The sequence below is a fragment of the Felis catus genome, chromosome D1 (assembly GCF_018350175.1).
Source record: "Felis catus isolate Fca126 chromosome D1, F.catus_Fca126_mat1.0, whole genome shotgun sequence".
In the NCBI taxonomy this organism is placed as follows: Eukaryota; Metazoa; Chordata; class Mammalia; order Carnivora; family Felidae; genus Felis; species Felis catus.
Window position 1 is genome coordinate 102,753,822 of NC_058377.1, and position 72,089 is coordinate 102,825,910.

At 46.1% G+C, this 72,089-nt stretch overlaps 2 protein-coding genes and 1 long non-coding RNA gene across 5 annotated transcripts; 2 read left to right on the top strand and 1 right to left on the bottom strand.

Annotated features, from left to right (window-relative positions):
- Positions 1-1,054: 1,054 nt before the first annotated feature.
- On the bottom strand, positions 1,055-1,999 carry LOC101088432 (olfactory receptor 1009-like). The gene is given in 3 exon segments (XM_023239742.2): positions 1,055-1,263; positions 1,266-1,663; positions 1,665-1,999. Coding segments are annotated over 3 exon segments (942 nt in total).
- Positions 2,000-16,846: 14,847 nt separating this feature from the next.
- LOC123380295 lies at positions 16,847-19,304 on the top strand. The gene is made up of 2 exons (XR_006585816.1): positions 16,847-16,965; positions 17,771-19,304. It is a non-coding gene; the product is annotated as an uncharacterized LOC123380295 (long non-coding RNA).
- Positions 19,305-38,290: 18,986 nt separating this feature from the next.
- Positions 38,291-48,892, top strand: LOC101096352 (olfactory receptor 6Q1). Of its 3 annotated transcripts, none has more exons than XM_045039332.1 (2): positions 38,291-39,041; positions 47,213-48,892. In XM_045039332.1, exon 2 carries the CDS (start codon positions 47,515-47,517, stop codon positions 48,478-48,480), a length of 966 nt encoding a protein of 321 aa, XP_044895267.1. In that variant the 5' UTR covers positions 38,291-39,041; positions 47,213-47,514; the 3' UTR covers positions 48,481-48,892. The 3 variants fall into 3 exon arrangements, with proteins under 3 accessions (XP_044895267.1, XP_044895266.1, XP_003993446.1); XM_045039331.1 differs by lacking the exon at positions 38,291-39,041 and adding an exon at positions 40,570-41,737; XM_003993397.5 differs by lacking the exon at positions 38,291-39,041 and adding an exon at positions 40,570-41,302.
- Positions 48,893-72,089: the final 23,197 nt, after the last annotated feature.

A 72,089-nucleotide genomic window follows, 5' to 3' on the forward strand; every position in this document is an offset into this window, starting at 1 on the left:
TACCATGGAGTATTACTCGTCAATCAAACAGAATGAAATCTTGCCATTTGCAACTACATGGATGGAACTGGAGGGTATTATGCTAAGTGAAATTAGTCAGTCAGAGAAAGACAAAAATCATATGACTTCACTCATATGAAGACTTTAAGAGACAAAACAGATAAACATAAGGGAAGGGAAGCAAAAATAATATAAAAACAGGGAGGGGGACAAAACAGAAGAGACTCATAAATATGGAGGACACACTGAGGGTTACTGGAGGGGTTGTGGGAGGGGGAATGGACTAAATGGGTAAGGGGCACTAAGGAATCTACTCCTGAAATCACTGTTGGCACTACATGCTAACTAATTTGGATGTAAATTTTAAAAAAATGAAAAAAAAAAAAAGAATCTGACTCTCACTTCTGGGACCACTGATTGGAGGTCCTAGGGGTCTGTAAGATACAAGTGTGGATGTACAAGGGGGGCACCTGGGTGGCTCAGTTTGTTAAGCTCCCAACTCTTGATATCTCATGGTCCAGGAGATCGAGCCCTGCATCAGGCTCCGCAATGACAGCTTGGAGCCTGCTTGGGATTCTCTCTCTTCCTCTTTCTCTGTCCCTTCTCTGCTTGCTCTCTTTCTCTCAAAACAAAGAAATAAACATTAAAAATGGTTAAAAAAACCAAGTGTGGATGTAGGATATCAGGGGATGTAACAGATCCGAGCTGAATGTAGTGTATTGACGGAAGTAGAATAGTGATGTTGCCAACCAGGTAGATGTTCCTGCCTAGGGCTTGAACTTCAGGGAATGATGGAAGGGTGTAGGGTCAGTTAGAGCTGATATGTGGCTGGACGCTATAGAGGGTCGTACAGTGGCTAGTGTAGGTGGCTTTTTCCGGCAGCTGAGCAGTGCTGAATGCCCAGGGGCAGCAGCGCTAGCCGTGGCAATGGACAATGTCCCCTATGGTGGCAGCCTGCACATACCATTCTTGTGGCAAGTGTTCAGCTGTGCTTGGCCACTCTTGGTTCCTGTCCCAGGCTTCTCTTCTGTTTTATGAGCTACCAGATACCTTGCTAACAAATTCCTTTTCTGCTGAAGTTAAGGACCCTAATTTGTACAGCAGCCTCGACATCTTTGTTCCTTAAGCTGTAGACCAGGGGGTTCAGCATGGGGATCACAATGGTGTAGAACACAGAGAGGCCCTTGTTATAGGCTGCAGCACTTCCAGGGTTGGGTTGGACATAGACAAAGAACACAGACCCGTAGAAGAGGGAGAGGCAGTGAGGTGGGAGGCACAAGTGGAGAAAGCTTTGTGCTGGGCCTCCAGGGACCTCATCCTACAGATTGTGACCAGGATGAAGGCATAAGAGATCAAGACGGCTGAGACCATGGGGACAGTGACCCAGGCAGAGAGGCAAAGCAGGATGACGTTGGCCACTGTGGTGTCTGAGCAGGCCAGTTGGAGCACAGGGAGGATGTCACAGAAGAAACGATCAATGACGTTGGGACCACAGTAGGGCAAGATGAAGGCATTCCTTGTCTGCGGAGCTGAAACGAACACTCCCGCAGCGTAGGTGACCATTACCAGCTGGATGCACAAACGCTTAGACATGATGGCGTGGTAGAGGAGAGGGTGGCAGATGGCCACAAATCGATCATAGGCCATTATGGCCAAGAGCAGGCTCCCCTGTGCCGTGGAGGATCACGGAGGCCATCTGGACCACACAGCCTGTAAACGAGATGGACCGGTCCGTGGTGAGGATGCTGATCAGCAGCCCGGGGGTGAACACGGAGGAATTGCAGGTGTCCAGGAAGGAGAGCACGCTCAGAAGAAAGTACATGGGGGTGTGGAGGGCGGAGCTGGCACGGATCAGGTCTATCATGCCCAGGTTGCCCGCCAGTGTCACGGTGCAGATCATCAGGAAGACGGCAAAGAGGAGTTGTTTTTGGTCTGCCTGGTCTGTGAGGCCCAGCAGGATGAATCTTGTCACTGCGGTGTGATTCTGCCCCGATATCATCCCAATGGTGTGTTACCCACAGGACAATGAATGCGGGGAGGAGAAACAAGAATGTTAACATTCTCATCAAAGAGGTAGCCTTTAACCTCTTCCACTGCGTGCATCTCTGAGTGGCAGGCTGGCCCCCAAACTCCATATCAATCCCATCATGTCATCCTCATGCGAGGTACTGAAGGTCCTCTGTACCCCTCAGGATAATGTCTACATTCTTCAACTTGCCACACATCCTCTGCAACGCCTCTGTGCTACCGTGCACTCAACTTGCAATTCTGGACAACTTACTTCCACAAACACAGCGCGTGATTGCAAATGTCTGTGCTTTTTCAAATTCTACATTCTTGTTGGAATGTCCTTTGGTCTCTCCAGACCCAGCTTAGAGGTCCATCCCCTCTCTCTCTCCCTGGACTTGCACAGATGCTCCTTTACTTGACATGACACTGTATTTTAACTTTAAAAATAAAACACCCGTCCATCTTTCCTGTTGGACTTTATTTTTTAATTTTTAATGTTTACTTATTTTTGAGAGAGACAGAGTGAGAGCAGGGCAGGGGCAGAGAGAGAGGGAGACATAGAATCCAAAACAGGGTCCAGGCTCCGAGCTGTCAGCACAGAGCCCGGCGTGGGGCTCGAACTCACAAGCTGTGAGATCTTGACCCAAGCCGAAGTCGGCAGCTTAACCGACTGAGTCACCCAGGCGCCCCTCCTGTTGGACTTTCTTACCCCTAGCAGCTGGAGAGTGACTTCATATCTCAGTAATTTGTGCCCTGGTATCTATCAAGTGCTGGTGTCAGTGAATAAATAGAAATTCTCAATTCGATAAAATCTTCCTCATTCAGGGAATGCTAGCAGGATCCTCTCAGTTGTTTTGGCCAAAACCATTTTTGGCCACCTTTCTTCTTACCCCTCATTGAACCCCTCGGCAAATCACATCGGCTCTACCTTCAAAATAAGTACCAGCTTCCCACCCCTTCTTTGCAAGGCACCCTCATAAGCTTGCTTGAATTAATGCAACTGCTCTTAGCTGGTGTCCTGCTTTCTTATTAAGAGGAGAAACCAGGGCAAGCCTGTCACCACACCAGAGAAATGCAGATTGCTCACAATGGCTCTGGGAGCCTGGCTACTACTCCATCACTTCCTTGCACCTCTCTGTCCTCTGGCCCACTCTTTTCCCTCTTGCTTACCCTGCTCCAGCGACTCGTGCCTCCTTGGCCCTCTTAGGACACACAGGTGTGATTCAGGACATCTGCACCGCTGTCCCTGCCCCTCGGAGCACTCTTGTTCCGGTTAGCCACAGAGCTCCTTCCCTCATTTCCTTTAAGTTCAGGCTCAGATGTCACCTGCTTGTAAAGCCTTCCCTAAGCATCTTATTGACAATGAAACCCTGCCCTACATCAGCACTCACTATCCCTCTTCTCTGTTTCCTTTTCCTCCTCAGAGGACCTTTTCTCTTCTAAAGAATCTTTTTTTTTTTTAAATGTTTATTTTATTTATTTATTTTTTTAATTTTTTTTTCAACGTTTATTTATTTATTTGGGACAGAGAGAGACAGAGCATGAACGGGGGAGGGGCAGAGAGAGAGAGGGAGACACAGAGTCGGAAACAGGCTCCAGGCTCTGAGCCATCAGCCCAGAGCCTGACGCGGGGCTCGAACTCACGGACCGTGAGATCGTGACCTGGCTGAAGTCGGACGCTTAACCGACTGCGCCACCTAGGCGCCCCTAAATGTTTATTTTTGAGAGAGAGAGAGACAGACAGACAGACAGAATCTGAAGCAGGCTCCAGGCTCTGAGCTGTCAGCACAGAGCTTGATGCGGGGCTCAAACTCTCAAACCGTGAGACCATGACCCGAGCTGAAGTCGGACGCTTAACGGACTGAGCCACCCAGACGCCCCAGACCTTTTCTCTTCTGATAGAGAAACATACACATGCAACATACGCATGACTTCTTGCTGTTGCTTACCATCTCTGTCTTGATATTAGGATGCTAGAACCGCAGAACCAGGCATTTCTGTCAATTTTTCGTTCATTGCTGTATCTCCGGCGACTGGCACGTAGTAACCTCTCAGTAAACGCTTATCGAATGGGGGTAAGGAAGCGGTAAAGAAGATACGGAGTCTCTTGGAGGCAAACCTGGCTGCCAAGAGGACAGTTACTACCCAGATGGGTGGGTTCAGAATTCCCGTTGCCCAAATCAGGTGGTAAAAATTGGGGAAGGGTTATGATAAGAAGTGGGTAGGGGTGGAATCAGACGACGATGTCCTGTGAAACCCAGAGCCGCTGAAAGCTGGTGCCTGTAGTGTCTTAGGGTCACGGCAGCAGAACCTGACTACGGGAGGCGGTTCGGCCGCTAAACGTGCAAGGTGGGCTGGACCTTGGGGGTGGATTTCCAGTCCTGGAGTTTGGGCCCAAATGTCTGAATTCACAGCCCTCATCTTGAATCTCTGACAACCATAAATTTTTAACTCCAGCCGTGGAGGCCTTAGGGTGATTCTTTTCAGATGGGTATATGCTTTGCAGCCTATATTGATAATTTTGGTAAGATGTCTTTATAAGATGATAAATTTTTGGTAACAAGTATATCATTTAATATGAACTTGAATACGCATTTGAATATATACATATTAATATACGATTTGAGGTGGTTGAGATGGTTAAGAGTATCTGCAGGGCTCCTGGGTGGCTCAGTCGGTTAAGCGCCCGAGTTAGGCTCAGGTCATGATCTCATGTTTTGAGAGGTTGAGCCCCACATCAGGCTCTCTGCTATCAGCACAGAGCCCACTTCAGATCCTCTGTCCCCCTCTCTCTCTGCCCCTCCCTCCCCGCCATCAAAAATAAACATAAAAAAATTTAAAAAAGAGTAGCTCCTTAATTTGACGTAACATAAGGAGGATGCTAAAATGCAGAGGAACATTTGATTTATTAGATATATAGTTTTTGATTTAGTAATTTTGAGGAGTTGTTTAAACACTTATGAAGTCTTCTGAAGGGCTTGGGAAATGAGGTACATTAAATTTGTGATTGTGGTTTAAAAAGTTCAAGAGCATTTAATTAATTATATTTGTTCTTCTTCTTATTTTTTATTATTTAAAAAAATGTTTATTTTTGAGAGAGAGAGAGAGAGTGAACACAGAGGGGGAGGGGCAGAGAGAAGGGGAGACACAGAATCTGAAGCAGGCTTCAAGCTGTCAGGGCAGAGCCTGAGTCAAAGTGACTCAGGGCAGACCTGAGTCAAAGTGAGATGCTCAACGAACTGGTGGCTGTGTCAGCCACCCAGACACCCCTAATTAGTCATATTTATTTTCTTTTTTAATGTTTATTTATTCTCATGGAGAAAGAGAGAGAGAGAGAGAGAGAGAGAGAGAGAGAGACAGAGAGACAGAGAGACAGAGTGCAAGTCAGGGAGGGGCAGAGAGAAAGGGAGACACAGAACCTGAAGCAGGCTCCAGGCTCTGACCTGTCAGCCCAGAGCCCAACATGGGGCTTGAACTCACGAACCATGAGATCATGATCTGGGCTGAAGTTGGATACTTAACCCACTGAGCCACCCAGGCGCCCCAATCATATTTTTAAATGGTGTTTAAATGTTTAGGAGAATTTGCATCTATAGATTTTTTTGTGTATATGACTTTGAATTGTTTAAGAGAATTTGATTGTAAATAGTGCTTAAATTAATTGAAGGAATTTAATCTGTTAAATTTTGAGGCTAAGGGGACATTAACCAAAGATTAAGTGTGATTGTTTTAAATTTTAACAAACATTACTAGATCTAAAATTCAACTGATTATATTTGAAAATTGCATTTAGTGGCCTAAGAAAAATTAAGTTCTAAATTTACAACTTAAAATATTATAATCAATTAACAAATGGCTTTAGATAATCTTTTCCATGTACAAAATATTTGGACATCAAAAAAAGTCACTTGTGGGGCACCTGGGTGGCTCAATTAGTTGAGTATCTGACTCTTGATTTTGGTTCAGGTCATGATCCCAGGGTCATGGGATCGAGCTCTGGGTCAGACTCTTGAGAATTGAGATTCTCTTTCTCTCTCTGTCCCTCCTCTGCTTACGTGTGTGCATGTGTGCGTGCTCTCTCTCTCTCTCTCCCTCTCTCAAATAAAACAAAACAAATATTTGTTGAACCTCTGCTCTGTGCTATTCCGTAGGCCAGGTACTCCCCTCACCCTGGCCTCATTTGAGAACCGAGTAACCTGCTTGTGGTCACACAGGGATGAACGGGTATTTGAACTTGAATGACCATGTGGACAATGCTTGGCAAAATCCTCTATTCATTGGGTAGGGATTATAGCCTGAGGAAAGAGAATAAATAACTAGAGAAATAAATACGCTAGAGAGATTACTTAATGAAAACTAATAGATCAAATAAGGTAACCAGAGAAGAATAGTAAAACCCAATAATTCAGCCAGCCCAAGTCAGATGTTTAAACCAGAAAAAACTCGGGAGAACAGAACATGTTCCAAGCGCAGCAGGAGGTCCTTACGGGAAGGCTTGTTAGGGGAAGTCATTGCTCTCCCATTTGCGGCTCTGGGCCACAGATTCTGATTCAACCATCCAGTTGTACAAGGGTGACCTAGGTGTACAGAATTTCTTCCATCTGCAGAGAACTCTTGCCCTCAGTGGCCGGGTCTCTTGAATCCCCCAAGGGAAACTGGGACCCCCTCCCCCCCCAGAGGCTCCAGACTCTGAATATACACCTTTTGTAGTTTCTACACTCCTAGAACATGGACACACTGGAAACACAAGGCAATGCTACTCCGATCCCTGTTCCAAGAACCAATTCTACAGGGGACGCACTAAGAGGGTTCTTGAAAGTGTCGAGTGAATCAATTTCGTTGGATTTTTGGGTGGATGGAGATATAGAAAGAACAGCGGGGTTACCTTTCAATTTTACTTTTTGTTCTTTTCGAGTGGGAAATGTATTCCAGTTGTACAAAATTCAGAAGGGACTACGCTGAAAATAAGTCCTCGTCCTGCCTGCTCCCGGCGCTCAGATCTCTGCCTCAGAAGCTACCAGTGTCTTGTGTATCTTTCCACGGTTAGTCATCGCTTATGTAACTAATATGTGAACCTATATTTTCTCCTCTTTTTTAAAAGATGCAAATGGTAACAAACTATACATATTGTTCCGTACTTTGTTTCTCTTTTTTATTTAACAATTTATTTTGGGGATCTTCCCAGTACAGAAATTAAGGACTGCCCACCTTTCCAGACCAGAGGCTGCACAATGTTACGTTTCATAACATTGAGGCAGTTCCCCACTGAGGGACATTTAAATTAAACTCTTCTACAGTTAGCAACAAAACAGCGCCTAACTTAAGGCAATTTCCGGTGAAAGCAGTTTGCGATTTAGTGCCCGGAGACCCTCAACAAAAGATATTCGCATGCACCTGTGACTTGGCTTTCGGGCTAGACTTTTCACTGTTTTCTTTTGCGGGGAGAAGAAACCTGCCTCGCTTTCTTCTGCTTCTTTTTCTTTTTCCCTCCCAGTCAGATGAGATAGATGCTCACCAGCTTTGGTCACCGGTCTTTAGCACCTGGTCATACCTGCAGCTTCGACATCACTGGGTGCTCCCTAGAAATGCAGAAGCTGGTTCCACCCCAGACCAGCTACTGAATGGGATTTGCATTTTAAGCAAGCAGCTGACTTCTATTCTGGTTTTGGGTTTGAGACATGCTGAACAGCAGCCGGAGGGGATTGAGCTCATGTGCCAGGTGGACGCCTGTAGAGAGGTGCAGAGGGGAGAAGGCTCCTGGTCCCTAATTGTGAAACTCCCCCACAGGGACCTCTGTGTCGAGGCTGATACTGAAGTGACCTCACATCTGGTGCCAATGTCTGCAGGTGACTTGGGAGGGCTGAAAGGGCGAGTGTCGTTGGAGACAGGGGACTTGCTGAAAGAGAGAGCCCTTGAGAAGTCGACATTCTCCATTCTGTCAGGATGAAGGGATGTCAGACAGTGCCCCGGCCACGGGAGAGGCCCCTCCCTGGCATTGAAGGATATTGAAGGCCCCTCCCTGGATATTGAAGTCGCTTTTTTTTTTTTTTTTAAAAAAAAAGATGTTTTTATGTAAGTGAATGGAAAGGACAAATTGAACTTCATCACCATTCCCAGGGGCAGCCTCACCGATGGGATCTCAGGAGACAACTTACTGGTCCAGAGACCCAGAGCCCAGGAGAACATGCAGACTTTGAATGTCTGGCCTTGAGAACCCAGCTCCAGGGACAATGGTGAACACAAGTGGCCTAGACCACAGAGAGATTCCATACCTCTCTCTCCCCCCGACCCAACCATTGCAAATTGCACCATCGAAAGTTGAAAGTTTCACCGCCTTTGGGAAGGGGTTTCTTCCATCCACTGCTGGCTCCTGGCTTGTTTGGGGCTGGTGGCTTGTTTTGGGGCAGCACCACTGCCTGGCAGTGAGGAGCATGGGACATCCTATTGATCTTCCCTGGATTTGAATCCCATGGCCAGCCGTGACTGTTTTTGTGACCTTGGGCAAGTTATTGAACCTCACTCGGTTTTGCCTCCTGCAAAGTGGAAATGATAGTGTCAACCCTGGGGGCTGCTGTGAAGATGAGTTTGAAGCGCTTCTCAGCGTGTATGGCAGAGAGGAACAATTCAATACTTGTTACAATTTCTAAATGGGGATGTGAGGGGACGGGAAAGAAGGGAAGCCAGGGAGACGAGGCGGGGCAAGGAAGCAGTGCCTGGAGACACAACCCCTGTGGATATATGAGGTTTGGGACCCACGGGGGGCGGGGCAGACCCTCCTCAAGTCTCTCCCTTGAGGGCCTCTCCTCAAGTTTAATGAGTGTGAAACTTTCACAGAAACCCACTCACACAAGTCACCTTCCTAGGGGCTTGAGGCAATTAATTCCCACCCCCCCTCATTAACAGAAGAGAGGTTGTTAGTGATTCTTTTCCTCTTTCTCATAAGACCTGAGACCCCGTAAGTTTCTCTGTTATTATTATTTTTTCTGACGACACAGAAATAATAATAATAATGGCAACTGACATTTGTATGGTTTAGCCATAGCTTGCCTGTGCGTTACCTTATTTTGTCTTCATACAAACCCTCAGAGGCCTGCTTAGCGAACATTATTGTCTACCTTTTGTGGAGGGGGAAATAGCGGGTCGGCAAAGCGACATGATCCGTTCAGGGTTCGTGGCTGGAAAGAAGCACAGATCTAGGATCTCCGACCCTTGGTCTCTGTTTCCTCCCTCAGCTCCCAGCCTCCAGACGCTGGGCTGTCTTGGAGGTGCTTGGCGTCATTGTTGTACCCTAGAGAAATCATCCAAAATGTTTTCCAGGAGAGGTGGGAGCAGATTCAGCACCACACCCTGTGCCCCAGGATCACCGTCCTTGATGACATCGTCCATTCCTGCCCTGTACATCGGCAGCAGGTTCTGATAACAGGATTCCTCCTATTTTCCCTCCAGACTGTATGCCCTGCAGGACTGGGATCTCTTTGTCATAGGACTTGGAGGCTGTTGCTGAGTCCCAAGTGGATTGACTGCAGCCTCCCAAGCATCACTTCCCCCCTCCCCCCGCCCCCGGGGGTGCGCCTTCTGCATTTCTCTTCATGTTCTCACCCTCCCTGGCCCAGACGCATCCTTCTTCAGGGGACCTCATTCACACCGCATTCTTTGTGAATGTCACCTCTTGGACTGTCTGTCTTAGACCTGTCCTTATCGCGGGCTTTGGATGCTTCCCGGTGGGGCCAGCCCTTTCTTTTTGTTCTCACAGCTGCTGCTCCTGAGTCTGTCTCCTGCCACCTGAGATATCCCACCTCTCTTTCCCTGTGAATTGTGTCTTCACTTCCTGTATCATCCTGTTTGGCTGCAGGTATGAGTCATGCCTCAGAGGTGAGACAGGGCTTGACTTTATCTTCAGGATCAAATGGAACATCCTTCTGACAGAGGGACCTGTAATGCATGTTTATTCACTTAAGAATAATTCTACCAGGGGCGCCTGGATGGTTCAGTCAGTTAAGCGTCTGACTTCTGCTCAGGTCGTGATCTCATGGTTTGTGGGTTTGAGCCCCACATCCGGCTCTGTGCTGACACCTCAGAGCCTGGAATCTGCTTCGGATTCTCTGTCTCCCTCTCTCTCTGCCCCCCCTCTGCTCACACTCTTGTCTTTCTGTCTGTCTGTCCATCTCTTTCTCAAAAATAAACAAACATTAAAAAAAATTAAAAAAAAGAAGAATTCTATCATGGGGCGTCTGAATCATAGGGACGCCTGGATGGCTCAGTCAGTTAAGCCACTGACTCTTGGTTTCGGCTTAGGTCATGATCTCGTGATTCGCGAATTTGAGCCCTGCATCAGGCCCTGTTCTGACAGTGCAGAGCCTGCTTGGGATTCTCTCCCTCCCTCTCTGTCCCTCCCTTGCTCATGCTCTTTATCTCTCAAAATATATAAAGAACAATAAAAAAAGATTAATTCTACTATAGAAGATAAGAGAATCTATGTCAATTATATACTTCAATTGAAAAAACAAACACCCAACCTTGTAAGCCCTTGACCTTGGACTTCTAATGTCCAGAACTAAGAGAATAAAAATTCCTGTTGTTTAAGAAAAAAAAAAAAAAAGAAAGAAAGAAAGAAAAAAAGAAAGAAAGAAAAGAAAGGAAACTAAGTATAGAGCCAGGGAGCTGGTGGGAAGGGAGGTAGAGAATACGTCCGAGGAATACTTCTAGGAGTTCGTGGAAGGATGAGAAGCAGCACATGATTATGAAGCGCGTGAGAAGGCTCAGGAGGCACTCATTCATGAGGTCTTCAGTCGGGCCCCTTGGTTCACGTTCATTTTGGGTTCCACTCGTTCTCTGCCCAGGGCATGCGGAGAAAAGGTACGGTTGCTCAGCCAGTCCCTGGTGCACTGCAGCTGCTGACCAGGCACGTGTGCTCCTGCATCTTTCTGACGGAGCACCGAAGGCTCCAGACGCCTTCCTCCTGACGCTCTTTGTACGTCTTCCCACGTTGTCGTGACCAGCAGGGAAGCTGATGGCAGAGAAAGAGGACACGAGGGTGACAGAGGGATGCAGGCATATGCACATGCACACGCATATGCACATGCACACATTGGGCACACACATGTGCACACGCACACACACACACTGGGCACATGCACACACATACACACATTGGGCACATGCATACACATACACACATGCACATGATAGACACACACGTATGTACACGCACACATTGGGCACATGCACACACATATGCACATGCACACATTGGGCACACACACGCACACACTGGACACACGCACACACATACACACATGCACACATTGGACACATGCACACACATGCACGTGCACACATTGAGCACACACATACATACATGCACACATTGACACACACATGTGCACACACAGACACACATTGGGCACATGCATACACACACGCACACATTGGGCACATGCATATGCACATGCACACATTGGGCACACGCACACACACACACACATTGGGCACACACACACACTGGGCACATGCACACACACGCGCGCACACATTGGGCACACGCATACACATATGCACATGCACACATTGGGCACACACTCATACACACATGCACACATTGGGCACACACACATGCACACACACACACATTGGGCACACACATACACACATGCACACATTGGGTGCGCATACAGACGCATGCATTGGGCACACACATATGCACATGCACACATTGGGCACACATGCATACACACACATTGGACACATACACACACATGCACATGCACACATTGGGCGCGCACACACACATGCACATGCACACATTGGGCACACACTCAGACACACATGCACACATTGGGCGCACACACACGCACACACACACATTGGACACATACACACACATGCACACATCGGGCACACACATACACACATGCACACATTGACACACACACGCACACACAGACACACATTGGCACATGCATACGCACATGCACACGTACACATTGGGCGCACACACAGACGCATGCATTGGGCACACACACACATATGCACATGCACACATTGGGCACACACACATAAACACACATTGGACACATACACACACATGCACATGCACACATTGGGCGCGCACACACACACATTGGACACATACACACACATGCACACATCGGGCACACACATACACACATGCACACATTGACACACACACGCACACACACACACAGACACACATTGGCACATGCATATGCACATGCACACGTACACATTGGGCGCACACACAGACGCATGCATTGGGCACACACACACACACACACACATTGGGCACACGAACACACATACACACCTGTACACGTGCACATTGCGCACACGCACACGCACACAGGATGCACGTAGTGTGGTTCTTCCTCCCTGCCTGAACTGTTGCCTAAATATGTCTCTTTCCCCCGGCTTCTCCCTGTATTTTGTTATTGATTTAACAAGCCATTCTTTCTGAACATCTGAATTTGCTCCTTGAGCTTTTCTGCTCAGTTGCCTCCCTGGGGGTGCACGAGGCTCCTGCCATTGCACCGAAATGATTTCCCACACAACAAGTCCACTTTAGCCCCATCTGATGAGCCATAGAAGGTTCTGTCCCATCCGTGGGTTTACGTGGGGGTGTGGAGATGAGACGGCTTGGAACACACAGGGAGCACACGAAGGAAGCTTCAGGGAGGAGGGAGAGAGGTCAGAAGTGAATCCTGAGCTCTCTGCACCAAGTTTGCTCGTGGGACCATTTGTCAATGGCTGGCCACACGTCTCTTTGTGGGACCTCTGCCCAGATTCTTTAATTTCTCCATCCACATCTGCCCAGGGCTTACAATCTCAGGTGCTTCTCATTCTAATGAATTCTCTGCTCTGAGTCTGAAGGGCTGCCTCTTTCAGTGTGGGGTCTGAGGACTGGACGAGCCAGCAAGGAGGGACTACAGCCAGGATGCCGCTCCAAGGTGAAGCCGTCCAGGGTGACCCCACTCCTCCCCTGCATTTGGAGACCCTTCATTTCCGGCCACACTGGGAAATGGATGAGGCAAAACAGAGTTTTGTTAGGCAGGCAGCTTGTTTGTTTCGGGGAGATCCAGTCTCAAGACTCCTGAGGCTGGGATGGGACGCTGGGGTAGACAGATTTGGAGAAGGCTTGGAAAAGGCAGCGGATACACTCTGGAGAGACCCACAAGCCCCCTTGCATGGTCCTGTGGATCCTGACTATCCTACCTGCCATCAGACGTCACCACTCTCGTCCTCATACTTCCCACTCATGGTTATATGCTACTGCTTTGAGTAATGATCTGGTGTTCAGTGGCCTTACTCAACTCACAGCAGTTTATCTGCAGACTCCTTTGGGTTTTATAAATACACAATCACATCATCTGCAAATAATGGCTGTTTTATTTCAATATTTATTACAGTGGCTTGGCCCTCCAACTCAATATTGAATAGAATTCCGTCAGTCGACAGACGTGTCTCCTTCTTGATCTCAGGAGAAGCGCCTTCAATATATTACCATCAAGAACCACGTTTGCTGTAGTCAGTTTGTTTTTGGGGTTGGTAGATATATTTGACCAGATTAAGGAAATGCCTTTTTATTTCCAGCTTGCTAGAATTTAAAATTTAAATGTAGATTTAAAAAGAATCACAAATAGGTATTAAATTATATCAAGAATAATTTTCTACATTTACTGAGGCGATCATACAGTTTTTCTTTCTATATTCGTAAAACGTGGTAACTTACATTGATTAACATTTAAACATTAAATGAGTCTTGTTTGTATGCCCAGAATAAACATGAGAATTAATCCAGGAATACAACTTTGAGATGTATAACCCTTCTGAGATATCACTGGATTTAATATGTCAACATTTTTCTTATGGCTTTTGCATTTATTATCATGAGGGATTGACTTATCCTTTTCTTATGTGTTGTGTTATTATGGATTCTGCTTAGCTGGCTTCATAAAAGACTTGGGAAATGATCCCATTCATTATTACCTTAAATGTTCGGAGATTTCACTTGTGAAACCTTCCTGGGCCAGGAATTGTCTTTGTGGGAAGGTTTTTCACACGAATTCAATTTCTCTCTTTTAAACATTTTTTTAAATTTTTAAAGTAATCTCTGGACCCAACATGGGGCTTGAACTCACAACCCCAAGATCAGAAGTCTCATGCTCTACTGACTGAGCCAGACAGGCGCCCCCATATGCATTTAATTTCTTGATGAGGTATAGGATTATATATGTTCTTTCTCTTCTTGTGTAAGTTCTTTTTTTTTTAATTTTTTTAATCGTTTATTTATTTTTGAGACAGAGAGAGACAGAGCATGAACAGGGGAGGGGCAGAGAGAGAGGGAGACACAGAATGGGAAACAGGCTCCAGGCTCTGAGCCATCAACCCAGAGCCCGCCGCGGGGCTCGAGCTCACGGACCGTGAGATGGTGACCTGGGCTGAAGTCGGACGTCTAACCGACTGAGCCACCCAGGCGCCCCTTGTGTAAGTTCTTTTAACTTTGGTAGCTATCAGAGACGCTGAAGCAAAGTGCACATGGGCTTCATTCCCTATGTGTACAGGTGGAAGGAACCCTAGATGTGGGTGAGGAATCCCAGATGTGACTAATAGACTCAGGTTGTTGTTTTGATGGTGCTTGGCAGGAGGATATAATGGATGGGTTTTAAAAACTCCCCCATTTATCGGCAGTAGCATGAGCTTGTATCAATTTGACTGTATTCAGAAAATGAGATATTCTTTTGGACATTGTCAGGTTTGGGTCTCCACTAGGATTACTTTAGCAAGTACAGCTCCAGTGGAGATCGGGGTAGAAGCCTGCATGGCATAAAATAGAGGAATCTGTGGCCACAGATGAGCCAAAATATTCTGGATATAGAGAGGGCAAAAGAAATCAAGGATGTAGTAAAGGATGAAGGATTCAACCCTTTAAGAATTTGTGGGTAACCAGAGGAGACCGGCTCACTACTCAGTCTGGGCAGTTTCCAGGGAGGGGCAGGGGACGTGGTAATGGGACGGGAGGGCAAGGGATGTATGCAAAGAGGGATGACAGTGACGGACTGGAGAGTCTAAACCGGGTAAGGAGGAAAGTGAGGCCATGGGGAGGTTGAGAGACCTTGTAAGTGTGGTGGGGTCGGTGGGCTTTAGGTCTTAGGGGGTTTCCAGAGCTGGGATACTGGAGTGTAGACTGAAAAGATGGCAAATGTTGGCTGGAGGATGGGAGTCTTAAAATTGAGGTTATGGAGGGGTTGTCATTGATGGTGCCAATGTCTATGGCATAATTATAGCAACGACTAGCTGGGAGAGATAGGCTGTAAGGAGGAGGTCAGGAGCTTAAGGGTCGGGGCACTAGGAGGATCAGTAATGACACTGTTCTCAACCTTGGCTACATATTGTAATCACCTAGAGAATTAAAAAAAAAGTTGATGCCTCAGTTCTCTGTAGACCAAATTAAACAGAATCTCTGTGGGTTAGATTTTAATATAGGTTTTTTTTTTTGAGCTCCCTAGGTGATTCCAATGTGCAGTAAGGATCGAGAACCTCTGAGTTGTAAGGGGATCAGAATCACCAAAAGAATGACCTTGGGCCAGAAGCTACAACTTTCCCCAAACAAGGGGTAGGACCCACTGGTATAGACGGTTTTCACAGGAGGGCTGGTGGGCGGCATAGGGACAATGTGAGAGTACATTTTTTTTAATTTTTAATTTTTTAATTTCTTTTGAGAGAGAGAGAGAGAAAGAGTCAGCAGAGTAAGGGCAGAGAGAGAGAGAGAGAGAGGGAGAGAGTGAATCCCAAGCAGGCTCCAGTGTCAGCACAGAGCTGGATTCGGGGCTCAAACTCACAAACTGTGAGATCATGGCCTGAGCCAAAATCATGGGTCAGACCTTCATCCGACTGAGCCACCCGGGCACCCCAAGAGTACATTTTTTAACAGTGTGGTGGTGGGGGAGGGAAAATGGGTTGGAGGGGCCAATGGGGGGGAAAAAGGGGTATTCTTTTGCTTAAAACCCACCATGGGTCCCCATCTCATCAGAATGAAAGTATAGGCTCCTCCCATGGTCTGCAGGGACTGACTTGGTCTCTTCTCACCACCTTCCCCCTGCCCCCCCCCCCGCCCCCGCCCCTCCCCCCCTGCCACGTTTCCTTGGATCTCCCTCTTGCCCATTCTTCTGTAGCCACCCTGTTTCCTTGTCTGACTTCCATCCCAGGTTTCTGCTCACATGCCCTCCTATTAGAGAGACTTTGCTGGGATTTTATTTAAATACAATGCTTGACCCCCCCCACCCCCACCCTTCCCCCTCTTGCTTCATAGCACTTCTTACGGCTGCAATGGCACATGCTCACTTATTTTCTTTGTCTGCCATCTCTACAAGAATGTAAGCTCCAGGAGGACAGGAACTGTTGTCTGTTTTGTTCACTGATGTGCTCCCAGGGCCTAAAGGGGCACTGGAACAGAATGCATGCTCATTGCATGTGCGAAGAACGAATGAATATATAGAGCAAATGAAAAAAAAGCAAAGCAAGTTGCATTGCCAGATGTCCAACATGATCCTGTGTGTGTGTGTGTATATGTGTGTGCATAAACTACATATACTGAAAGGTCTGTCAGGGTATGTGCTAGATGTTAACAATCATTCCTGCAGGGCAGGGGAATGGGTGGGACTTTCACTTTATACCTTTGGATGTCTGAATTTGTTCAGCTGTCCTGTATGTCCTCTACCACCTCCCCCCCCCCCCCAACACTCCCTTCATTTCCAACAACAAATAGAAAGGAAGACAAAAAGACCACCTGACTTCAGTGAGGGAGGAAGCAGGCAGCAACTGAAAACTTGGGGCAAATTTAGGCAAAGTCTGGTCCGAATCCACATGAATCTCTGAAATGAAGGCCCCACCACATCTGAACAGAAACAAGGATGAGGAGATCGGGCTCCGAAGGAAAAGGTAAATCTGTACATTTATTTTGCGAATTTCCCTCAGGTTCAAATCTGTAACGAGAAGATATAAAATATCTATCATCCCTGGAGAAAGGTATAGATGAGAGATGCCGATTTTGCAGAAAAAAGCAAAGACCTAGAGATGATAGAAATAGGAATTTCTGAATTGGATTCCTTTAAGATCGTACACTGTAAATTTGGGTGCGTAACTTTTCCATTTTCTTCATTTTTATTTTTTTTTAAGTTTATTTATTTTGGGAGAGAGAGAGAGAGAGACACAGAGAGAGGGAGAGACAGAATCTGAAGCAGGCTCTGTACGGTCAGCGCAGAGCCCGACCCGGGGCTCGAACTCACAAACTGTGAGATCATGACCTGAGCCGAGATCAAGAGTTGGATGCTTAACCGACTGAACCACCCAGGCGCCCCACTTTGCCGTTTTCTGATTGAAGGTGAAATTAATCAGAGAAAGAGTATCTACCTGGAGAAGGAGCTCTGTGTAGTGAAATAGTTAATGAGAACTACAGGACCCTGGGATTACAGAGGCAGGTTGTTTTAGACAAACAGGTAGGTTGTTCAGCTGAGAGAATGGGACATAGTGTACAAAGTCTGGAAAAATTTTAAATGGGTATGTGGGTCCACGCTAGTCTTGGCATTCAAGTTTGGTTATTTGTACAGAGGATTAATTTACCTTTGAATGGACGGTTGTCTTCATTTGGTATCTGTTAGTGGACAGAGAGTTAACTTGTTTCTAAAACAGTACAAGGCTTTTTTGGTTTCATCGAGGAGAGTGAATGGGTCTATTTTCTTTCAAGGTTTCACATTTTTCTGCATTTCGTCTGTGCAGAGATAAGAACTGGAGGGCCAGCAGAGCACAATAGGCTATTCTTGTAATTCAGATGTGACTGGGCACCGTGAGTACCTCTGTTCTTGACCCTACACCCACCGTGAAGTGGGAATGTTCTTATCTTTTCCCAGAAAGCACAGCAGAATGAATAATGACAATTTTACTGAAAGTCTTGGGGAGACCAAAAAGCTCTACGAATCTTGGGGAGATAGTTTCGGTGTATGACAAAACCTAATAAAAATTCCCATTAGTCATAAATGTTTTCCTTCCAAAGGGGAAAGATTTCGCATTTCCTTCATATCTCTTCTGGTTTTTTTTCTATGTTTATCCATTTATTTTGAGAGAGAGAGAGATAGAATGTGAATGGGGGAGGGGCAGAGAGAGAGAGATAGGAAAATTTTGCTGCTGAATTGCAATTCATTCATTCATTCATTCATTCATTCATTCATTCAATGTTTCTTGAGCACCCCCTATGGGCCAGGCAGTGTTCTAGGCCCTGGGGAAATAGGGACAAACAAGATTGAGAAGATTCCTGTTCTCACCGCTCTCACATTATGAGGAAGGGGGCAGACATAAACAAGAACGTATCAGATGTGATAAAGTCTTTGAAGAAAGCTGGCCAAGAATGGTGGACAGGGCTGTGTTGGGGTGACGGATGGAGACGGCCTTTATGATCAGGTGACATTTGTTGATTTAACCCTCTAAGTTCACAAAATACATTTCAAGTTTACTTTTTACGGCTTCCTCTCAGAGTCTGATTTGGGGGTTGGTGTTCTAACACCACCGGTGTGAGATGGTACAGCTCCCATCGCAGAGGTAAGTGTGGATATAGACCAGGGATTGGCAAGCTTCCATAAAGGGCCAGAGAGCGCATGTTTTTGGCTTTGCAGGCCATTTACAGCTTTACCATTGTGTTTGTAGCACAGAAGCTGCCTTAGCAATAGGTAAATGAGTGGAGGGGCTGGGATGTGATAGAACCTTATTGACAAAAGCAGGTGGCAGGTCGTATCTGGCCCACCCACTGTAGTGGACTGACCTCTGATCTGGACTGTGCTTTGCCTTAGTTTACTGCCCCCCACCAACCCCCACCCTTGGCGGGGGCAGCAGCTTCAAAGGGGGAAAGCCCCTAGCCTTAATTGTTCTTTGTTAGAAAAAAATACAAATTAAGGTAGACTAAAAGAAACTTAAATACAGAGAACAAACTGAGGGTAGCTGGAGGGCAGGTGGATGGGGGAATGGGCTAAATGGGTGATGGGCAATAAGGAGGACACTTGTGGGGATGAGCTCTGGGTGTTACATGTAAGCGATGAATTAATCACTGGGTTCCACTCCTGAAGTCAAGACGACACTGTACGTTAATGAACTTGAATTTAAATTAAAAAAAAATGGTAAAAAGAAAGATGCTTTCTCCACAAAAAAAGATAGACTAATTCAGAAAGTTTATACCATATAAAAGAAAAATTTTTAAAAAAAAGTCTTTTTTTAAGTTCACGTTTTTTTTTTTAAAAATTTAAAGCCAAGTTAGTTAACATATAGTGTAATAATGATTTCAGGAGTAGAATTTAGTGATTCATCACTTATATATAACACCCAGGGCTCATCCCAACAAGTGTCTTCCTTAATGCCCCTTGCCCCTTTAGCCCATCCCCCCACTCAACCCCCCACCAGCAACCCTCAGTTTGTTCTCTGTATTTAAGAGTCTGTTATGGTTTGAGGGAAAAAAAAGTCTTACCTTTACCTTCAAAAACACTCTAAAAGTAATCAGTAGTCACTTTTTTTTTTTTAAGAATAACGACTCAATGTACATCTTTCAGATTTTTCTCTATGCGTGTATATACGTAAGTATATACATACAGGCAGCCAAATAGAGGTTTCCTTTTGTTTTGTTTTTCTCCCCCCCTTCCCTTCCCTCTTTTCCCCTCCTTTTCCCCTCCCTTCCCCTCCCCTCTCCTCCCCTGCAACCCTCTCCCTCTCCAGCCCTCCTTTCTCTCTAGCACTTGGGGGATTGATCTGAAATACCGTCCTGCAATTTGTTTCTTCCACCCTGTGTTACATCACGGTATGCCTCTTCGGATTTGAGAGGCAGCGTTCCACAGTTGGTGGAGTCCGGTTGTCGCCAGCTGACATGACGCGAGGGTCGAATTCTTTTTGGGGAATGGTGCTGCGAGCAGGTGGTGGCGGTGGTGGGGGGGGCGGGGGGGTAGGGCTTCTAAGTCTCCACCCCACCGGGTGGCTGCCGGCTGCACCGGACCCTTGTGATGAGAACAAGTCTCAGGCCAGAGGCCAGCAGCTGCACGGCCTTTTCTTGGTGAGCAGGGACAGACAGCTTGCCCGGAGTGTGGAAGGGGTCTCTGGCTTGAGAGGCTTTTTCCCAAGCAGACTCCTCCCCTCGATGCAGAGAGAGGGGCCCCAGGGGCTCTGGCGGCTCCTCTCCACTCGGATGGTTGGGTTTGCTTTTCATTTTTTTCCTAACACCTTATTCGTAGGAAAGTCAGGAGCCCTCCTACATGATCCACACAAATCACAGAATCCCTCCCCCTTCTCACTGAGAAAAATCAAATGATAGTATAAAGAATATGATTACAATGTAATAATAAAGAGAGTAATACAATGAACACCCATATATCCTTCACTCAGACTCACCATCACATTTTCCCACGGTTGCTTTGCCCATTTTTCTTTCTAAAAAAAAGATATATACGCACTCACACACGCATATATAAATTAGAAACATATATGAATATATACATTTAAAACTTCTGTTTTACTTTGAATTGTGGTTTCGAAATTCACTATAACTCTGATTTCTCCACTCAAAGCTATTTCTTTTCTTTTTAAAAATATTTGGACTCTGTCTGATGCTTTCTTTTTAGCTTTTGATTTTTCTTTTTAAATGTTTATTTTTGAGACGGAGACAGTGTGAGCACGAGCTGGGGAGGGGCAGAGAGAGAGGGAGACACAGAATCCGAAGCAGGCTCCAGACTCTGAGCTGTCAGCACACAGCCCGATGCGGGGCTCGAACTCACAGACTGTGAGATCATGACCTGAGCCAAAGTCGATGCCTAACCGACTGAGCCACCCAGGAGCCCCAGAGCTTTTTGTGATATTCTTTATGCCTTATTCCTTAAGTAGCCCTGAGGGGCTGAATAAAATTTATTTTTTCTCAAGTAAGTTCCTATCTTTAGTTGAGCTGCTCAGAAATGTTGAAGCTGAGGCTTATGTGATTCTCTTCCCTTTTCTCCAAGTTGCCAGATGGTCCACTAGAGCGTATGCACCATCAGGGCAGGGGTTTGGGTGTGGTCGCTGTGCTGTCTCCATAGGAAGAGTGCCTGGCACACGGCAAATACTCATTAACTAAACGTTCATTGAGTGGCTTGTTCCGGCTCCGGCTGTCGCTTAAGAAATCCAGGCAGATGCAAAAGAAGGCCTAATCTCTATGTCAAGAGAATAAAACATTTCCAGAAAATCCATAGCCAGTGGCCTGAAATCCATAGCTCAGTCCACTTGAGCCGCAGTGCCCAGAACTCGGGGCTACCTGGAAAAGAGCCTGGGTGTAAAGTTTTCAGCTTGGCACATGCCTGCCACACACACGGGGGGAGAAAGGGGAATGGGTGCTGAGCCGCGGGAACGTTTCTGCTGGACCCTGGGCGTGTGCGCGTAGACTAGTCCATGCAAGGCCCTGAACGTGGAGAGTGTGAGAGATCACTAGATGGTAGATAAAAGCCAAGTGGTCAGGCCACAGGGAAGGCAAACACAGCAGCTGCTTCTTAGAAAACGGTTCAGAATCAGCAGAGAAACATCCTGGTGGTGACCTTGTGACAGCCTTCTGTCTGCGTGACTCACATGTCTTATTTGTGTCCAACCAAAGGCATCTGATGGGTCAACACAATTTCTAAAAACCAGAGACCGACTTGGAGGTTTAACAATGGGCCTGAGCTGAGCCCGCCTACCAGTCAATTCTGAACTGTCAAGATAATGAATTGTTTAAATCAGACAATCTTTTTTCCGTGTGAACTTTGTGGCCTCTGCCTTTACACATCCCGCTCTCGTCTTGGGTTGGCAAAACTGTCTTCACAGGGTGTCTGTGCCTCGTACATATTCAGGACTGGCCACAGGGGTGGCCATGTGATTTGTGGGGCCCAGGCAAAATGAGAATGTTGGGCCCCTTGCTTAAAAATTATTAAGAATTTCAAGATGGTGCTGTAGAACTTTCAAGCAGGCAGGTGGGGTCCTCTGTGGTTGCACAGGTAACAAGCCTGTGAAGCTGGCTTGCTGTGTACCTGGATGTGATGAAACCCTCAAGGCTTAGGCTAATTGTCTCTGAGTTATTTTTGACAGTGAATCTGGAGATCCCATCCCACAAGGCTGAACCTCTCTGCGTTGGATCAGATTTTCTCTGCTTTGCCTGGCGGTGAACTCAGACTAATGAACACTCCTGACAATTAAGAAATTGTTTTCTTTTCTTTTTAATCAGCAGCAATTAGGAGTGGCTGCCACATAGGAATTACCCTGGTTAAACATGGGGGCTGAGTATATGATTTTATGTGGGTTCCCTTCTACGAATCTACTGAAATGTTAGCAAAAGAAAAATAAAGGGTAGGAACCCGTAAAGACAGAGAGAGCACGAGAGGAGAGCGGAGTAGTTGAGGAAAACTAAGGAAGACAAGTAATTCTTTAAAAAAAAGTCTTAAAATGTTTATTTATATTTGAGAGAGAGAGAGAGAGAGAGAGAGAGAGAGAGAGAGAGAGAGAATGAGCAGGGGAGAGGCAGAGAGAGAGGGAGACACAGAATCTGAAGCAGGTTCGCAGCAGAGTCTGATGCTGTGAGATCATGACCTGAGCCGAAGTCCGACGCTTACCCGACTGAGCCACCCAGGTGCCCCAAGGCAACTCATTCTTAAGCTAACAAGACATTAGCTAAGTCTTGCCGTGGAAGCCCCTAAAGAGTCACGGGCTTGAGATGCAGGGTTACCTCTAGAAGCAGAGGAAGACTGGTGCCAAAAACAAGGACATAATTGAAAGTGAATTAACGACGATTGTACCCCGGATTCCTTACCTTGCCCCAAGAAAAGGCTGGGGGCAACTTTTTTACTCGGGAGAAGTTGGACCCCAGAGCTTTTGGATCTGGGGATACCGGACCCAGTTGAGGGCAGTCGTCAGGTGCCAGACTGAAAATAGGGATTAATGAAAATCTTGAAGAGGTTTCCCTAGCCGGCTGAACCCTATTTGACTTCCAGAATGCAGGTGGCAAACTCACAGCCGATAAGCAGGGATGCAGAGCGGTCCTTTCTGGGGAGACCACAAACTAGGAAGACAGTGTCACCCATAATCCATATCTCCCATCCCCAAAGGCCAGTGTCTCTTTCTATTTCCATTCCTTGTTTTAATTTTTCTTGTAGTGCTATCATTCTCTACTGATATTATATAGTTTATCCATTAGTTGCTTATTGTCACTCCCAGTTGGATGTAAGCTCTGTGAGAGCAGGGACTCTGTCTTGTTCGCTTTCTATCACCAGTACTGACGATGGCACGAGGCAAGTGCCTAACAGATATTGCTAATTGAATGGATAAGAAACTGTATCCACAAAGGAACAGGGTATTATAAAAAAAAAAAGCAGGAAAGATATCAAAATACTAGTAATGTGATCAGAAAATTTAAAACTTCAATAGACTTGCAAAATAACATTGGGAAAATATCTTCAAGTATAGAATAAAATAATGGAATATAATAAAGAAAATAGAAGAAAGCAAGAAGATCATTCAAAGAGTTTTAAAATCTGATGAGTAGAAATTCCAGAAAGAAAGAACAGAAAAGTTGGAGGGGGAAAAATGATCACAGAAATGAGAAAGGAAAATTTCCAGGACTGAAAGATACGCGTTTTCAGAGTTCAGAAGTTCACTGAGCATCTGGGAAAACAAATGAGGACAGTAATCATGAAATTTCAGATTGCGGGGATAAGAAGAAGATTCTGTAAATCTCCTGGAGAGTAAAAAAGAGTCAACAGACAAGAGGCGAGTAACGAAACGGCATTGGACTCTCAACAGCGGCCCTTGAACCACAGGACAGTGGGGTAGCATGTTCAAAAGGCAAAGAAGGTGATCGCCAACCCGGAATTTCACTTGGACAAACTATTAAATCAATATGATGGTGAAATGGAGGTTGGTTCACATCTGCCAAGTCATTAAAAGATACCTCGCATGCACCCTGTCTCAGGAAGTTACACAGAGAGTAGCAAAATTAGGAAACGAACCAAAAGAGAAGAAGACCTAGGATCCAGAAAACAGAGAATTCAAAGAGGAGAGAGGGAGAAGGAGTGCCCATCCTGAGGTGGTCCTAGGATGACAGCCATGCATCAGATCAAGAGAGCGACTGGTCTGAGAAGAGCAGGAGTGTGCTGGGTCCTTGGAGATGTGTCTCTGAGAAATACATTGAAGTAACGGATCACTTGGTGTTTTTATTTGGTGTTGGAAATGGGTTTTTGGTTCTGTCTGGAAGTAGTTTGGGGATAGTTTGAATATGTGTCAATTATAGGTGCATCTAGAACTAAGCAGATGGAAAAGCAAGGCAATTATTAATCGAAGAAAAACAAAAAGTCATATGAAAAAGGGTATGTCATCGTAACATACCAAATGACTCAGCTATGAATTACATTTTTATAGCCAATAATGTATGCATTAAGTTTCAATTTAACAAAAAAATCTTGATGTAACTTTATTAAGAGAATAATCTAGAAGGGAGGGATACAGGGATGGGGGTGTGGTGTGTGAATTAGAAGAGCTAAATCCTTGTTTACCATCTTATGAAGTCAAAAGTTAAAATCTTGAACTGAAAAACAAAAGAAACCGTAAGCATGTGACCTAGAAATAGGGCAGTAAACAGGATAAGAAACAAATGAAAGAGTCGAAAGCGATCCCTTTGGGGTGTGGAGACTGGGCGTAGGGAGGAGTGGAGCAGGGAGGCTTTTCCTTGTTATAAGCCCCGTGGTAAGCTGCACAATGAAGTCCTTTGATAAGAAAAAATAATTACATAAAAAGCAGTATGGTAATGAGGGGCATGCTCCTATACGGCCTCATCTGAGGGCTTGGAGACAGCTGCATCACTGGGGTTTAGTCATGCGGGATGTGGTGTTTTCTTTGAAGCCGTCACGAGCTTATCATGTTCTTTTACTCTGTTGGGGTCAATGGTCTGGGAACCAAGGGATGGAAAGGGGCATGGATTCTCTCACTATACATTTAAGGATAAATGATCATGCAAACATTGGTTATCTCTCCTAGCTGAAAAACACCCCAAACCTTCTCTGACCCCACTTTCCCCTGTAGCTATCGCCCTGTTTTTCTGCCTCGGTTTACAGCCACATTTCTCTCAGGAGTTGTCCCCTGTGTTTCATTCTTGTCTCATTTTCCCTTGACCTCATTGCAACAAGCTTTTGCTCCCACTACAATACGAAAAAAAAATCTTCCCAAGATCTTTATTTTTTTAAATTAATTTATTTATTTTGAGAGAGAGACAGTGCACAAGCAGGGGATGGGGAGAGAGATAGAGAATCCCAAGCAGGCTCCACACCATCAGCACAGAACCTGACGTGGGGCTCGGACCCGGGAACCATGGGATCATGACCTGAGCTGAGACAAAGAGTCACTTAACCGACTGAGCCACCCAGGCACTCCATCTTTCCAAGATCTTTAATGGCCTCCATGTTACTAATCCAATGGTGAATTCAGCAGTAGCTCAACTGACTGAGCCACCCAGGCATCCCTGGCAGTGTTTGGCATGGTTGACGATACTGGATTCCCTGAGCCATGTTCTTTGCTTGGCACCCACATGGCTTACTCTCCAGTTTTCTTCTTATTGTTGGCTGCTCCTTCTCTGTGTCTTCTGTGGGTTCTTCCTCATCTTCCCAGACTCATCGTCTAGACACGCCCAGGGTGCAGTTCTCAGATGGCTTCTCTTCCTACTGCTTCCTACTACTCTTCTTCTAACCTACACTCACTCCCAAGGCACACTCAGGTGGTCTCATTGCTTTAAATACGATCCAGCTGAAGCCTCCCAATCAACCAAAAATCTCTGTCATATCCAGCACCTGACCACTTCTTGTCACCTCTACCGCTCCTCTTCTCCAGGCTACCGTGATTTTCCATCTGGGTTATTGCAACAGCCTTCCAACTAGTTCCCCTGCTTCTGCCTTTTCCCCTTTGCAGGCTATTTTGAAAAATTCAACAGCCAGAGCAATCTTTTTAGAATTCAAGTCATACCGTACCACTTCTCTGCTCATCCGTCTTCAATAGCTTCCACTATGCCTCTCCTTCCAGGGAAGCCATCTTTCCTTACACTTGTAACAGATTTTCTTTATAAAATTTTGAAGTTTTATGCTTAAATTCATCTTCATGGCATATCTTCTTGGTGGCATGCATCTTTACTCAATAGAAAATTACATTGTAGGGGTGCCTGGGTGGCTCAGTCGGTTAAGCGCCCGACTTCGGCTCAGGTCATGACCTCGCAGTTGATGAGTTCGAGCCCCGTGTTGGGCTCTGTGCTGACAGCTCAGAGACTGGAGCCTGCTTCGGATTCTGTGAACCCCTCTCTCTCTGCCCCTCCTCTGCTCGTGTGCACGCGTGTGCGCGATCTCTTCTTCTCTCTCTCTCTCTCAAAAATAAACATTAAAAAAAATTTTTTTAAGAAAATGACATTGTAAAATTGGCTGCTTTTTTTTGGTCCTGAGTTTTATCTTATTAAGTTCATATTGCCATACATGTTTCCTTTTTCACATTTTTTGTCTTCTGTTACTGTATTAGCCAGGAGAGCCTTAGCTCTGCTGCAATAACATATAGATACCAAATATCTGTCTTAACTCAACATAGTTGCCTCCCCCCCCCCCCCCCCCCCCACCTCATGGTAAGTATCCAAAGCCTATTGTCAACAGCTCTCTGCCTAATTGGTGTTTCTGGTTCAGTGGTCAGAAGAGGAGAAAAGCTGAAGGGTCACAAAGGAAACTTCTAGTGCTGCAGGCTGGAAGTGACAGACATCTCTTTTTCTCCCATGTTATTGCCCAGAACCAGTCTTCCATGTGCCCAGGAAGGAGGAAAATAAATGGCATTTGTGGACCAAAAAGCATGGTCTTTCCCTTAGTCACTTTTCAGGAGCCTGAGGGTCAAAGGGAGTATTTGTACCATCATGGAATCGTACCTATATTTTGGTTACGACATGTACTTCATTATTAAAGAAACAAAAACCAAAACCATATTTGTGTAATTCCCCAAGTCAGCTCTTTTCTTGTCTCCTGCTTCTGGTTTAGGGTGTGTGTGTGTGTGTGTGTGTGTGCGGGGCGCGCGTCGCCATCAGTGCCTTCAGGCAACTCTACTGCTGAATTCGGCAGCTCTTCCAATTCTTTGAAACTTTACAACAATCTTGAGACCTAATTCTCTTCATTTTAGGGATTGAGACATGAAGGCCAGCGGGGTTCTGTGTCGTATCCAAGGTCACACCACTAGTGAGTGGCTGCACTAGGATGCGGGTGCCAGGGTCCTGACTCCTGCCTTGGTTTCAATGCTTATCCTGCATTCCTGGGGATAGAACCTACCAGACAGGAAGGCTGCTCTTCCCATCCAGCCCCGCAGCTCTCTGCTGCCCTCTCCTGACTTCCTCAGTTATGACCGGTGAGAAGTTCCCGCAGAGAACCCCTTATGTTCTGGCAGCCTCTAAGGCCTGTGCCCTCTCTTCTTGATACTTCATACCCACATCCCCTCTGATTCCCAGGTGCTGAGAATATAAATAGGAACTAGTAAATATTCTTGTTGATTAATGTTTAAGAGCAGCAATCCCGATGAGGTGTTAAAGAGTTCTAGTGGGTTTCCACTACATGCTGATGCATAATCCCCAAGGACTCCTCATAGCAATGCCACAGGAAGTGCTATTAAGTCTCTTACAAATAAAACCGAGTGCCAAGAGGATGCACGAACATGCTCGGGGTTATCCACTTACTAACACTTATTCTACACACTGTTAAAGAACTTGCTTATCTGCTGGACAGTGTGCTGGGTGTTGGGATATAATTAATCAAAATCTTTGCATTTGACTAATGAGTCAGAGATGTATCTGTAGTAATTTTATTTACTCTTGAAGGAAAGAGAGACAGAGCGTGAGTGGGGGAGAGGCAGAGAGAGAGGGAGACACAGAATCCGAAACGGGCTCTGAGCTGTCCCGCAGAGCCCGAGGTGGGGCTCGAACTCACAAACCGTGAGATCATGACCTGAGCTGAAGTCGGTCACTTAACCAACTGAGCCACCCAGGCACCCCATATTCAAAAAAATTTTTTAAAAATATTGATTCATTTTTGAGAGAAAGAGGGAGGGAGACAGAGTGAACACAGAGGAGGAGCAGAGAGAGAGGGAGACACAGAATCTGAGACAGCCTCCAGGCTCTGAGCTGTTAGACAGAGCCGGACAGGGTCTCAAACTCAGGAGCCGTGCCATCATGACCTGAACCAAAGTCAGATGCTTAACCGACTGAGCCACCCAGGCACCCCTGATTCTAATTATTTTATTTTATTTTATTTTATTTTATTTTATTTTATTTTATTTTATTTATTTTTAGTTTATTTTATTTTTGAATATAATTTATTGTCAAATTGGCTTACATACAACACTCAGTGTTCATCCCAACACACAAAACATTGAATCAGTGATGCTTCCCTCATGTGTGAATTTCTGTGGGGTGGTTGACCTACTAATTCAGACCTCACCATCTCCCCGGTGTAAAGGGATGTCCCCGAATGCCCCTGCTGTGATCCTCCCCATTGCCAGTGTTGGACGCATTCATTTGGTTTCTTTCCTTTTTTTTTCTTTTCAAAAAATTTTTAAAAACTTCTAGCTAGTGAACATACAGGGCCATATTGGTGTCAGGAGTAGAATTCAGGGATTTGATTCTTTCCCTTTTGGATTCGAGGTACACTAAGTCTTGGAGGCTGAGAGAATGAGTATTTCCTCCGCTGATTTGCTACCTTTCTGTAGCCACACTATAAATTCATTCTCACACACACCCGCGTTGGGATCTGCTGCAGCAAACATTTTCTGAGCTTTTCATCTATTCTTTCATTCCACAATTATTAAAATGCTCCCTACGCCCTGGGCAGAAATCTATGAACAACACAGATAAATCCCAGCTCTCATAGAATGTACTAGTGCATTCCAGACGGCCTAGGAATACATTGTCTTCCTAGTAGCTTCTCTGGATTTACAAAACCTGCGGATTTCTGTTAGTAATTCCTTGTTTATTGTGAGCAGGGTAAAGGTTACTGGAGGGGGGAAAAACTTCATTTCATTGGTGATAATCATCTTTTTCTGTTTTTAATCCTTTCCTTCTGTTGGCTGAAGAGTCGTTTCCTCTTCCCTTTTGTTTCTCTCTTCCTGTTAATCCTCTAAAGACCTCTATACCCAACGACCCATCCCCAGTGGCCCCTTTATAGTGTGTTCTAATACCAGGTGCATCATAATAGACTTAATACATGTTAGATAATGTAGTAAGTCCTCCCTGCCCCATTTACTCCTCCCTACAACGCTGTGAGTTTCTATCACAGGAATACATCTTTCTTTCTTTCTTTCTTTCTTTCTTTCTTTCTTTCTTTCTCTCTTTCATGAGAGAAAGGAGGGCAGAGGAGGAGGGAAAGAGAGAATCCCAAACAGGCTCTACTCCCAGCACAGAGGCAGATGCTGGGCTCGATCTCTTAACCGTGAGATCATGACCTGAGCCGAAATCAAGAGTCAGATGCCCAACCAACTGAGCCACCCCGGTGCCCCGGGAATAGATTTTTTTTTTTCTAAAATGAGTTAACTTCAAATCTTTATTTCAATCCTATTGATTTCTACGCTATTACTGTCTGATTTTTGAATATTCAGAATAGCTTCAGTTAATATTTAGATTCAACTGCCTGTTGTATGCCTGGCACTTCAGGAATATGTGACAGATGGAGACAAAATTAGGCCTGGCTAAGGGGACATTCAGTACCACGGATGATGCGGTCTAGCTACTTTGGGCATCCAAATTTTGACCACAGTCGGGATTTACCCAATCCAACTCTCTAGCGTGAAGAGTACCTACGGACAACTGATGGAGTTCATGCTGCAAGAACCCGGTCTGCTCCATAAACACAGCAGTACTGGATGAAACAAAAAGAGAAAATGGAAGAAGGCATAGTCAGGCTTAACTACAAGACAAGCAGTTTTGAAGATCCAAGCTGACACGGAAAAGCACAAACAGCGATCAGGGTTGAGAGGGTGGGCGGACTTGTAGGGTTTGGGAAGCAGAAGCAGTCAGCAGTGGAACGGGCGTCCGAAGTGTTCCCTGTGGGATGGGAAAGCAGAGGCATCTCAACTGGCTGAGCGCACGGCTGGGCTCGGCTCGCCCGGGGTGCATTCCTTATCCCCCACCCTCAGGGGAAGAGCCTGGAAATAAACCTGCTGCCAAATGCTGAAGGGGCAGCGGCTCATATCCAGATCCAGGCTGGGGGAGAAGGATGAGACGGCCTGTGAACGAATGCTGAGGCGAGCTTCTCCTTGACCCAGCCTGGGTTGGCCCATTGGCTCCGCAGGACAGTCCCTCTTGCTGCCTTTACTAGACCTGGATTATGACTGGGCCCCCCCCCCCCCCAAAAGCTGCTCAACAGGATAAGTGGATATGGAGGTAAAGGAGAAGGGAGGAGGAGGCGAAGGGAGGCAGAGGAGGATGACAAGGACGAGGAGGAGAAGGAGGGGAGAGAAGCTAAAACAAACAGACCACCTGCTATCCCAAAGGAGATTGTAAATCAAATAAAAAACTGATGGATGAAAGCTACTACTGAGAAAAGCAGTCGATAAACCAGCAATCAAGATATGGATCCACTTCGGGTGAAACTGATTTTTTTTTTTTTAATTTTTGTTTTCAACGTTTTTATTTTTTTTATTTTTGGGACAGAGAGAGACAGAGCATGAACGGGGGAGGGGCAGAGAGAGAGGGAGACACAGAATCGGAAACAGGCTCCAGGCTCCGAGCCATCAGCCCAGAGCCTGACGCGGGGCTCGAACTCATGGACCGCGAGATTGTGACCTGGCTGAAGTCGGATGCTCAACCAACTGCACCACCCAGGCGCCCCTCGGGTGAAACTGATTTTACAGAAAGATCAGATAAGGCTTTCAAGTAAATGTACTGGTTATTTCAAAGAAATATATGATATCAAAAATTTCATTAAGATAATAAAAGGTTATGGGGAAATAAGAACGGAGAGATATGGAAAAAGGCCAATTAGAATATTTGAACATAAAGGGGTGCGTGGCTGGTTCAGTCGGTTGAGCTTCTGACTCTTGATTTCGGCCCAGATCATGATCTCATGGCACGTGAGTTCCAGCCCCACCTTGGGCTCTGTGCTGACAGCATGGAGCATGCTTGGGATCTTCTCTCCCTATCCCTCCCTCCCTCCTTCCCTCCCTCTCTTTCTCTCTCAAAATAAATAAATAAACTTAAATATTTGAACATAAAACAGTGATTGACATAAAAAATGTGGGGCTTTGAGTTACAATGGCTGTTTTGCTGTATAGACCTAACTTCACTCCCTTTCTAAAGCACAGTGAGATTACAATAAAGAGATGAACGAGAGACAAGAGAAACAAACCAACAAGAATGGGGAAAACAGGCGAGGAGACAATGGCAACAGTATTTTGGGATCTGGAAGGGAGATGGGTGAGTGGTAATTGATGGGGGTGAACCTGGGGCAGCCAAACCTTGAAATCATTGTGGTCTCGGAAAGCTGAACAACAACAAAAAAATCCTGTTCATGCTGAGAACCCTCTAAGTCTCAGGAACTAACAGTTCCAGAAAGCTCTGGATTGGACCAAAAGTAGAGCTAAACAGAAGGATTGAGTGACAGCCGTGGAGAAGCAGTTCCCTCTTCAGATGTCCTCTCCCACCTGCCACGCTAACACGTGATACACATACATATGGATCACACATGATAGTTATAATATGTGATGGATACATATATATTAGAATACATTCATTCAAGAAGGTGGATTAAATAACATTTTTAAATATACAAAGACTGACTGCAGGGGTGTCTGGGCGGTGCAGTTGGTTGAGCATCTGACTCCTGATTTTGGCTCACGGATGTGAGATCGAGCCCCACATTAGGCTCCACGCTGGGCATGAAGCCCACTTAAGTTTCTCTCCTCTCCCTCTGTCCCTCCCTGATGCATGTGTGTGCACATTCCTCTCTCTCTCTCTCTCTCCCTCTCTCTCTCTCTCTCTCTATACATATATATATATATATATATATATATATATATATATATATATAAACCCTGACTACATTACCACACATAGATCCTCACCAAAAGGCTACTAAAATTTGCTTCAGAAACAGGAACGTGAAGACAGAAGGGAAATGTGGAATGCAGAAGCAGGTGTCCTTCAATCAGCTCAACTTCCCACCTGCCCCTAAACCAAACGACTTGTTCTACTGAGCACAGAGATTGAGAAAGTGTGTTGAACATGTCAAGTAATGGAGTCTAAAAATTACTTTTTTGTTGTATATGACAAGAATTACAAGATGGGGGGGCTATTCAAGGTGGGAGGTACTTAAAGCACATTGAGGACTGATTGAAGTCAAGAGGAATTGAATAATTGCAGACTTTGTCACTCTGTAGTTAGGCATGTACGTTAAAAAACTCAGAGCAGCCATTGAAATAAGACTTACGGTTTCCAAGTCAGAAGAGATTAAGCGTTATCAATCAAAAGAAGACAGAACAGAAGAAAAAGATAAACAGAAAGCACAAAATCAAATAATATAATTAAGTCTAAATTCCTAAATTATAAAGAATGGAAATGGGTTATATTTGTCTATTAAAAGACAGAAGCAATCAGCTAGATCAAAATAAAATGTAGCTTTATGCTTCTTATAAAACACAGAGTGAACACACACACACACACACACACACACACACACACACACAGACTGAAAATAAAAGAATGGAAGGGCACCTGGGTGGCTCAGTATACTAAGTGTCTAAACTCCTGATTTCGGCTCAAGAGATGATCTCACAGTTGTGAGATCGAGCCCCATGTTGGGTCCGTGCTGATCATGGAGCCTGCTTAAGATTCTCTCTCTCACTCCCTCTTCCTCTCCCCCACTCGCACACACTCTCTCTTTCTCTCAAAGAAAGAAAGAAAGGAAGAAAGAAAGGAAGAAAGAAATGAATGGAAAAAGATGTGTAGCATATACTAACCAAAAAGGTAGAGCAAAATTAACATTAGGACAAAGTAAATCTTAAGGCAAAAAATGTTAATGGGGATAAAGAGAGTAACCACAAAATACTAAACATACCCACTCAGCAAGGAGATGTTACAATTATGAAATCGCATTCTTCTGATACAATTTCACGTATTACAATATAGTAACAAATAGAGGAAATAGAGAAGATTTATAAGAAGAAAGTCAGAAAGCCTAGCAGGGGACTAACACAACTCATAAATCAAGCAGACAAAAATTAGGAAACATAGAGGGGCTTTGAACAATAAAATTAGCAACTGTGTATATGTATGTTTCTAAAAACTTCACACCCAACAAGTACATATATAGCCTTTTCAACTGTGGATAGATTCTTTGTAAAATTGGGCCATGAGGTCAAAAAGGACATCTCAACAACTTTGAATAATTGATATCATACCAACCACAATATCTTACCACATAATTAAATTAGAAATGATTTAAATGATCAATTAACACCCGCACTCTCTCCCTCTTTCCACTAATTGAGAAACTTAAGAACACAACTTCGAATAACTCTGAATAAAGATGAAATAAATGCCATAACAAAAATATTTATAGCTGAATAATAAATGTGCTAAAGCAATAAATTGTGTGATGTAGCTAACGTGGTATCTAGAGGAAAATATGTGGCTTAATTGCATTTATTATAAACTAGAAAAATGAAAATAAATGAGTACTCTTCAACTACAAGAATAGATAAACAAGAACAATAAACTAACATATGAAGGTGGAAGGAAACAATTAATATAGGAGAAGAAATTAATGAAATAGGAAATTAGGACACAAAACCAAAAACCTGTTCTTTGAAAAAAGGAAAAAAGGAAAGTGAGGAAGGAGGTAAATCTCTAGCAGAATTCATCAAGAAATAAAGGGAAACTAGGTAAGTAAGTAATACTAAGAAAAAAAGCTTGGTTGACCGCCATGAGGTTGGTAAATATTTGGAATATGCTTCTGGATACATGACCGAAGTGACTATCAGTTAATGGGGAAGGATGTTCTCAATATGGAAGCATTTAGATCTCTGCTTCAAGTCCACATGCATTACACACCTAAGGGTAAAAAGCAAAATCTAAACATTTTTAGAATACATTTTAGGGCGCCTGAGTGGCTCAGTCAGTTAACTGTCCAGTTCTTGGTTTTGGCTCAGGTCATGATCTCAGGGTTTGTGAGTTGGAGCCCCACATAGGGTTCTGTGCTGTCTGTGTGGAGCCTGCTTGGGATTCTCTGGCTTTCTCTCTCTCTCTCTCTCTCTCTCTCTCTCTGCCCCTCCCCTACTCACGCTGTCTCTCAAAATAAATAAATAAACTTTAAAAGAAAGAATACATTTTCGTTAAGGTACAAAAACACAAACCATACAGGGAAAGAAATACATTTCGCTACATAAAACCTGAAGATGCTTCCTACACAGAGTTAAAAACCGGGAAAACACTGACTATATAACACAGTAGACACAGTTGGAAAATACACAGAATTCCTAGGAATCATTTAAAATGATGGACTGCTCAATAGAAACATGAAGAAATGCAACGCGCAAGGGGTAAGTCCGTGTGGTCAATATGCGTTTGACCTGATGCCTAATCCTCAGGGGGTCACAACCGTAAGAGGCCACACTTATCTAGCGCTGGCCTTGTGTGAGGCATGGCTGGTGGGAATATAGTCGGTCAACCTCTTCAGAGAGCAATTTGGTATTATCCGGTGATGTGGGAGATGCTCGTTTAGGTGTATGTCCTAGAGAAGTAGTCCTTAAACCCCGGCTTGTCTCAGAATCACCTGGACGGCTTGTAAACGCACACCTTGCTGGGCTCCGCTTCCAGAGATTTCTAATGCCGTGGGTCTGGGGAAGGGACTGAAGATCTGCGTTCTGACGTGTTCCTGGTGATGCTATCGCTGCCGCTGGGCTTTGAGAACTTCTCCCCCTAGAAGCCTTTTGCAGAGGTCACACAACGTGACCTGCACAAAAATGTTCCTGTTAGGAACACAAAAAGGAGAGACAATTTAAATGCTCTCCAGCAAGACAATGAATAAGTAAACTGTGGGTTTTTTTTTTATATAACAGAATATGCATAGAAATGAAAACAAATGAACTAGAGATAACAAAAATATAAAAAAACAACATGCTATGAAAAAAAGCCAATTACAAAGTGATATATGGACCTCAACGCCATTTTTGCATATAACAAACAAAACACAAAACAAACAATATAATGTTTATGGGTAACAAATGGTATAAGTCAAGCATGAGTAGGATAATACCAAATTTAGGATATTTGTTAATTGTGAGGGGATGGGGGCTGAAGTAGATAGAGGGCCTCAACTGTATCTGCATTGTTTCTATCTATCTATCTATCTATCTATCTATCTATCTATCTATCTATCTATCTATCTATTATCTATCTATCTATCATCTATCTATCTATCTATCTATCTATTATCTATCTATCTATCTATCTATTCTCTATCTATCTATCTATCTATCATCTATCTTCTATCTATCTATCTATCTATCTATTATCTATCATTTATCTATCTATCTATTATCTATCTATGTATCTATTATCTATCATTTATCTATCTATTATCTATCTATCTATCATCTATCTATCTATCTATTATCTATCTATATCTATCTATTCTCTATCTATCTATCTATCTATCATCTATCTTCTATCTATCTATCTATCTATTATCTATCATTTATCTATCTATTATCTATCTATCTATCTATTATCTATCATTTATCTATCTATCTATTATCTATCTATCTATCTATCTATCATCTATCTATCTATTATCTATCATCTATCTATCTATCTATCTATCTATCCTCTATCATTAATTGTATTTTCTCAAAAAAAGATCTTAAGTAAATATTGCTGTCCTAGTTCAGGCCACTGTAACAGAATACCATGGACAGGGTGGTTTATTAACAACAGAGACTATTTCTCACAGTTCTGGAGGCTGGAATTCTAAGGGCAGGGAGCCAGCATGGTTGGGTTCAGGTGAGAACCCTCTTTGGGGGTACCTCCTGCCAAATTCTTGTATCCTCAAATGGTGGAAAGGGGGCAAGAGTCCTCCGGAGTCCTTTTTATAAAAAGGCAGTAATCCCATTCAGAAAGTCTTGTCCCTATGACCAAATTCGTTCCCGGAGGTCTGCCTCTTCTCTTAATACCATCACATTGGGCATTACGTTGGGCATTAGGATTTAACCTATGAATTTGGGGTGACACATTCAGTCCATGACAGTTGTCAAAGCTGGGTAGTGGGTATAAAGTTATTATGTTCCTTCTTATGTTTATATTGGAATCATTTCATGATAAAAATGCATTAAAAAGAATGCCTGCAAAAATACCAGGCCAGACTTTGTTTCTGGGTTTTTTAAATGTTTATTTATTTATTTTGAGAGAGAGAGAGAGAGAGAGAGAGAGAGAGAGAGATGGGGGAGGGGGAGGGGCAGAGAGGGAGGGAGAGAGAGAATCCCAAGCAGGATCCATGCTGACAGCACAGAACCTGATGTGGGCCTTGATCTCACAACCATGAGATCATGACCTGAGACGAAATCAAGAGTCGGACGCTTAACCAGCTGAGCCACCCAGGCACCCCTGTTTCTAGATGTTTTTAAGGCTGACCGTGATGGTTTAGAGAAGATTGAGCTTCTCTTCTGGAATAATAGCCATATACGGCTTTGTCTGCTTCATCACGACGATGCGTAAAAGTACAAGGAATGATTTCTAATCCCTTCGGGGAGGAACAGTGAAGACCCTCGGCTTTTCGCTCTGGTCTGGGTCCCTCTTCCTCCGTCTGAGTGTTGGATCTGCTCCTCCACCTCTATGTCCTGGTTTCTGGGCTGGGATATCTGACGCTTTGCGCAAGAGGCACAGAAAAGGAATCTGCCCATCCAAAGCCTCTTGTATTACCCTCACTCACAATGAAGAATTCTGCCTTTAACTGCTCGGTTTTGAACTTCTCGGGGGCAAAGCTGGGACAACGCAGTGACAAACTTAAGAAACCTGCAAGGCTGGATTGGCTTACACTGCGAAGTATTACGGGCGGGAGACAAAATGTTCCCGAGGGGGGAGGGGGCGGGAAGGGAGACAGGAGCCCGCGGGGCCGGGGTCTGACAGCAGAGGTTTGGTGTTTGCCTCTTTTCTTGTCCCTCCAGGTAGTTCCTTCCCTCCTGCTGGCGCGGTGGTCTTCCTAGCTGCTTTGTCTAGCTTCATAGGTCAGTGCCGAAGAGGGGTTTTGCTTTGCATTTTTAGGGAGTGAGAATCTCTGTCGGACTGGGTCAAACTGGGTCAGGGCTGAAAAATTTCCATGGAGCAGGGACGTAGGTATGACACTGGTTCAGTGTCTTCCTAGCGTAGAGCTGCCCCAAATTTGAGTGTAGCTACCTTGTGTCCCCTGTTAGGTGAGGGAACCCTGCTTTTGTTGCCTCACTTACCTCTAAGCCACATCCTTGTCAGCCGGAATTTTTCCCCACCTTTACCGATGAGAAAGTGGGCTCAGAGGGGCCAACCTGCTCCAGGTAACAGGTCCATCGAGAGGCTTATGTGGATTCTGATCCATGTCTATGATATGGTATTTTTTTTTTAATTTTTAATGTTTATTTATTTTTGAGAGAGAAAGAGAGAGAGAGAGAGAAGGAATGAGTGGGGAGGGGGGCAGAGAGATAGGGAGACACAAAATCCAAAGCCGGCTCCAGGCTCTGAGCTGTCCTGACACGGGGCTCAAACTTGGGAATGATGAGATCATGACCTAGGTCGAAGTCAGATGCTTAACCAACTGAGGCACCCAGGTGCCCCATGTCTGTGACATTTTATACTGAGCCACACTGCCCTAGGTGCTGGGGGAATGTGGTTAACTGTAAGACATGGCCCTGCCATCAGGGAGCTTTATCATTTATCTGGGGACACATATACCTGCACTTGAAGCATTTAGGCTGACACAGTCGTATGACACGAAGAGAAAGAATCTGGTGTGTTTAGGGTTTTAGGATATGTCACCCTGTCCTCCACAGGGTGCTATTTGCTTTGGCTCAGCTGCCTCCTGTGATCAGAACAGGATCACACCCCCCCCCCCCCATGTTCCTTTTGCTTTATAGTGAAATGATGTCATATTTCCTCTTTGGAGAAAGAGATTACGCAGCCTGCGGATAATCATGAAATGCTCTGGAGGAAGTTCTTTGCAAGGAAGGCAATTTGGCACAGTTATTTTCTGGATGAAAGAGAGCCTTAGTCACAGGCCTTGTTGGACTGTGGGCTCCTTAAGGACTGAGGCTGGGTATTTCACATCGGTACGGCACACAGCCTGGCCCAGGGTAGTTATGAAGTAGCTAAGGGCGGGATAAAGGGCAGGTAGGTGGGGAGGTGGGGGATGTGTGGTCCATTCTAGTAAAGGAAGCCCTCATGGCATCCTTGATAAATGTGGAAGTCTCAAGATTTCATTTCACCCTAAACCTGAGTAGTTTAGATCCAGAGACCTTGGCGAAGAGTCTAGCTGGCGTGGCGCCCTCCTTGGCTGGCCCCTCACCCTCCAGTCGTGTTTGTCCAGCTTGTCTACAAACTTGGGACTCCCACGGAGCTTCTGCACATCCCCTGGGCCAGAGTTTTCCATGATTTATTATCTCCTTTCCTTTGTTGTCTGAGCGCTTCAAGTCTCCGTGGAGACTCGATCCCACGGGAGACCCCTTGGGTGTAAGAGCCACATATGTGGAATGTGAGTCATTTTATAGCCAGTGACAACCCTTGCTTCCTTCTTCTCTTGCTTGGCTCACGGTGGATCTCTGCCCTTCTCCGCAGGTTCGGAGAAGCCGTGATCCTTGAATTTGGGGTCTCCGTGCCACAATGAGATCCAGTAACCTGCACTGGCCTCCAGCCCCAAGGTTCTGAGCATCTTGGGCCTTTGTCTTCCATCCACCCAGAGAAGAGATGGGGAAGTACCCAGGGGCAGGTGAGTGGCCCTTTGGAGACCCCCGAGCACCTGGAGGGAGGTGGTTTAGTTTCTGGTTTACACGAAAGCTGGAAACCACAAGCTCATACCCGGAAAGCATGCAGACAGTGGCAAGTGGAGGGACGCCCTCTCCCAAAGAGACCCCCAGCCTAGAGTAAGGATTCTTGGCCTCACATAACCCAATCCTTTCTTCCGAGCAGTCCCAATTTGTTACCTCATTCCTTCTTTCGAAAGTTCTTTTACGGAGTCACTGTGCTTTTAAACATCAACCCATTTTTCAAGTGAGGAAATAGGGACACACAGAATTCCGCTGGTTTGCTTCAGCTCACACAGATTGGGGGGGGGGCGGAGACTTTTGGGGGGCTTTGGGTCCCCTTCATCTCTGTCTGCCCCTTCGAGTCACCTCAAATTAACCTACAATCTAAACAAGATCGGCTTGCTTGTTATTCAAGCAGCTTCAGGGCCATCTCTGGGCTCCGCTGAGACTCCCATCCCCTAGGCTTTCCCGTTATTGAAATTCTGCAGTAATCATAGTCCATGAGCGATGGAAGCAAGATAATAAGATCTTCCTAGAGCACACCGTGAAAGTTTTCAAAGAGCCTGCACATCCATTATATCGCTGATATACATAATATCCCAGGAGACTGGAAGTGTAGGTATTATTCCTATGTAAAGATTAGGAGCTAGAAGCTCAGAAAGTTTGCTTCCTTCTGCTGCACTGGGCTCTCCAGCTCGCCCCAGCACGGTGCTCTCTGTTGCACGTCTGACTGCAGAGACGTCCCGTTTATTTTCTCGTGCCTCCATTTCCCGTTTGCTCCCATTATGGGGAGACCGTATGTGAGTAGCTTTGAGGAACAGGTCATGCCCACTCAGTACTGAAGCTACCAGAATAATGTGAGAAGCCCTCAGTTAATTGATCAGATTTGGTGTTAGGAATGCTAACCCCCTAGGGGAGGTGGCATAGTCGAAAGAGGGTGGGCTGTGGGGTCAGACGGGGCTGTATTTTCCTTCAGACTCTGCCACTTACTAGCTGGTTGAAGCCAGGCTCCTGGGAGCCCCGCATGTTACATCCCTTTCTTTTCCTTCACAGCTACCTGGGGACAGAGGAAATCTAGGGCTTAGTGGAGTAGAGTTTGAAAGGAGATGATAGGGACGCCGGGGTGGCTCAGTCGGTGAAGTGTCCAACTTCGGCTCAGGTCATGATCTCATGGAGTCCTGCGTTGGGCTCTGTGATGACAGCTTGGAGCCTGGAGCCTGCTTCGGATTCTGTGTCTCCCTCTCTCTCTGCTCCTCCCCTGCTCACCCTCTGTCTTTCTCTTTCTCTCTCTCTCTCAAAAATAAACAAACATTAAAAAGAAAAAAAAGAAAAGATGATATAGTACAGGTTTTCAGAAGTTTAAAATTAAGTTCAGGAGCTAAGCGAAGGAAATTATACATGAAATCAGTTCCACTTGTCCCCCCCCTCCCCCCCACAGGCAGGTGCGAGTGGGTTAGTCCAGATCCACAGGCCTCAGCCTTGCAGGCCTCTCCAGGCATGGGACTGATGGGCAGGAGGTCGCCCACGCTGGATGGTGCTTCCTTCTGGAAGTACTGGTGGGCTTCCTTGCCTTCCTGTTGCCTTGAAACCAGTAGCTGAAGGTGGAAAGGAAGCAGCACTCTGGGTCAGCATGACGCTAGGAGCGTGTCCCCTCTTTTATGACATCACAATTTATTGCATGCAGGTACGTGCATCCTGGTGACTCTTTTTGGCAACACAGTCACGGACAAAGGCACTGTCTTCAATGGGCTGTGCTTGTGCGTGTGGGGGGGTGTTAGAGACAAACAAATAAATGTCTAACAGGTGACAGCGAAGCTGTGACAAAAACGTCAAGGCAAGAAGCGAGTCGGAGAGTGATGGGGTTGCGTTTTCAGACGGGAGCTCAGAAGGGGCTAAAGTGGCCTTATGCAGAGAATTGAAGGAAGTGCAGGAGGAAGCCGCACAGGCAGAGAAACAAAGGCAGTAAGAACAAAGGCCCTGCGCGTCACTTCACGCTGTTTCCTTCCATCTTTAGACCAGCCCTGCAAACGTGCGTATCGTGTCTCCCAGGCGAAGATGTGAAAAGAGAGACTCAGCAAGAAAAAGCAACTTGCCCAAACTAGAGCTGGTCCCCGCTGGCACCAGAGTCAAACTCCGATCCTCTGATCTCAGAGGCGGTGCTGGGAACCAGGGCCGTGTGCAACAGTGTGAGATGTTGCCGGAGGAGCGGAGAAGTGGGCACGCGGTGAGCGAGGGCGAAGGGGAGCCAGGAGAGCCAGGACCGGGAGGCCAGGGGGTGGGGGTGCCCCTGGGCATCTAGCCTTTCCTGTCCGCCTCATGCTCAGCTAGGCGTGGTGGCTGGTTCCTGACGGTTTTGTTGGCGTGCCAGTGAGTTCCTTTTGCAGTTCCTTCACCGCAGGGGACAAGTGTCCCAGAGGTCAAGTGGACAGAAGGGACACAGGGAGAAATCCGGTCTCTCTGACCAGGCTCATCACGTAGCTGCACAAGCAAACAGCTGCAGGAGTGAAGTGTCAGTTTCCCCGCGTGAGCCCCACACCGTTGTCCCCTATTCGTCAGGGAAAATCTTAGCCAAGGAAGCACCTTCTTTTGAAGATATCAAATTGGGCCAAGTGCCTGGGCGGCCTCTCTCCACATTCAGTCGCATTCACGATCGTCCCCCGTGAGTGTCCCCTTCCCTGTCGGCCGCTTGCTCCCGATGTTGTACTTGGCTGGTTCTCTCCACCTGGGGAGGACGCCCTGGGTTAATAGGGCCGCGGGGCCTCACTGGGTCCCTGCAGGTCCCAGAGCCTGCGGGGCGTTTCTCCAGCGGGCCTCTGAGCACAGAGAAGCTGACCTCACAGGGGGGGCAGGGGCCTGGGTGCAGGGGTGACCTTCAGTGAAAGGCAGTGGCAGAGGGAGGTAGCATGGCCTGAGCAGGGAACACAGGCTCTTGTGCCAGGCCTGCGGGCGTTTGCGCTCTGTCACCTCCTGGTCCTCCGATCCGATGCAAGTTACTTGCTGTCTCTGAGACTGTTTTTTTCCAGTGCGTGAAACCCAGGACATCATACGTCTCTGAAGCCTGGGTCATGGGATCGCAGCCTTGTTGTGGGTTTGAAAGGAGATAATGACCTAAGCCCAGCAGAATGTGGCCCACGGAAGGGACTTCTAAACATCCTCTTCCTCCTCCTTGGAGGGAGGGTCCTCTCCTACCCACACAGGACCTGAACGCTCTGAGGAGGCTCAGCAATTCCTGAAACTTGCCCAGAAAGCTTTCCTCGTTTAACCCATCTCTGGGGACTCACACGATTCCGTGAGAAATCCATTCATCTGGGTTGGACCTTGCCCTCCACCTAGGTTTTTCCATGGCATTTCGGTTAGGAGTGGTGGACCTGGGCTATGAAGACACCAAGTAGTCTGACCCCTCCCCCTCCTGCCTCTGCGGGGGGGCCCCACAGCCTCTTCCCAGGGACTCATCTTGCACGCTTCTCCTCCCTGGCCCACCTGACTCTCCTCTGCTGAACCTGGTTTTGTCAGTCAAGGATTATCTTGTCTCTCAGCCTGCACACAGTGATCTGGTTGGGAAATTCTTTCTTGGTTTCACCTATCCTGTCTTGCTTCTGGGCCAGACTAACTGTCCCCGCTGTGTTCTCCCAGATTCATGGAAAGGGGCTCATCTTATGGTGGTTGTTCCGTTTGGAGAGTTCTCGGACTCCCCTGAAAGACTCTGGGCTCTTCAATGGCAGGGCTCTTGAACCTTTATAGGCTTGGTGCCTAAGTGCAATGCCTGACACGCAAGAGGCTTCTGGAAGAGTGCTCAACTGGGGAAGTGGCCAGAATCTAAGTCTGGGCAAATCACATCAGTAAATTACAAATGAACGAATTTCAAATGCTGTTGGTTTCAAAATTTGCCAAGGATTAGATAATTGGGTAGGGTTCTTTCTCCCTTTTTAATGGATGAAAGGGAATGAATATAAGTTAATAAATGAAGTAATGGGTCATCCATTCAAGTATTTTATTCATTTAAACCTTTTTCTTTTTCATTTAAATCTTTTGAACGGTTTTCTCAGTATAATGATTTGATCCATTTGACAGCTTGAGTTAGTGTCTTGGGCCTCAAAGTATGCAACTGGGTCTTGGGCAGTAGAGAAAGAGCTGATCCCAATGATTGTGTAGTTTAGATACTAGGCTTTGGCTTGGAAATGAAGACTGGGCCCTGTTTTACTTTATTTTTAATTTTTTGGCCCTTTTTTAATAATGATTTTATTTATTTATTATTTTTTAAAATATAATTTATTGTCAAATTAGCTTCCATACAACACCCAGTGCTCGTCCCAGCAAGTGCCCTCCTCAATGCCCATCACCCACTTTCCCCTCTACCCCACCCCCCCAACAACCCTCAGATGATATTTTTAATTTTTTTAAGTTGATCTATTTATTTTGAGAGACACATAGACAGCATGAGTGGGTGAGGGGCAGAGAGAGGGAGAGAGAGAATCCCAGGCAGGCTCTGTACCACCAGCACAGAGCCCAAGGTGAGGCTCGAACCCACAAACCCATGAGCCCAACCATGAGATGATAGCCTGAGCTGTAACTTAATCAACCGAGCCATCCAGGCACCCCATTTCACTGTATTTAAAAACAACTTTTTTAAGTTTATTTATGTATTTTGGAAGAGAAAGAGAAAAGCAAGGAGGGGTAGAGAGAGAGAGAGAGGGAGAGAGAGAATCCCAAGAAGGCTCTGCACCCTCAGCGCAGAGCCTAATGCAGGGCTTGAACTCACGAACCATGAGATCATGACCTGAGCCGAATCAAGAGTTGGACACTTAACCGACGGAGCCACCCAGACGCCTCTGCCCCATTTTACTTTATTAATTAGAGGCTAGGATATGGGATGCAATGAAGCCTATTTATAACACGAGTCAAGTCAGGCTCTACAGTACGTATGTGTAGTGAGTATCTTCCAGGAAGGGCATCCAGGAAGGGTAAGCACACTGCCCTCAAACTGTTACATTATAAACCAGATTGCAAAGGGGAGAAATATTCAGGGATTGTGTGCTGAAATTTCCTGGAGCCAGCAGAAGCATGAAGTCTCTAGGGCTGCAATGCAGTTATATTTGGCCAGGAAGCCCATGTTTATAGACCACTCGCCGTGGGGATGTTAAAGAATGGACTTAGGAATGCAGGAATCTGAAGACTTTGACCTTTTTCTGACCATCTCTGTGTGCTTCTGTTGCCAGGAAATCATGGGTTGTTGAAGCCACAAGGAACCTGCTTAATTCTTTTTTTAGGGGAAGGAACAAGGAAGGTTTTAGACCTTGTCAACCTAAATTCAGATCCCAGTTTAGACATTTATTTTTTTTATTTCCCACGACCCCAGGATCACGATCTGAGCTGAAATCAAGAGTTGGACGCTCAACCAACTGATCTACTCAGGTGCCCCAAGGCATTTGTGAGCGTGGGCAAAACATGACACCTTTTCCTACAGAGGGTCCAAGTTATTGAATAATTCACCCAAGCTTCTGGAACCAGGGCACCATTGTTTCAGTTACATAGTGCTGCACATCAAGCCACTCCCAAACTTAGTGGCGTAAAGTAGAAATAATTTCCTATTTAGCTCAGAAATCTGCAATGTGGGGAGGTCCCAGCAGGGAAGGCTGGTGTCTGCTGGGCCAGCTCAGCTGGGGGTTGAAGACCTATTTCCCGGACGGCTCAGTCACCCGGCTGGCACGTTGGGGCAGTGAGAGTTTGGCTGAGGCAGGGAGAACTTAGTCCCTTCCCATGTGGGCCTTTCTGCAGGCCGCTTGGGCTTCCTCACCCTGTGGTGACCGGGTTCCAAGAAGCAGGGAGAGGAATCGATTTCTTAAGACCTGAGCCTGGAAATTGGCATAGCATCCTTTCTGTCTTGTTCTGTCGTCAAGCAATCAGCAAGACCAGGTTTAAGGGAAGTGGCCATAGATCCCACTTGTTAATGAGAAGAGCGTCAACGAATTTGGGGCCGTGATTTAAAAGGGCCGTATGATGGAGACATTGTATTCTTTCACTGAATCTAAAACAAGGTAGTGATTCATCTTAGTAGTCTTATTCTTATCCACCTCTTTTTTATTAAAAATAGTATTATTATTTTAGAAATTTTAATTTTGGTGTAGTTAGCATGAGGCGTTATATTCGTTTCAAGTGATTTCAAGTGATTCAACACTTCCATGCAATACCTGGTGCTCATCATAACAAGTGCACTCCTGAATCCCCATCACCTATTTAACCCATCCCCCACCCTTCCCCACCCCTGTAGCTCTCAGTTTGTTCTGTATAGTGAAGAGTCTGTTTGTCTCTCTTTCCCCCCTTTGCTCATTTGTCTTGTTTCTTAAATTCCACATATGTATGAGATCATATGGGATTTGTCTCTCTCTGACTGACTTATTTCGCTTGGCATTATGCCCTCTAGATCCATCCATGTTGTTGCACATGGCAAGATTTCATTCTTTTTTTATGGTTGAATAATATTCCCTTGTCTATATCAAGACCACATCTTCTTTAACCATTCGTCTATCGGACACTTGAGCTGCTTCCATAGTTGGGCGATTGTAGAGTAGATGATGCTGTGGTAAACACAGAGGTGCGTGTATCCCTTCGAAGTAGTGTTTTCATATTCTTTGGCTGAATACCCAGTAGTGGAATTATTGGATCATAGGCTAGTCCTGTTTTTAATTTTTTGAGGAATCTGCATACTGTTTTCCAGAGTGACTGCACCAGTTTGCATTCCCCACACCTGTGTTTTTTACTATCGGCTTTTAAAAAGGGAATTTCGAGTGATTTTTCCCAGGCTCACATATCTCACGTTGATGGTGGAACTTGGATTCAAACCCAGTCCTATTGATTCTCTTATTAGCTCTGTTCGCTCCCCATGCCTCGAGCCTGCGGCCATCATCACCCCATGCTACACCTGCAAAACCTCCCCACCTGGCCTTTCTGCCGTGTTCCTCTCCAAACCTGCCTCGGCACAGCACACTTGGTCCTTATGAAGGGCAGGAAGCTTACCTTGCTCCTCTCCTTAAGTTCCTCAACACTGTCTGTTGCCCCCAGACTGAAGCTCAGCTCTGTCTTTTCTCTTAACTCAGCTTCTCACTCTCTGTGATGCCCTTGCCTGCTCCCCGGGCTCAACGAGTGCTGTCTTCCTCCCATACTCTACTCCAGAAGTCTACATTTAAATTTTGCTCTGTTATGTATTGACCCAAACGTGGTGCGAAATGCTTTAGAAGGACTATCTATTTTAAAATTCCACTAGTCTGTTCAATTCTTTTGTATTGAACTTTTAAATTTTTGTAATTATTAGTATTATTATTTTAAATGTATTTATATTGAAAGAGAGGGAGAGAGAAAATCCCAAGCAGGCTCCTGGATACCAGCACAGAGCCTGATGTGGGGCTCGATCCCATGAATCATGAGATCATGGCCTGAGCTAAAACCAAGAGTTGGATATTCAACCGACTGAGCCACCCAGGACCCTCTATGATTATTTTTTTAAAAGATTCCCTAAATTCTTTTGTATTTAAAGCCAGGTATGCTTGATCAGGAAGCCAAGCTCTTTCTTTTTTCAATGCTTATTTATTAAAAATTTTTGAATGTTTTGTTTATTTTTGAGAGAGGGGTGGGGAGGGGCAGAGAGAGAGGGAGACACAGAATCTGAAACAGGCTCCAGGCTCTGCACATAGCCCGATGCAGCGCTCAAACCCATGAACTGTGAGATCCTGATCTGAGCCAAAGTTGAATGCTTAACCGACTGAGCCACCTAGATGCCCCCCTCCCCCCACTTTTTAATGTTTATTTATTTTTGAGAGAGAGACAGTGAGTGCGGGTCAAGGGCAGAAAGAGAGAAGGAGACAGAGGATATGAAGCAGGCTCTGTGTTGACAGCAGAAAGCCCGATGTGGGGCTCAAACTCAAGACCTATGAGATCATGATCTGAGCCAAAGTCGGATGTGTAACCGACTGAGCTAGCCAGGTGCCCCCAAAACTAAGCTCTTCACTTCTATGGTAACCTGTACCTACTTGAGGTTTCCCAAATGCACAGATTTGTCTCCGGTATCTGGGGTTTAATACTTGCTGTGCTCTCTTTACTTCTCTAACTTTTTTCTCACTCACTTATCCTTCTCTTCCAGGTTCCAGCTGAGACAACACTTCCTCTAGGAAGCATTCACTGATTCCTCCAGACTTGGGGGAGCTTCCCTGCTATTTCCTCCCATAACGTCTGCATCCTTATCCAGCACTTTAAATTTTGTATTGAAATTGTCTGTTTTCTGGAGCTCCTCACAGGCTATACATTCTTCGGGGGCAGCGCCAGTGCCTTGACTTTGCTTTCCTCTTCTGAAATGAAAGATGTCTCAGTGTGCCATCCTCACTGGTTCTCCTTGAGCTGTCGTTGTCCGTGAGGTTATGAGCGTCCTGACTCTCACTTCCACCTATGCAGCCATATGCCCCAAACTGGACCCACGTAACAGAGTTTGTCATAGTGGGCTTTGCTGGGGTGCATGAAGCACGCCCCCTCTTCTTTACACTCTTCCTCACCATGTACCTATTCACCCTGGTGGAGAACTTGGCCATCATCGTGGTGGTGGCTTTAGACCACCGGCTACGTAGACCCATGTATTTCTTCCTGACGCACTTGTCCTGCCTTGAAATCTGGTACACTTCGGTGACAGTGCCCAAGATGCTGGCTGGTTTTATTGGGGTAGGTGGGGGCAAGAACATCTCCTATGCTGGCTGCCTGTCCCAGCTCTTCATCTTTACCTTCCTGGGGGCAACAGAGTGTTTCCTACTGGCTGCCATGGCCTATGACCGCTATGTGGCCATTTGTATGCCTCTCCGATATGCGGCCTTGGTGTCGTGGGGCGCCTGCATCCGTCTGGCCGCTGCTTGTTGGCTGGCAGGCCTCCTCACACCTGTTTTGCCTATCTACCTCATGTCCCAGCTGACGTTTTGTGGCCCCAACGTCATCGACCACTTCTTCTGTGATGCCTCACCGCTGCTAGCCTTGTCCTGCTCAGATGTCACCCTGAAGGAGACCACAGACTTCCTCGTTTCTCTGGCGGTGCTCCTGGCCTCCTCTACGGTTATTTCTGTGTCCTATGGCAATATCGTCTGGACGTTGCTGCACATCCATTCAGCTGCTGAGCGCAGGAAGGCCTTCTCCACTTGTGCAGCTCACCTGACAGTGGTGAGCCTCTTCTATGGCACTCTTTTTTTCATGTATGTCCGCACCAAAGTGGCCTCCTCCGTCAACTTCAACAAGGTGGTGTCTGTCTTCTACTCCATTGTCACGCCAATGCTCAACCCCCTCATCTATAGTCTTCGGAACAGGGAGGTGAAGGGAGCTCTGGGCCGAGCCTTGTCCCTCAGGTCTTGGAAAGGTCAGCAAGGAGGAAGGTGAAGACCTAATTTTCTTGCCTTGGCTCTTCAGAAGGAGGGTGGTGAGGATGAGGGGATAGAGCAGTGACCTGGGTGGTCATGAGTTATGGATTATGTATTAGTTAAAGTAAACTGTTAATCTGGGGTAACAAGAGACACCTAGCTATAAAAGGGCTTAAAGAAGGAAAGAGATTTGTTCTTTCCTGCAAGAGTCCAAGGTGAGTGCTTCAGGGTTGGCAGGTGGCTCTGCTCAACAGGCAAAGATGGAAGTTCCCTCATTCCATAGTGTCAACATCCCTTAGGATGTTGGCAAACTAAGCGCCGTGGGCCAAATTCAGCTCGACATTTGTTTTTAATGAGCTGTAAGCTAAGAATGGTTTTTAGACTTTTAAATGGTTGTAAACAAATCAAAAGTAAAATAATATTTCATGACACATAGTCACTTTATTTATTTTAATTTTTAATTTGAGAGAGAGAGAGTGAGGGAGAAGCAGAGGGAGAGACAGAGACAGAGACAGAGAGAGACAATCCCATGCTCAGCACGGAGCCTGATGCATGGCTCCATCTTACAACCATGAGATGATGACCTGAGCTGACATCAAGAGTCAAATTCTCAACTGACTCAGCTACCCAGGTGCCCTGACCCATAATCACTTAATAAAATTAAAAGTTCAGTGTCCATAAATCGAGTTTTACTAGGATACGATCACACCATATGTGTTATCTATGGCTCCATTTGTGCTACGATGACAGAGTTGAGTAGCTGAGATAGAGACCATATGCCAACCCTCAGTCTAGGGCCTTCTTGTTATCTACATGGTCAGCATGAGGTTCCAGGGAGCAAGAAGGGTGAGGATAGATCAAGGAGGAAACAAACTTCATGTCTTAAGGTTTCTCCACTAGGTGTAGAAACCATCATTTCTACTCACCTCTGTTGGTGAAAAATTAGCCATAGCTCCCAGCTCTTTGCCAGGGTACTGAAAAGAGTCTGTAGTTAGGTAACCAGGTACCCAGCCCCAATTTGATTATTGTGGAGAAAAAGGAGACCAAATTTTGGCAGACGACTAGCTGTTTCCACCCACAAAGTCCCCAGAATCATAGCTGATTTTCCATGTGATCCATGTACTTAATTTCTTTGTAGCTACATTGTCTTATTTGAAATATAGGCCCATCTGACTTCTATACCAACCCGCTTCTTTGAAATATAAGAAGGCGTCAGCTCGCTTGAAGTGAGGCTTAAAAGACCATTATAATTCAAGTAGTTCCCTACATGTAGATAGTTGTATCTTCAAGACATTTATAATCATCATTTGAATGTGGATTCCAGAAACTATAGTATATGGAAGGAGAAAATGCTGAGCTTGACTGGATCGGGGGAAGGACAGATTTTTTTGTGATGGTGTTTCTCAACTGGCCAAGAGCAAGCAGGCTACATGATGGTGCCCGTAGCAACACAGTCTCTACATCCCCCACTCAACCCAGTATCTTAGCAGCTGCACTTTTTATGGTTGGCAGAAAGGGCACAAGTCATAAGTTTTGAAGAACATTTCATTTAATGAATGTTATATCAGTAATGAGCTTTATGTTCTTTTGGATGATGGCAGGATGCAAAATCAGTGCAAAGATGAGAAACTTTCAGGATCAAAAATAAGAATTCATATGAAAGAAATAGGATAGAACTTTCAGATACCTGACCTGAGTAGATTTGAACACAAAATGTATTTGACTTTTAGGTTTCTGGCTGATGGAAACAAACAAAACATACTGGGTATATAAGAGTTCTCCAGAGAAACAACCAATAAGATCTATCATCTATCTATCATCTATCTATCTATCTCTCTCTCTCTATCATCTACCTACCTACCTACTATAACGATATAACTACACATCTATTTAGATTGATTGAAAGATGGATATAAGAAGAGATTTATTATAGGTATTGGCTCACACAATATGGAGGCTGGGAGGTCCCATGATCTGTCATTTGATAGCGGGAGAAGCTAGAAAATCAGTGGTGTAATTCAGTCTGAGCCCGAAGGTTTGAAACCTGGAGGAGCCTATGGTGTAGGTCCTGGTCTGACACCAAAGGTCCAAGAATCAGGGGCACTAATGTCCAAGGGCAGGAGAAGATTGATGTCCCAGTGCAAGCCAAGAGAGCAAGTTCTCCCTTCTTCCCCCTTTCTGTTCATTCAGGCCCTGAATGGACTGGATGATGCCCACCTGTATTGGTGAGAGCAATCTTCTTCTTCTTTTTTTAAAATTATTTATTTAAATTCAAGTTAGTGAACATACAGTGTCGTATTGGTTTCTGGAGTAGAACCCAGTGATTCATCACTTACATATGATACCCAGTGAGAACAATCTTCTTTATTCAGTCTGTTTATTTAAGTGCTAATCTCTTGAGAAAAAAACCCTCACAGACACACCCAAAATAACATTTTAAAGACTGAACATCCCTTATCCCAGTGAAGTTGACACATAGAATTAACCATCATACTAGGTCATGACATTCTCATTTATGGTTCCAGAAAGAACTCAAATTCAAACCCAGGGAATGCTTTCTGGATTTTGACTCTAAGAACAACTCTGTGGGAAGTGTCGTAAAGGCTTACAATTCTGAGCTTGTGGAAGAAAGAATCTATATTTTTGAGATAAATTACTTAAAATGGTAAGAACTCAGAGGCATACTTTTAGAAAGGATCCTACATATGTAAAAGTGCATCCTGGTTTAATAAAACCTGATACAAGAAAATAAACTGATAATATGGTATTATGCATTCACTATACTTCAATAAAAGAAAAAACTGAAAAAAAGGCCTTTGTGAGTATGATTATTTACATTGTAAAGCAATCACTCCCTTGAAAAAAAAGACCTACCTGCCAGAATCTGGAGTGCTCATGAAGTACATGATATGTGTAGGTATTGACAGCTGAAGTTTTTATTCTTAATTAATTAATTAATTGGCTTCTGACTTTGTTTTCACATTATAATGGACACAATATTATATTAGTTTTAGGTGTCCAAAATGGTGATTCAGTATTTTTGTACATTATGAAATGACCACCTTGATAAGTCTAGTTACTGTCAGTCAGTCAGTCACTAGGCAAAGTTAGTACAATGTTAATAACTATATTCTTCGCAAGCTGGTGCAGCCGCTCTGGAAAACAGTATGCAGGTTCCTCAAAAAACTAACAATAGAACTACCCTATGACCCAGCAATTGCACTACTAGGCATTTATCCAAGGGATACAGGTGTGCTGTTTCGAAGGGGCACATGCACCCCCATGTTTATAGCAGCACTATCAACAATAGCCAAAGTATGGAAAGAGCCCAAATGTCCACTGGTGGATGCATGGATAAAGAAGATGTGGTATACATGTATATAAAATGGAGTATTACTCAGCAATCAAAAAGAATGAAATCTTGCCATTTGCAACTATGTGGATGGAACTGGAGGGTATTATGCTAAGTGAAATTACTCAGTCAGAGAAAGACAAAAATCATATGACTTCACTCATATGAAGACTTTAAGAGACAAAACAGATGAATAAAAGGGAAGGGAAACAAAAAGAATGTAAAAACAGGGAGGGGGACAAAACAGAAGAGACTCATAAATATGGAGAACAAACTGAGGGTTGCTGGAGGCGTTGTGGGAGGGGGGATGGGCTAAAAGGGTAAGGGGCACTAAGGAATCTACTCCTGAAATCATTGTTGCACTACACGCTAACTAATTTGGATGTGAATTTGAAAAAATGAAAAAAAAAAAAAAAAAAAGAAAATCCCCCACAATAAAGTAACTATGATCAGAAAAAAAAATAACTACATTCCTTATGCTGTCTCTACTTAACATTCACTGACTTATTTTAAACTGGAAGTTTGTGACAGCTAGAGTTTTTATTTTTTATTTTTGTTTATTTATTTATTTTGAGAGAGACAGAGACAACACGAGTGGGGGAGGGGCAGAGAGGGAGACAGAGAATCCCAAGCAGGCTCCAAATTGTCAGTGCAGTGCCTGATGTGGGGCTGGAACCCATGAAACCGTGAGATCATGACCTGAGTTGAAATCAAGAGTTGGATGCTTAAGCAACTGAGTCACCCAGGTGCCTCCATTTTTTAATTTTTTGATTAATTTATTAATTTTTTTCACGTTTATTTATTTTGAGAGAGACAGAGAGTGAGTTCATGGGCATGTGGGTGGAGGAGGGGCAGAGAAGAGAGGGAGAGAGAGGATCCCAAGCAGGCTCCTTGCTGTCAGTACAGAGCCCAATGGAAAGCCCAGTGTAGAGCCCGAAGCTGGACTCCATTTGCAGAGCCCAACGTGGGGCTCAATCTCATGAACCGTGAGCTTATGACTTGAACTGAGATCAATAGTTGGTCGCTTAGCTGACTGAGCCATCCAGGCTTCCGACAGGTGAAGTTTTTAAGGCCATTACCAATGGTAGATAATTCCACAGTGAAGATAAATTATGAAACCATGACAGGAAACATACGTACCCTTGTAAATGGGGAATTTCTGAGAATATAATTTCTTCTTTGGGGGTATATTTGTTCGTTGAGTGAAACATAGGCAAGTGAAGTGCTAACAGTATATTGACATTACTTCACCAGAATCCAGAGAATGTCACAATGAATAATTAGCAATAAGACTAACACAGAATTCTGTAAGGAGCACTGATCCTCTTGTTTTGTCCATTCTGGGTACCAGGATATTGACTGAATTGTTAGGGACTATTTGGGAGCCACCAGGAGAAGGTCCTTTGACTTAGGACTTGGTGTGAATGACTGGATCTACATACTGAAATCAGAACTCTACAGTTTGCTGTGTACCATTATGTAACCATTGTCATAGGCTTTGATGTGGGTCTATGTACCTAAGGCCCTTCTGGACCCCCTTCTATGATTCCATATTCTTTTTATCCTTTGCACCTACGCTGGGATTCCAACACCTTTTTCAGGGGTCTTAGTCTTTGGTTGGTCTCTCACTTTTCAATTTTCACATGTGAAGTCCTTAGCAACTGATTGCTTTTTTTTCTTAAAGTTTATTTATTTTGAGAGAGAGAGAAAGCAGGGGAGGGGCAGAGAGAGAGGGAGTGAGTGATTCCCAAGCAAGTTCTGGGCTGACACCACAGAGTCCATCATGGGGCTCATACTCATGAACCATGTGACCATGACCTAAGCCAAAGCCAAAAGTTGGACGCTTAACGGACTGAGCTACCCAGGTGTCCCCTTAGCAATTGCTCTCGAAGCTACGTTTGTCAAAAGCTGTGGAATGCTACGGCTTTCTGTTTGTCTAAATTGAGTCTTCTCTATCTATATCCTTGTTTTCATTGGTGGCTTCGCTGTCACTGGCCTAAATATTATTCTCGGCCAGCCATGGCAAGATAGAAGCATTTTATTTTATTTATTTTAATTTTTTAAATTATTATTATATTTGAGTAGGCTCCACACCTAAAGTGGGGCTTGAACTCACAACCCTGGGATCAAGAGTCAGATGCTTTACCGACTAAGTCAGCCAGCCACCCCAGGACAGGATCATTTAAAACCCCTTTTTGCAGGAACTTAACATGGATCTCATCGCCAAGAAAACGTGGATGCATCCAGACCTTGAGACAGTATGTGCAGCACCATTCAGCTCTGTCCCTTCCCATAGAGCATTCCAGGAGCACTAAAAGTTAGTTAACTGATGCCCAATACTTTGTCAGCTTTGTTAACGTCTTCAGACTCTCTTGCAAGTGGAAGAGCTTTATTTAGAGCAGACTTTGCTCTGGTGGTTGCTCAGCTGGGTCTGTGACAGTCACCTGTGTCCACCTACCCAAAGATAAGCGAGCTGACCAGAGGAGGTGCAAGTTGTTTAATTCTTGTAGAACAGTTTCACAATAGATATATTTAGTTTACTCTGATCAGGTTAGGTCGGAAATGTTACACCATAAGCTTTGCAAGGGCTATATTTTAGCCTTCCTGGAGGTCCCCCCTCAGGACCTAGCTTGGAGCAAGGGTCTCATAAAAGCGTTAGTTATTTAGCAAAGAGTCAAGACATCCAGGCGTGCCACTACGTATAATTTTATCGAGCTATCTAACAGATACTTGTTTAGTTCTTACTATGTGCCAGGTACTGTTCTAAATGCTTTATAAATAGTAATTCATTTACTCCTCGCTGATAACCCTACAGAATTGGTGCTGTTATCTTCCTTTGCACATGAGGAAACTGAGGTACGGAGAAGTAATGTAACTTGACCAAAGTCACACAGCTGAGTAAATGGAGAACCAGGACTTTAAACTTCCTCATCTAACATCTGCACAATGATGCCCTGGGTACCTGGGTCTCTTCTTGTGAAAGGACAGGGTGGATGGATGACTTTAAATACCTACCTTTGAGTGTTAAATATGTGCTGGGCATTCCTATACATTTTCTCACTTCATCATATCAGCCCAGAGAGGGAGGCTTAGTCTCATTTTACATCAGTGGAATCGGAATCTCGGAGAGGTTAAGCCACATCCCAAGGTTCACACAGCTACAACATGGAGAAGCTAGGAGGATTTGAGCCAGGGTTCTTTGACTCTGTTGAGCCACTCTCCTCTGCAAGATCTCTACCAATGCTAGCTTTGCATGCATTGACTTATTCATTCACCAAACAGCTATGTCTCCTCTCCATACCACACATCGGTTGGTTGCTGAGTGGCCACAGGATGAATTACACTAGATGCTTCCATCCAGGACAACATTACTGCAAACACGTCTCATGTTCCTCTGACAGAATGAAATACAATATAGAAGCCACTAAGCGACAAGGAGGGGTCTGGACCAGGGTGACAGGGAGTGTTTTCCTGGTGGCCAGTCCAAAGAGGGCATCCCTGGGAACACAGCACTCCCCGCTTTTGACCTTCCCATCTGAGATGACACCTGCCAAGCATTTTCTCTTTTGGGTTCTTCTCAGGATGGAGAAGGATGATGTAGCATTTGGGAAAGAAGAGGCATGACATGAGACCTGCTGCTGATGCTAAGATGGCAAAGACCTCCACGGCCACCGTGTCTTTGCCTTGGGTGCTCATGTGGGCAGGGATGAAGGACGGCCAGACACAGGAGCACACGCACATGCTGAGAGTGAAATGCTTTGCTTCGTTGAAGGGGTCAGGTAGCCAGCAGGTGCGGAAGGTCACCAGCAAGCTGAGCAATCCTAGCAAACCCAAGTAACCCAGCATGGCATAGAACAGTTCCAAGGAGCCCTCATCACACTTTACCATCATCGTGGTCCCAGGCTCCGTAGAGCTCACAGGCCATGGGGGCCATCGGATCACCCAGAGTGCACACAAGTTTGTCTGGACCAGGGAACAGGCAATGGGGATGTTGCTAGGGAGAAGTGGCCACGCCACCCTCCCAATCTGGGTATCTGGTCAGGTGGTTGGAAGGTTGCCAGGACCGCGGCGGGCTTGGCCAGTACAGTGGACACACAGGTTGTGAAGGTGACCCCAAAAGCTGCCTGGTCCACAGCACACGTGAAGGGCCCTCGGTGCCCAATGAACAGGAAGGGGCAGAGGAAACAGCGGACCAAGGAGGACAACAAAAGATAGCTGAGCTGGTGGTTACTGGCTTGGATGATGGGGGTGTGGTGGTGCCGGATGAAGATGCCTAAGATGACCAGGGCAAGGAGGAAGAGCAGGGCTGTGCAGACAGCCAACACTGCACCGAGGGGCTCATGGTAAGAGACGAAGTCAAGCATTTTGGGGATACACCAGCTCTTCTCCATATCAGGCCACTCGTCCTCAGGGCGCCTCTCACATGCAGCACCATCTGAAGGGAGAAAGAGAAACTGGGTCAGAGAACATAATGGGGAAGCTTCTGGAAACTTTCCCGTGGTCAAACAATTATATGGCTACTGATGGTTTTTCCGGTAGGTCCTGTGTATTTCAGTCTTGTTACGGTGGACCTTCCAGGCTGCTGATGTCCTCAGATTGAAGGCCGAAGACACAGATGGTAGAAATCCTGATAGCAGCTGTTCATCATGCATCAAACTATAGTGAAATAACATTGACACAATAACCTATGGAAGCTCTAACTCCTCTCTGGGCTTCATCCCTTTGAATCGAACCGCCATTGTGCTCATGTCATAATTACTAGTGATGGCTAACTTATTCATGCACTTATTCATTCAGTAGCCCATTTAATTTAAGGAATTTCAATGGGGTGCTTACTGTGTACACAGACTCTTTCTATCTCTTCCTCTTTTTTAATGGAGGCACCTATGTCTAAATCACTCCTTTGATAGAAATGATCAGAACTTTGCTTTCCATAGTGATTTTAAGGATAGGTTTTGTGACTGGAGCTCTGGAGCGGTCAAAGGATCTCATTTAACCCCTTTCTTTGACTGGGTAACGTCTTCATGTTCCAGATGCTTGATTCTATGCTCTAATCTGTAAGTTCAAGGCTGACTTCTTATTTACCATTTCTGTCATCCTCTCTTTAGCATCTGGTGTCTCTTTCTCAGCTTCATTCAGCAGTGCCTTTCTCTTTAAATGGGCAAAAAGTATCCTCAAAGTCCCTGCCTTTCCCACGCTAAAAATTTCTGGTGTGACAGAAGGCCTTCCCCATCCTGTGGCTTCAACGATTTCCTGGATTCTGAGCCTGTTCCTCCTGCATTCTCTCTCAGTATGTGGGTTGCTTATCAATCTCCCCAAACACACTGAAATGCACTGCTTCTCCACTTAAGTAATTCTGTGTCTCCCAGTTCTTGCCGAGTAGGGTCCACGATCCTGAGTCTGGCAGAGAAGGGCCTCTGTTATCCAGCCCCCTGCATCCTGCGTCTCTCATCAGGGACTATGCTCAAGTCACTCTCTGCTCCTTATTGCTCTCCTGTCTTGAACCTTTGCTGATGTGTTCCTTGGCCTGGACTATCCTTGTCATGTTTCGTTGCCTCAGCAATCCCACTTGTTGCTCAAGTGAAAAGCCCTCCTACAGACCCTTTGTTAGAATTAATTGTTCCTCTGCAGTCTCATGGTTTGATGTTTGAACTTTAATTAAGGCAATGGATTTCACTTTATAGTCTAGTTCCTTTACCGTGTCAGGTCTGGGGACACAAGGATCACCTCCTTGAAGAGATCATAAGCTCTGTGGGTCTAGGGGCTGTGCTTCATTTGTTGTTATCACCCTTGCACCCAGAACAGTGGCCGCATACAGTAGGTGCCAGTTAATATCTGCTGAATGAACGGCCATCTTAGCAAAATGCAGATTAGGTCAATAGAGGGATTTTTTTCCCCCAATATTTACAGAATGGCTACGATGTGTCAGACGTGAAACTAGGCACAGAATTTGGACAAACTCATCGTTGTTGAAAGAACTAATAGCCTTAAATGCCTTTAATGTAGCAAGTGGGAAGGGCATCTTGACAAAATGTTTTTGATTTCCTCTTGCCTGGGTTTTTCTTTCCCAGTAAAGGAGTCTTCCCATCATGTGACTATCAGGTCTTGTCTGAAGTCTACCCTGGCTGCAGGCTGGACCCTCTGTATAAGGGCAACCTCTTTCTTACCCGGTGTCATAGTCATCTCACCTTTGGGGCAGGCAATGCAACTGTAGCAGCAGTTTGACTTCTCAGATATGATTGACTTCCTGGTTCCCACAGGACATTTTTCATTGCAGATTGAGGTAGGGACCTATTCACGAGAGGAGAGACAGTGCTGGGGAGACTTCCCCAGAAGAGAAGAAGGGACCTAGTAAGGTAGAATGTTGCTGGTAATTCTTCCAAGTCAATGTTATTTCACTATAGTTTGATGCATGATGAACAGCTGCTATCAGGATTTCTATCATCTGTGTCTTCAGCCTTCAATCTGAGGACATCAGCAGCCTGGAAGGTCCACTGTAACAAGACTGAAATACACAGGACCTACTGGAAAAGTCATCAGTAGCCATATAATTGTTTGACCATGGGAAAGTTTCCAGAAGCTTCCTCATTATGTTCTCTGACCCAGTTTCTCTTTCTCCCTTCAGATGGTGCTGCATGTGAGAGGCACCCTGAGGACGAGTGGCCTGATATGGGGGACTGAGCAGCATCTGTGAATTCAGGTCTTGGAAGAATTACCAGCAACATTCTACCTTACTAGGTCCCTTCCTCTCTTCTTTGCTCCTCCCTCTCTTTCCTTTACCTCCTTCTCCTTTCCTTTCCTCTTCACCTTCTCTCCCTTTCCTGCTCAGGTAGTTACCAATGTGTTCCATGTATCAGATACTGTGCAGGATATTAGGGAAATAATAGGTAACAATGAACTCTTAGAAGAGAAGAAGAAAGGAACAGAGATGAACTACAAGTACAGCCTGGATCAGTTAACAAAATAGCAATAACCACATACCTATCAATAATTACTTTAAACGTAAATGCACCAAATTCTCCTATCAAAGGATAGAGACTTGAAACTATAAGACTGAAGGAAAAAATAGTGAGTAATCTGGTAAACATCGGACTAAGCAATGTTTTCCTAGATATTTTCCCTCAGGTACAGGAAATAAAAGCAAAAATGAAGGATTGGAACCACACCAAAATAAAATGCTTTTGCTCAGGAAGCCATCAACAAAACAAAAAGCAACCTATCCAGTTAGAGAAAATGTTTGTAAATGATACATTTGATAAAGGGTTAATATCTAAAATAGAGAAAAAAACTTACACAAGCCAATGCTGAAAAACAAACAATTCAGTTGCAAAATGGGCAGAGGACCTGAACAGACATTTTTCCAAAGAAGAGATACAGATGGGCAATAGACACAAGAGAAGATGTGTCTTCTCTTCTTAGGCAACATTGCCAGTCATCAGGGAAATGCAGATCAAATTGAATTAAATTGGAAGTTATATATACTCTACTTTCCCATTTTCTCATTAATTGCCTTTGCCTTTAGCAAGCTCCTTTGTTTGGGGAGCCATGGGGTGGTTTGGGAAGGTTTTGTTTGCTGAACAGTCTCTGAGTTGTGTAAGTCAATGGCCCACCCTCCCCTCCCGTTGACCAAGTGATTTAAGTCGGTTCAACATAACAAATACTGCCAGGCGCTTGGAGCTGTGAGGTGCTGTGTGGGTGTGGCCCTTAAGTGGGTCTTAGCTCTTATCTTTAGGAGTCCTTCTGCCCACATAATGGCTCTGTCATTTATCTGCAGCTCTTTTCCAGGAAGTGCTCTGAAGGCAAAATGTCCAACAATGGCTGTCTGTCCTCTCTGGTCTGGGAGGAAAGAGATGTTTTTAATGCCAAACATTATCAGCATCTCCCCATCTTTGGTGAAGAAAACCTCTTCGTGGGTTCTGGGGGTGAAGCCAATCTTCCGGGCTTAATGGAGCACCTGAGGCAGGGACAGAAAGTGCAAGGAAAGAAACTGGTTAGGCACAGAACAGGGCCCATCACTGGCCTGTTCTCCCACAGCCGTGCTAACCAGCGCATGGAGGAAGGCACCTCATCTTTGCACATTACGGAAAAAGAGCTCTGCTTTCTTATCCTTCAAGTCTGCCTTCATCTGCAGTGAGTAGGGGAATGGAAGTCAAGTTAATGGACATCTGGAAGTCTCAGGTGTTGCCTAAGACACTTCACACACAGGCTGGTCTTATGAATGTGGGTTCCTCCACGTATTCATAACATCGCCCCCCTTCATACATGTTACTTAGCATCCTTCCTTGTGCCAGATACGATTGGTGATCAGGAAACAGAGACACTCAGAAGGCAAACACACATTTTGCACATTTCTGTATCCCATGTTGCTCCAAGGTGCATGAACGTGCTTGGTAGATACTTGTGTCACACACACACACACACACACACACACACACACACACGTGTTGAATTAGGCCACTAGAACCCAGTAAGAGCATAGGAGGGAGTTTTAGCAACTATCTTGGCTAGGCGCAACGCTGGGCTTGGATATTGAGAGATCCCAGGAATTCTACCGCTTACTGAGGCTGCAGGGAGCATGGCCCAGTGCCCAGCCTCTGGAGCCAGGTTGCCTGGTGTGCCCCTGGATATGTTATTCCGCCTCTCCATTTTCTCGTCGTGCCAAGGGGGCCTACCTCATAGAGTCGTCCTGAAGGTGAGAACGCATTAATACATATAAAGCGCTTGCCACATTACTTGGCACAGAAGACCCTTGAAAAGTGTTAAATATTATTACTCTTCTGGCCTTTAAAAACCTCACACTATACAGTCCCGATGGAATCACCTAAAACCCATCTTAAAGAAGCTGTGCCTTGTTTGAAAGCATTCTTTTAGCGTTAGGAGGATTTTCCTTCCGCTCTAACTTCTGTTTCTATCATTTTGCTTTCATATGGGTACTGGCGTGCTGCTGAGTATACGACAGCTGGCTTTCTGGGGGAAAAGCCAGGGCTTTTTGGGGTTTGCTGCTTTCCACGGTGAGCGAGCGCTCGTGCGATTCCTGAAAGTTTTGCAAACAAGGGATTCTCATTGCTGTGGGAGCCAATCCTCTCTTCTAGCTGTAGACCCCTGACATCTTTAATAATAAGGGATCTGAGCCCAGAGACTCTGGCTCTAAATGCAGTGCTCCTTTTGTTAGACGTTGCTTCCTCTGTGCTGGCCTGCGCCTCAGGGCCAGCTGGGAAGGACAGGGGTTGGATTAGGGCGTCTGGGCTGCTCACCTGCCAAGGCCGGCCACTGCCAGCGTCAGCACAGGCGCCTCCCGGGAAAGGCCCCTCTCCTGGGGAGCAGGTGGTCGGGTTCTGACAGGCGGCCAGCAGGGCTCTGGCTGCCGGGTAGGCTTGGTGAGTGGTCATCAGGTCATGCGGTCTGAAGGCAGACAGGTGGACAGCTGTCAGGTTCTCACGCCCTGTGCAATTCGGAGCCTGATGAGCCCCTTCCTTGGCGCCGGCGGTGGCAGCCCCTGACCCGTATCACCTGCATCCCTGCAGCTCCCAGAGCTTCCCCACCAGGCCGTTGCCCGCGTGCACGGCTGGGCGCCGCGCCAGCAGGAAGTCCTCAAAGCCAGGCACGAATCCCGAATCCCGAGTGGACGGCCAGGCTCAAGCTGCTGCTCAGCCAGGTGTGCGCTCGGGGGCGCAGCACCGATGGGTTGGAGGAGAGAGAGATGGACAAGACCCACGTCCTCCCCGTCACATTCTTCTCCCAAAGGGCCCCCGCCAGCAGCCTGAAGTGGAAGTGGTAACAGGCACAGACGAAGCGGGGCTGGAGGCGACCGCGCTGGTGGGGCTGTGGATGCCGCGGTCCTGGCGGCGGATCCCCTGGGAGAAGGCCCTGCAGCCGCCCGTGCGCCTCGGCTCCTCCCGCAGCCGCAGGTCCCGCCGCTCGCAGTGGCCACTGTCATTGCCCACCAGGCCCACCCAGGTCCAGTTAAAGTGACTCGAGCGCTTGGCAGGGACCCAGGGCTGGTGGGGGCTGCTGGGCGCTGTGCAGAGGAAGGATGGGAACCCCGACCGGGCGGAGAAGACGGGGGTGCTGAGATCCACGGCTCATCTGGGGGATGAAGCGGGGCCGCAGACCCGGATGGGGACACCTCACCACCCCCTGCTTGGGGTCCACCTGCCCCCAGGTGCTCTCACCTGCCGCCCTGGACCCGCCCTCACTGCTCCCCTCTCTGCCTTGGATTATTACAAACAGTTGTGTGTTTTTTTTTTTAATTTTATTTATTTAACTTGCAAAATCTGTGCATGATTACCATTTACAACCTGATGAGTTTGGAGCTAAGTACACATGTCTGAAACCATCAGCACCACCTATACCATAAACCTATTCACCAGTCCAAAGTTCCTCCCGCCCTCTTCCTTATTATATTGGTCTGGTTTCGTGTGATAAGAGCCCTTAGCGCACTATTTATCCTCTTGGCTGATTTTTAAGGATACAGTACAGTGTTGTGAACTCCAGGCACTCCGTGGTACAGGACGTCTCTAGAATTTAGCTTGTATAACTGAAACTTTGTGTCCTTTGACTACTCTCTCCCTGTTTTCTCTCTTCCCAGGCCTGAACCACTACTCTATTATCTGCTTCTGGAAATTTGACTACACATATAACGGGGGGTGGGGTGGGGGGGGGTGGGGGGGAGGTGAACTCACCACCCAGAGATAAAGACCTGAGTTGAGATCAAGAGTCGGAGGCTTAACTTACTGAGCTACCCAGGTGTCCCTTGACTGTTTTCATTCATCACATAAGTAGTAGGAAGTCCCATTAATCCTTCTGTGTCTGTCTTTTGTTTTTTATTTATTTTTATTTAAAAAAAATTAAAAATTTTTAAGTTTATTTATTTTGAGGGTGGGGTGCAGAGACAGAGGGAGAGAATCCCAAGCAGGCTCTGCATTGCCAGTGAGAAGCCCAATGCAGGGCTTGAGCCCACAAACTGTGAGACCATGACCTGAGCCGGAACCAAGAGTCGAACGTTTAACTGACTGAACCACCCAGGAGCCCCTGTCTTTTATTTTTAGATATTATCTCAGCATGTCTCATCGTGCTGCATCCAGGTCTCTCCAAAGCCTATATGCTCAGGCCTGGGAAGCCAGTTCACCATAAGAAAGACAGCACTGGAAGGGGAGGGCCGCCTGGGTGGCTCCATTGGTTGAGCGTCTGACTTTGGCTCAGGTCATGATCTTGCGGTTCCTGAGTCGGAGCCCCACATGGGGCTCTCTGCTTCTTGGCTGTCAGCCTGTCAGTGTGGAACCTATTTAGGATCCTGTGTCCCCCCTCTCTAAATATTTGATACATGTAAAGTATCTAAAAAGCAGTTTCCACCAAGGAATTATTCAAGAAAGGATAGATACAGTTATTATTAAGTCATATATGATTATTAGGTCATCATTAGCCAATGATGCATGCAGAAGAAAGCATGTGACAAAATCATTTATACTAGGGTGTGAATGGTTGACAATAGCCATCCATCACTGAAGAACAGCTACTGAGGGTTAAGTGTCTGCATCTCACTGGATGATTTTTCAGTTGGGGCATTTGAGGTCTCAGGGAAATCCAGGAGAGAAGACATTTAATATTTCTTGGGGTGTCTTTTGAAGCTCACAAGTAATAGTCATGTAACTTATTTCCAGGCCTGGTGAGGAAAAATAAGGATTTTTGCAACTGGAAAATGATTTGATAAACATCGCTTCCTTGCCTAACAGATTTGATACACACAAAAGATCAAATAAAAGTCAGGTCCAGGCAGATGCTTCATAGAAACATCATGAAATCCTGCAGTATGGTCGGTCACATGTCCAACTTTCCAGCTTTCTGAGAAGGGCGGGGAGGAGGAATGAGGTCATCCTGGCCTGGGCTGTAAATCTTGAGTGCGATGATCAGCCCTCGGATCATGGGCTGTTAGAGCACATGTGTCCCAGGTTATTTAACTAACCAACCAAAAATTACAGGGGTTTGGCGCAAGGTTGGCAAAGTTTTATTCTATCACAAAAGTTTGTTGGAAAAAATAAAACCTACAATAGCCAACACGTGGAAACAACCTAGATGTCTGTCGATAGATGAATGACTAAAGGAGCTGTGGTGTGTATATATAATGGAATATTATTCGGCCATAAAAAAGGAGGAAATCCTGCCATTGAGACCACATGGATGGGCCTCGAGGGCATTATGCAAAGTGAAATAAGCCAGACACAAAGACACATACTGTATGATCTCACTTCTCTGTGGAATCGAAAACAAATAAAAGACAAACCCTGACAAACTCACGGAAAAGAGACCAGATTTGAGGTTGGAGGGGAGGGGGAATTGCAGGGGAGGTGTCAAAAGGTAGCAACCTCCAGTTCCAAGGCAGGCAAGTACTGGGGATGCATATACAGCGTGATGACCGTGGCTGACACCGCTCTAAGGCACGTGGGAAACTTGTCAAGACACTGAATCCTGAGAATTCTAATTACGAGGAAAAAAGTGTTTTTTGCTTCTTTTGCTTTCTCTCTTCATCGTATTTATAGGAGTCGCTGGGTGCTAACTGAACTTCTTGTCATCGTTTCGCAGTGTGTGTAAGTCAAACGATCATCCTGCACACCTTGAACTTACACGTTGATGTATGCCAATTATGTCTCCATAAGACTGAAAAAAGGAAAAAGGCAACCACTGATTGAAGAGGGCTGGCAACCTCACGCTGACACGTAGGGACCGTACCTTTTCTTTGTCGTGTTGTTGGGAACCAGAGAAAGCATTGTGATGGATCAGCACCCGTTTGTGGACAAGCCCTAGGGACCCACCCACCCAGTCCAGTACCAGAAACTCCATTTTGTGGAAGAGGAATCCAGGCCCAGGCTCACAGCCTGTGATGTCTCTACCCAGTTGCAGCTTTGTTCTGGGGCACCCAGCCAGAGCTTGCTACCGGTTTCCTCTCTAGATGCATCCGCACCTGAGGGGCTCTGCGGGACAGCAGCTCAGCCGTGGGCTCCGACTCTGGGCAGGTCACATCGCTTACCACCCCCAGGAGCAGCGGCTGGGGGCCACGGCGCAAGTTGGGCGTGGGGCGGGGCTGGTTGGAAAGCAGGGCCAGGGTGCTCCCCAGCGCCAGAGACCCCGAGATACGGGAATCATGGATCTGCAGTCCCATGGTGATGTCGGGCAGGAAGCCTGGGTCCCCTTTCGCCTCGGACACAGCAAAGAGAAGGGCCAGGACATTCAGGAAAAAGTGGATACTGAACCCTTGAGAGAGTAAAGTGCGGGGCGGGGGAAGTTACCATTGGTCAGGGGTGTTGTGCTGAGTCACACAAAACAGCCACGGACACTGTCTGTTCGGAAGGAGCGAGGGCAAGATGGGAAGTGGGATTGAATTTCCACGCTTGCTGGAAGGAGGAAGCCTCGGGGGGATTGGGGATCTTAGGCAAGACAGACATACACAAGTAGACAGACAGGCAGAAATGCAGACAGGCACTCAGGTGCGGGAAAGACGGAGACAGACGTGCAGGGGCTGGCGGCCGTGTACACGGGCACACAGATGGACAAACACCTGCAGAGACAAACGGCCACAGACACAGCAGAGAGCCCTGAGTGAGCGCGTGAACAGCTACCCCGCCTCTGACGGAGACCTAGGCAGGGAGAAGACAGACAGATGTGGGGTGGGGTGACATTGTTCTGGCTGCATACTTCCTGGGCATCTTTCTGGGGCGACCCCACAGATTGCAGGGTGAAATGTGGCGAGAAACCAGGGTGGCCTTGGGAACAGTTCAGACGTCTGCGGAAGCCAGGCTGGCGGAGCCCCCCGCGGACAGGCATGGGCCTGGGGCTGCCTTCCCTCTGGCCCCACGAACGGCCCCTCCGTGCCTCTTCCCAGGGCTCTGGTGTCGTGACTCTGAAGCCATTCCCAGGCCGCCTGCTGTGGAGCTCTTCTCTCCCTCAGACCCAAGGAATACTAGCGTGGTGCAGAGACAGAAGGGGACTTGCCTTGGGTGGTTCGGTGACTCAGGGAGGGCTGGGATTAGAACCCAGTCTGACACCCAGGTGCTTAGAGCCAAGGGCTGTCCCTGCCAGGGGCCTGGGAGGGTAGATGGCAGATCTAGGGCTCCCCAGCTGCCTCCAGTGATCAGAAGGCACCCCTTTCCCCCTCTCTCCCTCCCCAGGTGGCCATCCTGTCTAGGGATAAGGCCTGGACCCACCGTTGGCACAGCAGCTGCTCCGGAGGCTTCTGGAACCTTACTCGTGGCTGATCCAGCACTGCGTGTAAGGGCGTCATGGCCCCGATGAGCACGTCTCCTTTGGTGGAGAAGACGTCCGAGGTCCCTGGACATTGGCAGGTAGCCAATTGGACAGTGTGGCCCCCGGGCCCTGCCAAGAGCAGGGCCACCAGGACAACTGCACAGGCCATGTTGGCTGTCCTTTCCTGTGGGCGTGTGGCTGGGGGGCCCCTGGTGTCAGACCCCCTGGGCCTGGCCTCCTCAGGGAGGCTCTAGGCACGTCAGCTGAGTCTTCAGGGGACCCTGGAAAGACGGTGAGTGAGTGTGGCTGAGCTCCTGGCCTTTGTCCTACATGCCTGTTCTTCCAGAGTTGGGCAGCGTTCTGTGACCCCTTGCCTCACTTGTCCTCACAGCTACTAACCCTCCTTACTTGCTGGCTGAGGTCCGGCAGAGACAGCCCCGCCGCCCGGGAGCAGGCAGCGTGCCCTGCCCATCTGCACCTCCTCCCTTCTGGGGACCCTTTTAAGGGGGCTTGTATCATGAAGTCGTCGACCTCCCTGCCCCGGGGCCCCTGGGCCTGCTCACACCCCGTAATCTTCAAGCCAGAATCACCGCCATGATGCGCAGGGGAGGCCGAGGCCTCCAGGGAGCCAGGCTGCAAAACACACACCATTGAAACAGCCTGTCATCTGCGGCCACAGGCCTGAGTGTCCCTGGGGTGGGTACAGTCGACATCATGCTCACGGAGGGACACAGCCAGGGAGGGCCGGCCTTAGGGTTCAGCTTCCATGTGTTTGTGGCCTGAATACTACCCCAGCTCTGCTGTCAACGCTCTGAGAGGTCTCGGGCAATTCACTTCCTGTCTCTGGGACCTCAGTTTTCTCCTCCGTGACAGGGAAACATTGGCTCAGCAGGTGGTCCTCAGGCTCTGCTTCAACAGCAAAGTCTGTAACACACCAGGAAGAAGCTCAGTGCATGACGTCGGGGGGCGGGTGGAGATGCCCTCTGGGCTGCAAGGTCAGTGGCCTCCAGTTTTGCCTGCTGGGCCCCTGCACCTCCCCCTGCTTTCTTGGCGCCCGGAGGCCACCTGCAAGGACCACAGTTTGAGGCCTCGGGAAGAATTGTCTCTGAGGCTCCTTACAGGTCTGACTACTTTCCAAGTGGGCATCATGGGGCGAGCATGGGGACAGTCACAACGCTCGGCCTGGGAGGCACTGGGGCTGAGGAGAGGCCAGGGGAGTCCAGCCTCAGGCTCAAAGGGGGGCTTTGGGACCATGCCCTCTGCACCGGGGACTAGCAACACCGAATGACAGGAACCATTCATAAACCGGCAACTGGCTCCGCGAGCCCAGCTGGCAGGCATTCGATGTCCGCGGGCCTCGCTTTCCTCCCCTTAAGGTGGGAGCCATGGTGTGCCTTCCTGGCTCACTCGGCCGCTGAGAAGCTCAAGTGTGATCCTTTAGGCATCTGAAAGAGGCCTGGAAATTGTCAATGCTTGGAGAAGGAAGGCACGGCTCTGCCAGGATGGGAAAGAGCGACGGCAGCGTGGACGACGTGTCACTGGCAGGTCCCAGGGGTGCTGGTGGGGGTCCGGCTGGGGCGAGCCGGTTGGCCTGAAGGGGGCGCCAGGGAGTAGGAAGCCTTCTGGGCTTGAGGTCAGGGTCCAAGAATATAAACCAGGCAGGCCCCCTGCTTCTTAAAGTTTTATTGAAACACACCTGCCATCTTTCGTGTCAGTATTGCCTAGGGCTGCTTCCTCACTAGGACGCAGCTTTTGAGCAGCTGCCACAGAGACCGGTCAGCCCACGATGTCTAGAATATTTACTATCTGGTCTTTAAGGAAAAGTTTGTTGGATGCTGCTTTCAAGCTAGCTTTTACTTTATTTTATTTTATCAAAAAAATTTTTTAATCTTTATTTATTCTAGAGAGAGAGAGAGAGAGAGCACGCGTGCACGCGCATGAGTGGGGGAGGGCCAGAGCGAGAGAAGGGACACAGAATCTGAAGCAGGCTCCAGGCTCTGAGCTGTCAACACGGAGATCAACAAGGGGCTCGAACTCACAAGCCATGGGATCATGACCTGAGCTGAGGTCGATGCTTAACCCACTGAGCCACCCAGTCGCCCCTACTTTATTTTATTTTTAAAAAAATGTTTTTAATTTTTAGAGAAAGAGAGAGCACACGAACAGGGAAGGGCAGGGTGGGGGGGAGGGGACAGAGGATCTGAAGCAGGCTCTCCACTGACAGCAAAGCCCCTAATGTGGGGCTTGAACTCATGAACTGTGAGATCTTGACCTGAGCTGAAGTCAGATGCTTAACCAACTGAGCCACCCAAGAGCCCCACACTAGCTTTTCCTTTATAAGAAATATAAGAGGGGCGCCTGGGTGGCGCAGTCAGTTAAGCGTCCGACTTCAGCCAGGTCACGATCTCGCGGTCCGTGAGTTCGAGCCCCGCGTCGGGCTCTGGGCTGATGGCTCAGAGCCTGGAGCCTGTTTCCGATTCTGTGTCTCCCTCTCTCTCTGCCCCTCCCCCGTTCATGCTCTGTCTCTCTCTGTCCCAAAAATAAATAAACGTTGAAAAAAAATTAAAAAAAAATAAGAAATATAAGAAATGAGTGACATTTGTGAGTTTCCTATTGGTGAGTAACAAATTACGCAAAACTAGCATCTTAAAATGACACACATTTAGCATCTAGTAATTTCCAAGAGGCAGGAGGCAGACAGTGTGTTTTCTGCCTCCTCTGGGCGGGGGCGTCTCCTGTGACTGGAATCAAGGCACTGGGTGGGGCATCCATTTCATGAGGATGGCATCTTGAGGGGCAAAGTCCTCTTCCAGGCCCCATCTGGTCGTGGGTGGGATTCATTGTGTGCAAGTTTTGGCCGCGGGCCCATTTTTCCTTGTTAGCTGTTGGCCAGGGCTGGTCTTGAGCCAACTCTCAGGTCTCCACTGTGTGGCCTTGCCTCTCAAAACATGCCAGCTTCCTTCATCAAGGTCAGCAGGAGAACATCTCTGTTGCTTTACATGGGGCCCAACTAGGGGCCTGAACTCATGACCCTGAGATCAAGACCTGAGCTGAGATCAAGAGTCAGACTCTTACTTGACGGAGCCACCCAGGCGCCCGAAAAATACAGCTTCTATTTGATGGAAAAACCATTGTAACTTGTTTGGATGTGTAATAGATTATATGTATTATGACTGATTCCAAATATATTTCTTGTTCCAGAAGTTCCATAATTCAGTAAGAGTATTGCTTTTATTGTGATGCTGTGCTACACTAAAATTTGTATTTTCATTATATCCCCAAACAGAACTGTTTCTGCCAGTTTGATATTTTCTGCTGAATTTACAACAGTGTTCACAACAATGTTAGATATTTCATCTCTGACGGAATGAACTTTCAACAGCTTTATTCTGATAGGTTGGATGGGAAAATTTATTAGAAATAACAGATGATCTCCCATCTGACGCATTTAATGCTACCGATATGAAACTGTCATCATTTTACTGTGGGTAAAATTGTTCTTTTCTTTTGACGCCAATACGTTACCAAGTGTTGCTTTGATTTTTTGGGTGTACGTGTGTGCACGCACACAAAAAATGGGAATGAGATAAATGAGCGAAGTGACCTTTGATGGGAACGGAAAGTCTTGCTTCCGAGAGTGCAGTGTAAACACACCCATGATTTTCAGTCATTTCCGTCTGGCACAGTCTCTGAAAACACGTGTCGATGTGTCTTCAGCAGATTTGCGTCTTCCACTTTTCAAGTCCTTGGAGGCATCACCATGACTCCCACAGCGGGGGATAAATGCTGACAAACATCTCGTGCAAAATACATGCTCATCATCAACTTTCTTGAGCAACACACGCTTCTGTTTTTGTTTTGTTTTTTTTTTTTTTTGTTTTTTTTTTTCCTTTATTGCTATGGCAAGTGCTTATTGCAAAATATAAAAGTGATACCAAACAATAAAATATATTGCTGTGGCCTTCTACCCTGCAAACATGGACCAAAACCACAGAAATGAAAGCTTTCAGATTTGTATATGCTCCACTGCATGGTCTCTTAGTCTCCGTTTTCACACGCTGTGCATTTATGCTTAAGTGCCTACCCATGGAAAACCTGTTGGCTTCACGCGCTCTGGCGTGGGCCACGTATAGCTGGCTGGCACACCAGTGGGTGCCAGGGGGGTGCAGTGTTCAAGGTCTCCCTCACCACCACCCTAAACCAGAGAAATGACCCAACCTAGATCCTTGTGCCTGAGTGATTTTTTTTTTTTTTCCTAAAGCACTGGGCACCTTGTGTGATGTCGGTGGACAAGAGATTTCAGTCTAGAGAGAATCAGGGAAAGACAGATGAGAAATGGCTGATTTTGCTTTCAGATTTAAACACGCATCAAGGCGACAACTCCGTTCACTGTATGCGTGTTCCACACACTACTAGGTCCTAGCATGGCAGACGCAAGAAGTATAGGTTGGAAGTCTACTGAACTATTATCCAAAAATGTGCGAATTCTGAGACAAATGCTACATTGACTAGGATGCCAGGACAGCAGATGCAATAAAGGCTCCCCTGGGAGAAATTTGAAGTTGTGAAAGTGCTTTTCCTTCCTTCCTTCCTTCCTTCCTTCCTTCCTTCCTTCCTTCCTTCCTTCTTCCCTCCCTCCCTCCCCCCTCCCTCCCTCCTTCCTTCCTTCCTTCCTTCCTTCCTTCCTTCCTTCCTTCCTTCCTTCTTCCCTCCCTCCCTCCCCCCTCCCTCCCTCCTTCCTTCCTTCCTTCCTTCCTTCCTTCCTTCCTTCCTTTCTTCCTTCCTTCCTTCTTCCCTCCCTCCTTCCTTCCTTCCTTCCTTCCTTCCTTCCTTCCTTCCTTCCCTCCTTCCTTCCTTTCTTCCTTCATTCTGTCTTCCTTCCTTCCTTCCTTCCTTCCTTCCTTCCTTCCTTCCCTTTCTGGGGCTCTCTCTCCTGTTTTGTAAAGTTTATTTATTTTGAGAGAGTGCATGCACTCACATGAGCAGGGGAGAGGCAGAGAGAGGGAAAGAGAGAGGGAATCCCAAGCAGGCTCCATGCTGGCAGGCCAGAGCCTGATGTGGGACTTGAATTCACAAGCCGTGAGATCATGACCTGAGCCAAAACCAAGAGTCGGATGCGTAGCCGACTGAGACTGTAGGTGCCCTTTAATTTATTATAATCTAGTTTAAGTTAATTTTATACTGTTTTGCTTTCAATGTAAAAAGCTTATAATAGTGTAATTCCGTTTATACCCTTCCTTTGATCTTTGTGTTATTGCTGTCATCTATTTTGTTTTCCTCTGTGTTATGAACTGTAACATACATTGTTATTTTAAGCAGTCAATAGCTTCTTGAAATTTTTGAAAAAGTGGTCCTTTATGTTCACATATATTCACCCTTTATGGTGTTCTTTTTTCCTTCCTACGGACTCACCCATTCATTTGGCACTATTTCTTTCACACTTTTATCTTAATATTCTGATTTGTTATTTCTTTATGTTCATATTTATATTTTACATCATGTGTATGCAGCTCGGGCCTGCTGCTAATGCTTCTCATCAGCTTTATTAATTTATCTGAAAATGTCTATTTCATTGAATAGTTGTTTGCTGTTGAATGCTATTTTCACTAGGTATAGAATTCTGGGTTATTATTTATTTTATTGTATTTTTTTTAGCCTTTGAAAGATGTCATCCATTCAAACATTTCTCTTGTCACTTTTCTCTGTGCCTTTTTGTGTTACTCCAATTACATGTATGCTGGACCATTTGCTATTTTCCAAGATGTCTCATTCGGCTTTTGTGTTTTAAACATTCTTTCCTCTCTCTGCTTCAGTTTGGACCATTTCTGTTGACTTGTATTGCTGTTTATTGATTCTTTATTTTGCTGTATCCAATCTGCTCCATTTCGGATACTGTGTTATTTAGTTCTAGAACTTGTATTCTGTTAGATTTTTTTTTTGTTCCTCTGCCTTAATTCCCCATATGTTCATGCTTAAATCTGTTTCTTCTAAATTCTTTAACATATTTACGGCAGTTATTATAAAGGCCTTTAATTCCA

Coding starts and splice junctions, on each gene's coding strand:
- LOC101096352 (XM_045039332.1), top strand. CDS start 47,515: ATGCAGCCATATGCCCCAAACTGGACCCACGTAACAGAGTTTGTCATA.